Here is a 72,089-nt window from a genome sequence, read left to right on the forward strand (position 1 = left end):
AATGGCTTTGGTGCATTTTAATATGAACAATATAGAGGCTGCACCGAAGTATTCGCAAACTGTTTTAGCTGTCAAAATAGTATATCTATATGTGTACGACATGGATTTTGAAATGCATATATATTATTGAGTGCTAAGCCAAGATACCATGTGGATCACTTCACATTGTTAATGGTAAAATTACTTAAAATGCCTCAACAATTTTCAAGTATATAATAGTACCATTAAAGTCAGTGTGATATAAAGTGAATTTACTGGATGTATTCCTTATGTAGAGTTGAATTTTTACATCATCTGAGCAATTACTTCCCAATCTCCCTTTTGTTCTCTGCGTCCATTATTCTCACTCTTGAGGTCCAAGTAGTATTTAAATAAACAAAGTATTGGATGATTCTGTTTGTACCCTACATAAATTGGAAACCAAATATATGCATACAATTTAATCTAGATTCCTGAAGCTTCATTTTGTAACCTTTGCCCTTCTAGGCTGTGCTCTTGGCATAGACAAGCAATGTTCTTCCCTTAGTGCAATGGTTCTCAACCTGAGAGTCATGATCCTGCTGGAGGGTCACATATCAGATATTTATATTAGGATTCATAAAAATAACAAAATTACAATTATGAAGCAGCAATGAAAATCATTTTGTGTTTGGGGGGTCACCACAACATGAGGAACTGCATTACAGGGTCACAGAATTAGGAAGGATGAGAACTGCTGCCATAGAGTGTTGGACTTTGTCCTTCCAGCCACCATTTCTAAGTTTGTTTTCTTTGCTTGGCACACTCTAACCTTTTTCTTGAACACCACTCCTCTCTCCCCATTTCTTTCCTGGGCCGGCACCTACTCGTATGAATAGCGCCTCCTCCAGGAAGCCCGTACAGGGTCAGCCGCCTCTGAATGTGTCTGTTGCTCCCACACTTGCTCTTCTCAGAGCAGTTGTCAGCTGCACTATGACTGTGTGTTTACTTGCCTGCAACCGCCGTTCGGTGGGAAGCGTGCTCATCCTTCTATTCTTTGTTGAACAAGTGACCTGTTTAACCTGAAGATCAAGGATCTCACACATTGCACCAAGAACCAGGTGTAGAATGATATATTACCATGACATCAGCAATACATAAGTAATAAGTAATTGCATGCATTGTTTAGATTAAAACCAGTCACCTCACCATGCTCCTTGATGACAGCTTTTGTGTTATATACAGTTTAATGCAACATGTTATTATGTAGTAAGATAAGAGATGAGGGATTAAGACATGTGCATGGTGAGATTGCTCTAATCAGGTACCTTTGTATATAGTTCACTTGATCTAATCTCTGCTGTTAGAAAGCTATTGTCCCAGGACCTTTTATTACCATACTTACTTAACAAGTTCAGGGCAGGCTGTCCACGTACCTGACCAATCTGTATCATTATGAGCAAGCCAACAACATGGATCAAAAAATAGTAGCTTTTTTTCTTCAAAAAATTTTTTTAAACCTCAGTTACTTATATGTTAAATTCTTTGCCCAACAGTATCTGTGTTGATTTATAAATTTCAAAAAAATTATCATGTAGTTAGAGGCTAAATATTTGTGTTTCCTTCCAAAATGTATATATTTGAGCCTTACCACCACTGTGATGGTGTGTGGAGATGGAACCTTTGGGAGTTGCTCAGGCTTAGGTTAGGCCATAGGATGTTGCCTTCGTGGTTGGACGTGGTTAGTGTAAAGAGAAAGAGGGATTTTCTATCTCCACATGGCCGTCAAAGAAAGACTATTTGTGCATACAGTGTGAAGACAGTTGTTTAGAAGCCAGAAATAAATCAGTCATCAAAACCTGGCCCCTGCCAGCACCCTGGTCTTGGAGTTCCAGCCACAGAACTTTGAGAAGTGGGTATCCTCTGCTTAAGTATCTTTATTTTGTTATAATAGTGTTTGCTAGTTTTCATCAGCTAGAGTCACCTGGGAAGATGGAACCTCAGTTGAAAAGCTGTCACTATCCAGCTGTGATAGAGGGGGGAGGACCTTGGACTTTCCACAGGGCAGGGAACCTATCCAGGCCTGTGAGCACATCTGTAGAGCACTTTTTTGATTAGTGATGGAAGTGCCCAGTCCACTGTGGGTTCTGGAACCTAGAACCATTGGGTCAGTTGTTCATATCAAAAAAAAAGTCACAGAGACCAAGCCAGTCAGCAGCCTCCCTCTTTGCTTTCTTCTTCAAGCTCCTGCCTTGAGGTTCTGCCATGACTTCTCTCCCTGATGGACTGTGATATGCAAGTGTAAGCCAAGTAAACTTTTCCTTCCTCAAGTTGCTTTGGTCTCCAAATATTACCATAGCAACAGAAAAGCCAACTATAGCAAGCAGCCTGAACCAGCAAGGCCTAGCTCATCTGCTCTTCAGAGTGCCAAACATTTCCAAGGGGTCTTTCAGTTTTTCCAGAAAAAATGCAGCTAATGAGAATGATACAGACCCAGAAGACACCCACAGCACTTTGGAAAGATTTCATTCCCTTGACTCTTTTATCATTTACCACGTTTGTCCTCAGGTGTAATTCCCTTGTGTAGCAACAAGTCAGTAGGTCCAATGTTGAAATGCTTGAGACATTTGCACAAGGCCTTCATCTAAGAGTACCGGGTAGGCCTGGTGACTCAAGGTTGGAATCCTCTCACTCAGCAGTAGATGCAGGCCCATGAGTTGAGGGTGGCCTGGATTATATAGTGAGACCCTGTCTAACCTCTCTTTCTTTCCCTCTTTGTGCGCGCACACACACACACACACACAGACATGCACATAGACATGCACACAGACACACACACAGACAACGCACACAGAAATACACACAGACGCACACAGACATGCACACAGAGAAAACGCACACAGATATATACACAGACACACACAGGCACACTGACACACAGATACACATGCACACAAGAATATAAACTTATGTAGTATATGCATAACTCTTAGAAAACCCATTTTACCATGAATTAATGGGATTTTGACACTTTTTTATGCCAATACTATAAAAGTGAACTAGATTAATAAGAAATGATAAAAGAGATATAATAAAGTTCATTGTCTTTACACTTTTTATACTTTGATTCTACCTCCACCAAGAAAGCATATGCTTTTACTAATCTTTTCAAGCAATCTTGAACTTAGATCATTTTCTGGACATTTTATAGACACCAGTAGCCCAAAGGATGCTTGGAAGACATTTAAAGTATACTCTAAATTTAGTTCAAGTTTTAAAACTGAAAATGAAAATATAGTTCTAGGCCAACTATTGATCTCCATTTTTAAAAATGAAAACCGGAGGCAGACACCTTTAGTTACTTTCCTCAAATTGTAATTTATAACCCAGGAAGGCAGGGGTGCTTGTTTAGGTCAGTATATAAAATCATTCGCGCTCAGATATTACTTACCTGATACCAGGGGCCTAAAAACTCAAGGGGATGTACTCTTAATTAGCTGGAATACTATTGTAGCTGTATCCAGCAGGAGAAGCTGGGTGAAGGTATTGCTTTTTCTAAGTTCTTTGACCTTATACAGCGAGCATTCATTCTTATCCCGTGTTTGTACTTCATATATTGGCAGCAAGCTCTGCAGTCTATCAGGACCCCAGAATCAAAAGGAAGGAAAAGAAAACTTGGTAAAGGACATCCTAGCTTTTATGACTGCCAGGCATAAGTTGCACATGTTCTTACTCTCCAGGGGAACACTAAGAATATTTATTCGCAGACAGTTCTGATGACTAAATCACGATATGGCTTCCATGTGCTCTTGAGAACCCTATACCCCACAGTTATCCATGTGTCTGATATGTATGCATGTGTGTACCTATGCGTCTCTGTTTATATGCAAACATATGGCATTGCAACAATCACAGAAAATAATTAATTAGAACATGGTTATCTCAACTAGAAGTTTGAATACATAGCTATAAAAGATATTATGACCATTATCAAACTTTCATAATAAAACCTCATTCTATCAACTATTAGGAGATGAATCTTAGACTCTGGAGCCTTGCTGCAGAGCATTGGGAGCACAGCGGGTAGAGGTTGAAGTGGAGCCTTGGCACTGGCTGGGCAAAGACTGCAATAATGAGGAGAAAATGTGAGATCTCCAGGACAACCCAAAAATCTTGATCCAAGGAAGCAAAAATTCTGCAGATGTAAGATGCAGTTAGTTGACAGAATAGACCAGGGAACTGTGTGGTAAGAGGTCTTTAAAGTGGGCACTGGGTCCTAGGGGTGACAGCGATGGTCTCTTGCAGTACGTCCACTAGAAACCTCAGTGTGCCTCAAGTTCAAAGTCATAATTCTTCACATCAGCCTCTTCCAAGGGAATCATCCCCCTGCTTTTTCTATTTTAATTTTTGGCATCTGGCCAGCAAAGCTAGAAAGTTGAGAATAATTGCATGCGCCTAGAACACCCACATCCTCTCAGCTTCATGCAGATTTCTGTTCCTAAATATGTCTAGGAGCCTTCTTTGCCACCCGTCTGTATCTCACAGCTATTAAGGCCCTTGTCAGCACTTGCCTGGCTATCTGTGACCTCCCAACTGGTTGCCTGGCATCTGGTCTGTTTCTATCAAATCCATTATATGTCAAATATTTATGACCGCACAATAAGTGGTATTGATGCAAATTAAAGCACCAATAAGTACTTACAATGGATTCCTTTTCCTTTGGGCCAGGAATGCAAGGAACACTTAGTTATGTTTATATCATAGAGTCTTATAACACTGCTTACGTCAAAGGGATCTGCTTGGGTTCCACTTTCAAGGTGAATCTGTCACTTGGCTTGTATACTGATGTGTACTGATGCACAGAGTTCTCCCTTCTTCTGCGATGGTCTCTTCCACAGAGTCAATGACTTGAAACCAGTCATGGTGGCGCACACCTTTAATCTCAGTAGGTAGGAGTCAGTCAGGCGAATCTCTGTGAGTTTGAAATCTGTCTGGTCTACATAATGAGTTCCAGGCCAGCCAAAGCTATACAGTGAGACTCTGTCTCCCAACTTCCCCCACCCCAAAACAAGACTAAAAACAAACAAACAAAAAGTTTTCAATTCAGAATGACTTATATGATCTCATGACCCCGTAGCTTACGTCCTATAGGACAGTAGTCTTAAATTGCCCAGGCAGAGGTTGCAGTTTCTCTACATCCTAATTTGAGAGTCGCCTGTTAGCACCTAGAGAGTACTGTGTTGATTTAGTAGTCTATTGAAGAGAGGACACTACATAGGTATGAATGGTGCAAGAGCAACACCGTCGTTGCTTGCCTCAGCTTGATCCTTATAAACTAACCTGACTATTTAAAGGAATACAGTGACTGTATAGTTTGGATAGAGAGATCGAGAATGTGAAGGTGTGGCACTGTTACAGAGAATGATGGGAAAGAGGCAGCAGAGTGCCCCATGAACAGAAAGACCAGGGGTCAGCTAACGATCTTCAGGCATTGCAGATGTAGAATCAAAGTGCGGAGTTCAGGTGTAATGCCATGCTGAAATTTTATTTATATTTTTCAGACTAGGTGTCACTGTGTAGCCCAGTCTAGCATGCTCCCATCTTAGTTGAGTGCTGGGATGACAGGCATGCACCATCATGTTTGGCTCAGTGTTACGACTTTAACAGTAACACACCGTGTAAGAGTGTGAGAGCCTGGCTGAGAGCTGGCCTGCTGGGCACGAGTTCAAATCACTAACAATTCATGAGCAGTCTGGGTAGAAATTAAGCGATGTGTAGGAAGAAAAGGATTATCAGAAGAACATAGAGTAATGGGGGAATGCACCATTAACATAAAATTTTCTGCTCAAGAACTTTGGGGGGGATACATTCAAGCCATAGCTAGATCCTGGACTTCAAATCTTAAGAGACAGAAACTGTTTCTGACTTCAGAAAGCACTGAAAGGTTAGGGACTGAAGAGAGTTTCAGTTCATGGTTAGGGATTGTGCCTTCAAATCCGAATATGGCCTATCTTCCAGGTAATGATAGTGTACTTATATTTGTTTCTTAGTCTTGATAAATGAGAATTGTATAAAATTTTATAGTTAAAGGCAACTGGCTGAAGGGAGCACTGTCTCCCTTCAGCCATCTGTCTCTTCTCTGAAAATTTCTGAGCTATCATTTCACAAATAGTTAGTGGCTGGAGATGTAGCTTACCTTGTATAAGCAAGGCTTTAGGTTCAACCCTCAGTACTACCAAAATCAATCAGTCAATAGCTTTTTAAAAAGAAGATATAAGATGCAGTGTCAGAGACTCTGAGTATTCGTGGTGGGGTAAGTAGGAGTGATTTTCCTAAATGACCAGCAAGCAGAGACATGGTATATTCAAATTTCTGTGGGAGGGAAGCACAGAAAGCTGACTTGGTGACCTTCACAGAATGTGGTCCCCAAGCTCTCTGAGGATGCCATCTTCCTGCCTCTGTAGGTGACTGCCGAGTCACCAGCTCCTGGGACCATCAGTACTGGGTGCAAACAGCTCCTCCATGGCCAGATGAATAGGAACTACTGGAGGAGCTGGAGTGTTGCGTCTGCTTGCTATTTATCTATCTCTTCATGTTTTTCTCTATTTTCCAGGAACTCAAGTTCATTCATCATGGCCTTTACTTACTCCAGAAAGGTAAACAAATGACTATGAAGCCATTCATCAACATTTAGAGGAAGAATGGAGAATTCATAAAGGGGATTAAATTTTGCTGAGGAAGTAAAAGATATGTCTTCATTTTTACAAGGCTCCAGTATTCTTCATAAGCTCCCTAATAAAACTCATATTTCCCATACAACCCTGTTTAGTAATCTCTTCCCCAAACAATCCCCTTACTCTTTAATGAGGAACGAAGACAGTACTAACTACCATTTATGGAGTCCTTGGCGTTATTGCAGACAGTTGCGTACATTATTTTATTCTCTTTCCCCCAGCAGCCTCGACACTTACTAGCTCTGTTTTACAAATCAAGAAAATTAAATATCTTGTGGTCCTGACCAAAATGACAAGAAGCCAAGGTTTGAATGCAATCTGATTCCCAAGCCTTCACCTTGAAAACGTTTCTATACCGAGGTGCAATGTGCATACAGTGTGATTCATGTACAGCTCTGTGAGTTTTGTATAGTGCTTAGGTATTGACCACCATAATCCAGATGTGGGGTGTTTCTGAGGCTCAAACACATTCTTTCATGGTCCTCCTTGCTCACCCCTGGCAACCACTGCTCAGCTTTCTTGACCCAAATATGACATGGGAATCGTAGAGTACATGTTTCAGTTCTGCAGCTCATTTGGGAGCTTCACCCATGGCAGAGTGTACATCAGCAACTCTTCCTTTTCTATCCTCAGCAGCAGTCCGCTACACTGTGCCTCAGAGTGCGGTGTGCTGACATTCACTAAATGAAGAATGTGTGGGTTATTTCTAGCTTTAGGCCGGGCTGCTGCTGCTGCTGCTACTACTCCCCCCCCCCCCGCACAAACATAATTTTTATTACTCCTGGGTCAGATTAGGAGTCAGTTTCTGGTTATATGGAAAGGGTACATTTGACTTTACAAGCAATCCTACTGAACTTGAGATTGCCTTAGTGGTTTGAGTCATTTTCCTGTAACTGTTCTGGAAGGGGCTAATCAGGCGAGTTAAAGGCAGAAAGATTGAAGGCTGCACTCCATATGTCTGGCTGCAAATACTATACCTTGTTAAGACTTTCAGCTAAAGTCTAATCATAGCAGAGTCAATGGGAATAGGAACGGTCATTTCAGCAGGACAGGTCCCTTTGTGGGACCCGACAAGGTATGTGTTGACAGCTGTCCTCTTTCCACCCATCTTTCCTTCCTGTCATTTCATAAGTTAGAAAAATAGCAAACTGGAGGTGATCAGTAAATAGTCCAAAGTAAACCAGAAAGAAAGCAACCATGAAGTTCTACTTACACAGTAGGGTAAAGATGTATGTGAGTTCCGATATAAGATGATTTTTTAGACCTAGGAAAATAAAATAACCAACAAGAAAGAAAATTATTTAAGAATTCAGCAAACATGCCTTGCCACTTTAAGTACAAAACCCTGTGTGCTGTTTCCAGGAACCATAGGAGGTTAAGGAGAAATACTAGATTGCTTTTACTGCATTAGAGCCGTGGACGAGGCTGAGTGCCTACTGTCCCTCCATTACTTTGATGTCTTGCTGGGTGTACCTTTTCCAGGACTTTACCCTGCAGGCACTCCTTAATCAGACCCCACTGAGCTAGAACAAATGAGATCCTCTTGTCCTCCAGTAGACTCTTCACTCAGAGGCTTTCAGGAGATAACATGAGGTCTTCACCTAGCCTTTGTCAAGCTGGGCTGAGCACCCGCCCCACGAGGATCCTTTGTACTTTGAAGTGCACCTGGGAATGTAGAGCCACAATACCAGCCAGGACAGCTTGCTCTTCATATTTCTCAGTTGTGGACTGGAACCCCCGTAGACTTCGGATTCATATAAGTGGAACCATCTTGTTTTTGGTGATAAGACGCAGAGTTGGCTCAAATCAAGACAGCTAACACTGGAGAGTCGTGTGGTGTTGAATCTTGAGGTAAACAAGGAGTAGGGATCACAGTGGTACTGAGCACAGTGGAGGCTAGAACCGGCGCTCTGTTGGGTTAGGGCCAACTCTACACACCCATTGAATTTGTGGTTCTAGAGACTTATTCATTTCTCATGCCTATTCTGAGGACCTCTCTGGTTGATTACTTTCTCATTGATTAACATCTTCCTCTGGTCATTTTATTCAATGGTACCACTCCACAAGTTAGAAGTTGCCAGCCAACTAGCTTAGGGTTTCTATTACTATGATGAAACACCATGACCGAAAAAGAAAAAAAAGCAAGTTGGGGAGGGTTTATTTGGCTCAAAGTTCCATATTCTCATCCATCATTGAAAAGAGTCAGGATAGGAACTCAAACAGGGCTAGAACCTGGAGGTAGGAGTTGATGCAGAGACCATGGAGGGGTGCTACTTCCTGGCTTTTACAACAAGACTTGCTCAGCCTGCTTTCTCATAAAAGTCAGGACCACAAGCCCAGGGATAGCACTACCCACAATGGCCCTGGCCCTCTCACATCAATAACTAATTAAGAAAATGCCCAACAGCTGGACACTGGAGGCATTTTCTTTTCTTTTCTTTTTTTTTTTTTTTAATTTTCGAGACAGGGTTTCTTCATAGCTTTTGGTTCCTGTCCTGGAACTAGCTCTTCTAGACCAGGCTGGCCTTGAACTCACAGAGATCTGCCTGCCTCTGTCTCCGAGTGCTGGGATTAAAGGCGTGTGCCACCACTGCCCAGCCTGGAGGCATTTTCTTAATTGAAGTTTCCTCCTCTAAGATGACTTTAGCCTGTGACAAGTTGATATAAAATTGTCCAGCAAACAAACCTATAAGTGATTTCCATTTTATCCCTTCTCAGGCTAATCCCTCATGACTAAAGTAAGGTGGCAAGGGAGGAACGAAAGGCTGTGTGACATGAACTGTAGGTTCCCACAAACCACACAGACTGAGAGTATGAGATATGGAGCCTCTGGCCACAGGGCTGGGGAGATGATTCAGTCAATAAAGTGTTTGTCATGCAGTCGTGAAGGCCTGAGCATGGATCAACTGGACAATGGGGTACAGGTCTACAACCTCGGTGCTAGGGAGGCAGAGACAGACTCATTCTAGAAACTTGCTGGCCAGACAGTCTAGTTGAGTAAGTATGTTCTGAGTTTGGTTGTGGAGAGAAAGATGTCTTAGGACTGGAGAGTACGGGGCCTTACTCAGGCTCCTGTCACCCACTGAACCATTTCTTTCCTTATGGTACTTTCTTTGCATATGCCGGTTAGAGCTCTGTCACTCTTTAAACAAATGAAAAAATAAAGCGGGGAGCAGCAGAGGAAGAGGAAGGCACCTCTCTTGCCTCCACAGGTAAGCACGCATGTGAGAACATGCACACATGTCATACACAGATAGCAACGACAGAGCCAGTTAACACAAGCATATCTAGTTCACTGTGCCTCAGTTTTTTTTTTTTTTATTGAAAATGAATACACTGCCCCAAGATTGAAAAGAGCCCATGAGCTTCTTCGTGGTGAACAACAAAGACTCACTGGATTGCCCAGACTACGCTATTCAATGGCTGAGAAGTTTTGGCTTTTTCACGTATGAAATAATGTACTAAAAATATTACTGGCGCTTACTACCCACTGATTATCTGTGAATTGCTTAGAATAGCTCCGTTTAAACTTCCCCTCTTGTTAGCCTTTCAGCGTTGCTCTGAAAAGTAAATGAGATGGGATTAGTAACAAGCCCTCTCTGTTGCTGAGAAGCCAAGTAGAGGCCCATGGGCTGCACCTGCCATCTACTAGCCAACTGGCAGCCTCTGCTTTCAAAGGAGTCCAGATTGAAGACCTACTGTGTGCTACCATCTACTAGCCAACTGGCAGCCTCCGTCTGCTTTCAAAGGAGTCAGATTAAAGACCTACTGTGTGTTGTCCCTGTGCCCGCCTGGAACCAAAGTGAAAGAAATGAGTGCCCACTTGAAACATGGAGTGTTCTTCCCTAGACCAGGGAAGTCGATGTTCCTGAGATGAAGTGATGTGACACCTTTGTTTTCATTCAAGACTGCTCCATCTTTAAGATCTGGGTTTCAGATTAAAAGATTATGACTCTGTGTTCATCAACTTAATCTGCCTTCCACCAGTAATAGTGTGTGCCCACTTTGGTGTGGTAATTTGAGTTCCAAACTTAGCATTGCCCAGTTGGAGCACACAGCATCTGCACACAGATAGCATGAAAATCAAGATGACACTGGGGTGGGGCGGCGGTTCCTATCTAATCTGTTAAATGTCAAACAGAATTTCTCCAGCCTCAATGCAGTGGCGCCTACTCAGTAACGGTGTCGTTTCCATTTCTGTGTTCTGTGTTTTCTCCCTGACTCGTTGAGTTGCCAGTGGTTAATCCACTGTCAATCTCGACATCTCACAGATGCGTCTGTCAAGGGCTCCTGCTAAGCAACTCAGAAGCGCCAAGGTCTGAGAACAGATGACGATGGGAGGCCTGTGGCGGAGCAGCTGCTGGGTAGCTGGGGATCCGTGTATCCTGGAGTTGCTTCTCCCTCAGCATTGAGTCTCAGCTCACAGAAAGCTTCACGGTAGTGCTGCAAGATGAATTACAAGCAGAAGTCATTGGACTTCCCAAAGAAATTGATCCACATATAAAGCTAATGACATGGGCGAGAAACTGAGTAGGACATAGAAATGGCCCCTTTCATGAGATGAACTCGGTAACTACCTTTGTAGTTGAGCAGCCGTACTGCCCTACTGCCGTTCCGCTTCATGTCCTCTGGGTGAGCTCCTCCCCAGGGGAATCAGAGCTCCCTGTTCAGAGAGGTGACAGGTGCTGATGCAAAGTCGCTGAGCCCTTCAGGAGAAACGGGAGACCTCACGTAGTTACAGCACACACCGGGGTCTCCCTTTAATGGCTCACACGAGCTGAGGGCTCTGCACCCTGGAAGAATGAACTGGGAGTCTTGTGAACTTGGTTTCCAGCTTCTGAACAGAGGACCACTGTGTATTTTGGAGTGCTGGTCTGGCGGGCCTTGGGACTAGCTCCTTGGAAGACCCTCTTGGGATGGTCATGCATCATGTGACACCCCAAGCAACTTAGTGAACTGCAGGGTTCCCAGCATAAAAATCTCGAAAAGTCTGCTCTTCCTGTTCCTTTGTCCACGGAGGTCCATTCCTTCACTGCCTGAAACCCACCTTCTTCTAGTGCCGCTACCAGTCAGTTGCGTGTGTAACTGTGCCCTTGCTCTCTGTGTGAAAGGACCTTCAGAAGAAACTGGTTGGCATGAACTGCTGCCCAGGCCTCCCAGTCAAGGTGTATTTCCTGGGGCAAGGTTGCTCCCGTCTAGCAATGTCACACCACCTTTCAAAAGCTGTTGTCTTCAGACTCGTGTGGCTTTGTGCCAGAAGGTTCTTCACCTAGTCACACAAGTTTTCCCCTTGACTTGTCTGACCTCCTGAGCCTTTCCCTCTTTACCAATCTCCTGCCCTCAACCCATGCAGCCAGAAATGGGGGTCAGAGTTGAGACTGGAGGAGGAGAACTAGGTTCCCCTGTACCACAGCCAGCTCCTGCCCAGCACAGCAGAAAGGGCAGTGTGAAGATTCACTTTTGAGAATCTTATGCTAGGTTTGTATTTTAACCAATATTTGTATTTCTCTAATCTATGTTTGGACCCCAACGCTGTCTCTTCTACCCACAGCTAATAATAAGCCACTTTTAGGGTCACTCTCTTAGTCAGGATTTGTAGGGAAGGTTGGTAAGGTAGACTAGTGTCTTGGAAACTACCAGATTGGTTTTTGTTTCCTAAAAAGTTAAATAGAAAGGAAAGGACTCTTTTCCTCCCATTGGCAATTTTGATTTATAGCTTGACTTATTAGATTATCCCAGAGTTTGAAGTGGACTATAAACCACGTAGGTTACTCAGTGCTCAGATTGATTTCCTATGAAGAAAGAGAAAATTTGATATTGCAAGGCCAACTAAGCTGCACCAAATAAATTACAAGTTGTCTGATTTTGATTTATTTAAAGATAGAAAAATGCTGCGTGCATTTTTTAAAAAAGTAACCTCCAAACAGAAAAATATGACAGGAGCAAAAATATTTAGAAGAAAAGGGTAGAGTCTATTGACATGAAGGAGCCCTACTGAAAGTAAACTAGGCTAATTTAAAAGCAGAACAATGTCCTGTCTAGCTATAAAAAGCCCTACTACGCAATAGGTCCCTAATACTGTTTAGATATATTTTAGTGTGTCCCCATTGTCCCCTTGTAATAGTTTGTTCCTGTTTTAACAGTTTGTCCCCATTATAACAGTTTGTCCCCATTGTAATGGTTTGTCCCTGTTGTAATAGTCTGTCTCTTTAAGAGGTGGGGCTTAGTGGGAGGTGACTAGGTCATAGGAGTAGCACCTCTGAAAGGGATTAAGGTAGATCTCTTAAGAATGTGTTACTGATGAGGCCACCCCATGTTCTTGAACTCTTATGCCTACAAACACAAATGGGAACCAGAGTCGAGCCTGTTCTTTTTTCACTTCTCTGTTGCGACACAGTTGGGGGATGGGAACCCTCCCTAGCAAAGTTACTGTTCTATGTGGACAATGTGGTCCCGGAACTGAATTCACACCTCTTTTCTTTATACAACACTTCTCATAAGGGATTCTGTTGTAGCAACACAAAATGGACTGAGAGAGCCCCTTGCCTGAAATATTTCACATGGTGAATAAGCCTGACCGACCCAAGGCAGCAAAATCAGTAGTAGATGACTTCTACATCAGTTTGTCCCTGTGAGCATCTTGGCTCATAGTCACCAACACGGATCAGAGGAAACCCAAGTGGCGCTGTCAATGTATTTCATCTTCTGGATCCCTCCGTTCCTTGTGTGGGTGGGCCATGGGCTCTCTGTTGACTCTGTCCCGAAAGAAAGCAACTGCCTGTGTTGCTGAGCTGGAACTGACCTCACAGCTGTTGACGCTCCAGGCAGGCTCGGCAAGGCTCCAGCCTCCTATTGCTTGTTTGCATGGGCTGGGCCAGAACGTCCTTTCTGGCAAGAACATTACTCAATGCTTTTCATCCCCAGACATAAACTCTGCCAGTGTAGTGACCGCTTTTATGAGTTGGTCCCGAACACGCCTTCACATTTTAGTCCAAGTCCTCTAGTTTCCTGTACCTTTTCATTACAGAACCCTTATGTTTTACTTAGATTTTTCAGTTGTAAATTTACGTTCTTTCCTGTCTCTCACTTGAGCCGACACCAGAATTGAAAGCTAGGCTTCTGCAGTGAAGTTAAGAAGAAGAAAAAAATGTCATTTTAATAATTCACAACTTGCAGGAGAGGAAGGGAGAAGCCAAAAAAACGGAGGAGAGAGAGACTAGGTGCATCTAGCATTTTTCTCCTTAGAAGAGTTGACAGGCATCAGAGGTGATCTCAGAGCAAGGACATCTAACAAACACATTCCCCCCATCTTCCAAGACAGTATAGTTAGGTCTATATGGTCTAGCATCACCTTCTTATTTATGAGTAAATGAACGGCATTTTGAATGCCCAAAGGCAGATGTGTTTGATCTCAGAGTGAGGCCTCTTGAGAAGCAGAGTGGGAAAGAAGTCTGGTTAAGGCAGAGCTGAGGAGCTTCTGCTTTGCAGTTCCCAAAACTGCTGAGCACGGACTCTGTGTATCCCCTCCCTGATCCCCGGCAGAAGACTCGGGTCAGCAGTTCAGACGCTGAATGTTTTCCCAAGTAATAAATATACTTGAGTCACAATGCAAACATTCAGCTGGGCACCACAGGAAGAGCGAGAGGGCACTGGCTCCTCTGTGGGAGAAATGGTTACAGTGAAGTGTCAGCTTAGAGGATTCAAATTATAGCCTGTCAACTCATTGAGTGGTTACCCAAGCTCTTAATATGAAAAGCTAGTGATAGGAAGTGACCTGGGAATTTTTGTGATAAAATGTTAATATAGAAATCAGAATGGTTAATTCCTGCAACACCATAACTGTAGCCAGTGAGAAGGAACATGGAAAAAGGAAAGAAATGAGAGAGAGAAGATGGGCGTAAGTTCCCCTGTCTCGTTGCTTTATGCTACTTGTCATAATACACACACATTATTTTTTTAAGCAGACTCTGATCTACATGGTTTTTGCCACCAATTGTTTCATTTGTTATAATTTGATTTAGAGATTTGCATCGGTATGGATCTTGGTTTATTGATACAAATTTATGGTCAATTTTGTCATACTGTATATATATATATATATATATATATATATATATATTTCTGCTCTTGGTTAAGGTATTGTGTATGTGCAGCTAATTTAAAAATGTAATGTATAATTAAGAAACAAAGGTAAATAGAGAGTCATCTTTAATAATCAAGCTTGTAGCCATGTTAATTAGATTTTCTAGATGTACAGAGATGTATTTCAGATGGTAGGCATTCTTTTGTGTGTGTGTGTTTTGTTTTATTTATTTATTTTTTTATTGAAAGAAAAAAAACATTTCCGCCTCCTCCCAGCCTCCCATTTCTCTCCCCCTCCTCCCACTCCTCTCCTCTCCCCCCACCCCTCTTCCCCTCCCTTTCCAGTCTGAGAAGAGCAGTCAGGGTTCCCTGCCCTGTGGAAAGTCCAAAGTCCTCCATCCTGGTCTAGAAAGGTGAACATCCAAACTCGCTAGGTTCCCACAAAGCCAGAACATGAAGTAGGATCAAAACCCAGTGCCATTGTCATTGGCTTCTCGGCAGCCCTCATTGTCCGCCATATTCAGAGAGTCCGGTTTTATCCCATGCTTTTTCAGTCACAGTCAAGCTGGCCTTGGTGAGCTCCCAATAGATCAGCCCCACTGTCTCCGTGGGTGGGTGAACCCCTTGTGGTCCTGACTTCTTTGCTCATATTCTCCCTCCTTCTGCTCCTCATTGGGACATTGGGAGCTCAGACCAGTGCTCCAGTGTGGGTCTCTGTCTCTATCTCCATCCATCACCAGATGAAGGTTCTATGGTGATATGCAAGATATTCATCAGTATGGCTATAGGATAGGGTCATTTCAGGTTCCCTGTCCTCAACTGCCCCAGGCACTAACTGGGGACATCTTAGGCATTCTTCAAACTTTTCAAAGACTACAGAATATGGCATTTAAAATGCTTAAGAACTTAGGACATTTTATGACAGTGAGACACATCTGCTCCTGGCAGTACCAACCAAATACTTCAAGAGTAAGATGGGCATCAAAGAGGCTCCTTATGGAGTTGGTTAACCATTTGGGCAAAAAACTGTTCTTGCCTCGACTGCTTGATGAACTGAACATGCAGGACCCTTAGAGAAATGACTGATGAACTAGCCTAAAGATAATACTATCCTTTGGGGTTCCTGATTCATGGAAGAGTTTGCTAGACATTTCTGCAGGACACAGAAAAAAGTGACTGACAAACTGCCAATATAGGTGGACTGTCTTTGAAATTTCCTGCTTCATGGAAAAGTTTACTGGATACTATGGGCCTGTAAACTGAATATGGATGTCCCAGTGATACAGAAGAACTTTGGGTGATTGTCCAGCATTGAGATATCTCTGCCAATTCTAGAGTTTTGGAAGTTGCTTGCAATGTACTTCCTATTTATTTAAGTAATATTATATCCTTCTGGAGTCTTTGAATGCATTGGGGAAACCAACCACTTTCTGCTTCAGTTTTAAAGGCCCACCCCAGAGGACAGAACTCAAGCCTGGCACTGTCAACCTCTGACTGCGGAGGTCATATGGCAGAAACCACTCCTTTTATGCTAGTAAGCAGACACTGTAGCAAGCTGCCTTCTAAATACTTGTCTGTGTATCAACCGGTTAGTGTAGTTCTCAACCCTTATCAGAAAAGCTTCTTTTGGTGCAGTGGATGGCAGTTATTAAGAAGTTAGTAATTAATTAAAACTTAATTAATTAAAGATTAATGTAGCTGGTCAGAGTGCAGAGAGTGAATGAGTGTGGAGAACTCAATCCTAAATAGGATGTGTAGGATATGTATTACACACACACACACACACACACACACACACACACGGCTCAGGGAACATTGTGGAAGAGGGAACAGAGAGATGGTTAGAGTCAGAAGTTAGGAGGGACCACTTGAAACTTGAAAGGGTGTCCTCTAGTCATGAGAGAGCAATTGACCTCCTGCAGGCAGCTGTGGTTGACTGCATAAGTTCAGGCTTGAATTCCAACACAGATGTGTGAGCAGCTCAAGGAAGCCCACTCCTAGTTGAGGAGTAACAGCTGCAGGTGTTAGAATAGGGAGAGTCCGTTCTCTTCGTTGATGCGACCTCTGGGAGTTTGCCCATGCTCCAGGGAGTGGCCCTATATCCATGTGCAGGTAGGAAGCACTGGTTGGACTCTCTGGAATATAAAAAGAAGACAGAAAGTCGATAGAAGGACAAGGCAGGGAGGGGGGATCTAAGAGCTGGAAAGGGAAGGGGTGGTAGAAAAAAAATGCCAGAGGTAGAATGTTATACATAGCAACCGAGTAATAAAACATTAATTAAAAGTTGTTAGCTATTCAGGCCAACAACCAAAAACATAAATATTTCAGTAATTATGCTTCCCTTGAATGCAGATTTTGTTTCTCTCGCATAGTAATCTGTCCCTTTTCAAGTACATTTATTCAAACTTTCTTGAATGTAGCTTCCTATTTTGAGAAATGTTATTTTAAACTTTCTTTTTAATCTACTTTTTGTGTCTTTCATATCATGAGTCGCCACCCCATTCAGTTCCCATCCCTTCATGAACCAGAGAAGTGTTTTTTAAATAAACTTATTTTTTTAAAAAAGCATTAATTATAGAGTCTTCAGTGAAGTCTCTGAATAACCATTCTTTTGTTTTGCAGCATCTTTTCATTTTATGATCAGAAATAATATAGTTCTACAGAGAAAATTGCCAATAAGTAATCATTACAATGTAAAAATCTCAACTTGTTGGCGACTATGCAGATTATTTTTGGTCAAAATTATGGCTACAGATATAGTTACTTGGTCTCAGTGACAATTACCAATATAATATGCTATAAAGGAACAATTTATCTTAAAATTGACAATGGCTGAAAATTTCCAGTGTATAAAAACATCTGCTCCAGTCAGAGAAGACACAGCTCAACCTCCCCAGGGCACTTTCTCAGAGATGCCACATGGTTTGTCTTGGTGACAGTATAACAAACCTTGATTAAGTTCCTGCTTTTTCTGATGTTTATTCTGCTATAAATAAAGTTTGCAGTTCATTCTGGGTAAAGGAAAACCTCAATTGTACCAGGAATGATCTGATCCTGAATTAAAAGGTATTCTGATATTATAAACAAAATTATTAAACCATAAGAAACTTAAGAGTCCTCAACGGAACACAAAACATTTTAAAAAGACTTCAATTTTTTGTTTATTTCTTTGAGGTGGTTTTTTGATGCAGGATTCTTCTCTGTATGCTGTGAATATGTTTTATTACCATTAGTTAATAAAGAAGCCTAAAGCAGGGCAGAATATAACCAGGCTGGAAGAGATATATAGAGAGAGTAGGCAAAGTCAGAGAGATGCCATGTAGCTGCTGAAGGAGACAGATGCCGGAACTTTACTCTGTAAGCCCCAGCCTCATGACAACACAGAGATGAATAGATATGGATTAATTTAAGATGTAAGAGTTAGTTAATAAGAAGCCTGAGCTAATAGGCCAAAGAGTGTTGTAATTAATACAGTTTTTGTGTGATTATTCAGGTCTAAATGGCTGAGAAACAAATGAGCAGTCTCCTCTTACAGTTTGTCTGTTTGATAATTTTAAAATCATTTATATTTTTGCTATTTTTATGTGGGGGCATACATATCATGGCACAGACATGGAGGTGAGGCCTTTAGGGCTGGTTCTCTCCTTCTAGTGTGGATTCGGGGTTTCATCAAACTTCCATGGCCAGCTGTTTGACCTGCTGAGCCATTTCCTCTGCCACGATGGTTTGTTTTGTATTTTTAAAAGACAGGCTACCCATATGGCTCAGGATGGCTTTGTGATCCTCCCTTCCTAATCTTTCAAATGTTAGAATAGGCATGCATTATCACACCCAGGAAAGTGTGTGTGTGTGTGTGTGTGTGTGTGTGTGTGTGTGTGTGTGTATCCATAATTGAAAATGTTTATCATTGCTAGTGCTAGTTTCACTGATTTGTCTGACTTTAAGAAGATTTTATTTTAGGCTATATTTTGCCTAAAAAGGATAATAGTGAACTGGAATTTAATTTATATAATAAAATTGATGATTTGGTCAACCTGAATCAGAATTGTTCTTAAGATCAATACCAACAAATACTGGCTAAATTTAATTGCCACTGACATTTAGGTTTGACTTAGTGAGGCATGCCTATAGTCCTAGAATTTGAAAGGACATTTGAAGCCATTCTGGACCTCATAATGATACTTTGTTTCATAAACACACTCACACACACACACACATCCTCTACATATTCAGATAGAGAAAAAGTCATGTGAATTTATGTTTGGATAAAATCTGATCAAAGACAAAACTAAGATATGAAAAGATGAAATGAGAAAGCGACAATGATTAATTATAACACTGAATTTGTGACATTTCACTAACATCTGAAACCAATTCAGCATTTGAAGTATAGAAATCTCAGCATACTGGTCTACTTAAAACCGTAGAATATTTGCATTTTCACCAGGGCGACCTGGGTGGCTCGCAGTGCTGAGTGGAGCTTTCCCTGGATGCTGAACACAAGAGCCCAGCACCAGCCAAGGGAGAAGGTACTGGGTAGGTGCATTCATCCAGCATCAGAGCCTACAGCCATGGTGTATTCAATGCTTTCCCTGTGTACTGAATGGTTCCTGACTGAGTGGCTGAAAACAGCTTGAATTCTATTTCTGTGCTATGGTAACAGGACCACTAATAGCTTAACCACTTTAATCCAGAGAATGCCTCTGTCTGTTCTTGCATTGAAACATGAAATTGGTGGCTACTGTATTCACAAGGTGAACTAAGAACTGATTAGGGCTACACTGGTTATTGGGCATTGCTATACTAAATGAATAGGCTCAAGCCCTGGAGTTCCTTTCTTACAATACGTAATCACATTACGGAATTAGAACTGCTCTCCGCTGTTATACACACTTCACCTGTGTGTATTTCTAGACATTATCATTTATGTTCATCTCATCTGCACTATTTCCGTGGAAGCTGCTGGTGGGTTGGGAGCAAGTGTTCTCATTTTCTTGGAAGCTGCTCACAGTGCGCTGTGAGACGTTAGTCCACAGAGATGGTTCGACGAACGCTGGCCGCTGAGAAACCGTCAAGGGAATCTGAGAATAAATAATTTCCTCTCTCCTTCCTTTCTCCTTCCATCCCTCCCTTCCTCTCTGCTTCCTCCTCCTACTTTCCTTCTTTCTCAACTCAAGGCTATTTTTTTCTCTTTTTGCTTTTTGTAAAATGCATTGTTGATGGGTTCTTCAATTAAGAATGACTTTTATTTTCACTACTTAATTCTTCTAGCCTTGCTTCCAATTAGACCAAAGCTTAGGGAACTTTATTTTGCACACAGAAATTCCAGTTTTTTTTTTCTGCCAGTTACTTCTTGGACTCTCCTATCAGAGTGTATCCAAGCAACAGAAGGAGGCCATGAACACAAACCCAGAACCCCCAGACTCAGCCCAAGGCATAAGGAAACCTACTTGTCAGTGACTTACTTTTTGGCTATCTCCTGTTTCAGCTTTATGATTTTTCTTTCTGTGTAATAGATTCTCACAACTGCATCAACGTCCTCCAGAGCTCTGTATCAGAACAAATGCTCCCCAGAGACACGCTTTCTACCTCCAGGAAGCTACAGGCTCCCCTTCAGGCACGCACTTTGATTTGAGAAGTGGGAGCTAAAAATATCCAAAGACAAACTGTTCTTGATATTTTAGAGAATAAGCTACTTCATTATGACCGAAAGCATTAAGTGTATATGATTTAATTATAAAAACAGAATTACCAAATTTATGACATCCCATGACGAAAGTCTATGGTTGAGATAAGTGTAGTTTATTTTTCTAAGTTTCACTGAAAAGTTTTTTTAAAAAAGTAATATTAAGTTTAGAATGTCATTAAAAAGACCGCATGACCAAGGGTAACCTCTGAGGCGATGCTTACCACTTACCAGCCATGCGGCCTGCACATATCACCAGCATGTTGTATTTCAGCTGTAAAGTGGAATAATATTATATATTTCATAAGGATATACAATGGTTAACTAGTAAACATAGTACTTAGTATGGACTATAAACTCAGTGGCCTTAAAAGTTACATATGTAAATGAAGTTGAGATTGTCTCATTAAAGAATACCATCCAAGCAGGGCTTCTAAAGGTGGGGTTCAGGTCCCGCAGGCACAAGTGAGAACCACTGAACTGGCCAGTTATCTTCTCTCCCTCGTCAAACTGTGACAACAGTTCACAGCCTGTTATCTCTCCTTACTCTCTGTCCCCACAGATAAGCCCTGCAGCCCCTGGAAAGAGGCCATCCATCATGACATCACTTGGTATAATTATTCTTTAGAAACTCAGTGTGAGGTGGAAGCGTGCAGGACCAGGACTGTCAGGAAAGGGCTGACTGGGCTGTGTCTTTCTGGCGCTGTCCTGGCTCTGCATGTTGTTGTTACAAGGTGTGGATTTCGATTGCTGTCTGTCCCTGCCTATGAACTGGGAAACTAGCCTCTCCCAATGGTGATGCTGACGATGCTTGTTGATGATGGCCATCTCTCAGCGGAACCACTAACGGTCCTCCATTACCTTGGCCTTTTATTACTTTTTAGAAATAAACTCTGTAGATATTTTTCATCATGTGTGTAACCTCGTAACCGAGCATTAAGAGTTTATGTTTATTCTGCTTACAAGAAGTCTCCTTTTCAGCTGGACTGGTTCCCACTGCAGCCTGTGATACTGATTCAGTATGTAAAGGACCTCTTTACTTGCAGCAGCGTGTAACAGAAGTAGGTTTCATAAACAAAAGCAACTGTAGTTATTTTACGTAGGCAAGAACAAGAGAACAAAGCTCCCTGGGACATTTATGCATTTAATGCATAAACAGTGGCTGGATGGACCACTCAGTTGAAAAGAGAAGCCTGCAGTCTGTCTACAAAGTACATACACTTACTGGCACTATCAAACTTATAAATTCATTCAGAACTTCAGCTGTTAGGCTTCTATTGTCCAAAGTTAAGTTATGCTGGGAACAGTGAGAGGGAAGGAACTGTTGAAATCAGAGCTTCTCCTATTAGGACTTAACAGAATGAAGCGGAGGGGGGCTATTTCAAGAGGATTGGGGAGCCGATAGGTAGCACTGAGTGGAATGTGGCCTGCATTCCCAGGCAGGCCTCCTTTCAAATCCTTGCCCCCCTTATTTAGTGTGTAAAGCTTTTCTAGTGTCTTCCATTCTTAGGCTTATCCTGGTAAAATGAGGACTTTCCTACGGCAGTTGGAGTGGTTTTGTTCTGGTGTTTAATGTGTGGCAGGTTTCTGCATGACGGATTTGAACAAACTGTATTTATGAATCAGGTGACAGGCTAAGAGGGTGTAGAGCCGATGCCCTTTGTAGTGGTTGTACCGTGTACATGGTCAGCCTGCAAGGTACGTCCACTCTCTCCCTGCACTTGGTGTAACTCTTTAAAAATTAGCTAAAAACGCCTTTCTGAAGCCCTTCTGTATGCCATGTCCTCTGCTAGGCATTGGTGCAGGGGAGGGAGCAGACAGGCCAGCCTCACAGACCAGGTTAAATAATTCAATGATTGTTCTTTGGGGATCATTTTTCATGTCTTGTCATAGTCATTTCCTAATAGGTGGATGACAATTAATGAAGATTTGTTGAATAACTAATGAGCCAATGAAGAGTAAATTCATAATTAAGGCAGTTTCTATTGAGAAAGAAACACAGGTCAGAGGAATCAGACTTGAGGATACAAATAACACCAGGAGGAAACAGGCAAGGAAGACCTCAATTCCCATCTCTAATCCAAATGCTTTAGGAGCCTAACCCAGCGTCTGAGGACTCTCAGCATCCTTCACACATCTGTGTCCGGAGAAGGTCTAAATGCGATTTGCTGAAGCATCAGTTCAGGAAATCCTTAAAGACTGTTTCTATTTTAAACAATTATTGCTGCAGTTTAAATGTGTGGATGTTTTGCCTGCATATATATCTTTGAATCATATGCCTGCCTGGTGTTCACAGAGGTCAGATGAGGGCATCAGATCCCCTAAAACTGAAGTTAACGGGCAGTTGTGAACCATGTAGGTGCTGCGAATTAAACCTGGGTCCTCTGGAAAAGCAGCCAGTGCTCTTAATTGATGCCATCTCTTCAGGTCCTGTTTCTTACTATTAATCCCAGGGCTAGGCAAACAAAACACAACCATTAATGATGCTCAATGGGTGCTTGTGAAGAACTCACCAGTTACTATAGCGGACAAGGCTAGCCTTTAAATCACTACATTAAATTAGAGCCGGGCAGTGGTGGCACACACCTTTAATCCCAGCACTTGGGAGGCAGAGGCAGGTGGATCTCTGTGAGTTCGATACCAGCCTGGTCTACAAGAGCTAGTTCCAGGACAGGCTCCAAAACCACAGAGAAACCCTGTCTCGAAAAAACTAAAAAGAAAAAAAAAGCCATCTAATAAAAAGGAATTAAAAAAAAATTAGACCAGAAGTTCTCTTAGAGTAAGGCTTTTCCCTATATTTCAACCAGTGAGAACAAAATCACCTCACACATCGAAATATACTTAGTATAACCAATAAAAACTAATTTTAATGATATATAATTATATAGAGTGTGGTATAAGTCTATATAGTGTTGTGATTAATAACATGGAAGTTATATATTTCTACATGTCAAAGCATTGCAAACTATATTCAAGGTTAGTCAAAACCAGAAATATTTTGATTTATTTTCCCCTAGGAATTTTTTATTTTTCGAATTTTTAATATTTATATTCTTTGAAACTTTCATATGACATGCTTTAGTCTTATTGACACACAGCCCAGCTGTTCCCAGATCCACTCCTTGGGTATCTGTCCAAATTTGTTTCCTTTTTATCTTTAACTCATCCAGACCAATTTGTGCTGTCCAGATATTCTTGCGTGTGTGGTCTGCCGATGGACTGTGGCCAGCTTACTAGGGGCTGCATTCAAGAAGACTGATTCTCCCTCTCCCATAGCTAATAGTTGCCCATAGCTCCACAGCTACTGGTGGGATTTCATGACAGTATCCCCCCACCTCCATGGTGGGATTTGGTCTTGTTTGGATTGACACAGGTCTTGTGTGTACTGTCACAACCACTCTGAGTTTGTTTGTGCCACTGTCCTGCTGTCTCCGGAAGACACTGTCCTTAGAGTCATCCACTGCCTCTGGCTTATACTCTTTCCAAGCATGTTGGGATCCCACTTTGGGACGACATCATCTATTGAGGTCCAACCTTAATGGGGTTCACATGTTCCAGGTTACGAAACGTGTGGATTAAAAATGCCAGGCAGAAAAAAAATAAAACAGAGATACAAAAGAAATGGACAGAGAAATAGAATAGAACCAGGAGGGCAATCCAGTGAGTACTGAATTTGCCTGTGTTTATTTTCCATATGCTTATATACCTCAACCCAAAAAGGGGGTGGGGGAAAAAGCAAAAGACTGCTTTAACATGAGACAAAGAATAAACAGAGCAATTACCTCTTCAATACCTGAAGTCTCAAGCAACTATACCCTGAGTTAAGTCTTCTGTTGTTTAAGCAGGACATACAGTGACCACACCTTAGGCCAAGCATCCACTCCCTGGGTCAAACCTCCTGTCCTGTCACATCCTTGAAGGAGCAGAAATAGGCCTGAACTTTCTGAACTTTGGCCAAAGTGGGACAGATCCACTTGTGTGGGCTTCCACATGCACATTCTGCCAAAATGACTCCTGAGCCCTGAGAGGAGGGGGATGCAGAATTATATTGCTTTTAGGGCTGAGCATCCTGCAGACTCTCACTCTGCACCTTGGCAAGTTGTGTGGGTCTTTGTGTCAATCATCTTATCATCTATTGCAAACAGAAGCCTCTCAGGTGAGGGTTGAGAGGTGTGTTGATCTGAAAAGGGGGGTACTGTGTAGGTAGGGTACATGAACCATGCTTTCTTCAGGCAGGTAGTGGAGACAAGAATTGTTTTTTTTTTTAAAAAAAAAAAAAAAAAAAAACTAGCCTAGTAATCAAGCCATTTTTTCATGAATTGGAACTCATCTATCTAGCTTCTTCCTTTCAGTTGTTTTATTGGGCTCCAGTCCCTTTAGCAAAGGACAGCTAAAGTAAAACTCGGAGCAGCAGTTCGTCATCTTAGTTGATGGCCTCAAAGAGCCTATTATCAGCAGAAGAGAGACTTGCTGACCTATTTGACTGTAATTTGAATTATCTGAATTAGATCCTCAGTGGTCATTTGAAGACCTCTGGATTCCCCTTGTTAACTAATTCCAAAAAGTTTCAGGCTCTGCTTAAACTCAACCAAACAAACAAAAAGTTTTCTCTCCTTGGTAAATCCAGCTAATCCCCCTGCCTCTAACACCATCAGAATGCACATAACCCCAACTTCTCTGTCCTTTCCACCTTCCTCTGAGTCTCTTGTGTCTTGGCAGTTCCTTAGGACTGTTTCAGCTTGACCAGAATCAGCACACCTTTTCTGCCCCTCTCCCAGTCCCGCCCCACTCAGTGTTCTCATCTCAGGAAGCACCCAACTGACATATGTATCTTTATCTTCCACAAGCCCCAGATCAAATTGCCTAATTATTGCAGGTTACTCGTGGAGAGAAGGATATTGAAGTTTCTAACTACAACTCTGTATTTCTCTAGTTTTCTTTTTAGCTGTACAATTCTTTGCTTTATATATTTACAGCCTCATTACTAAATGCACACACATTAAACATTAATTTGTCTTCATGTTGGTTAACTTTCTCATTGAGTATTATTCCAGTCAACATTGGTTTGCTCTGACTTTTACTTTGTGTGATGTTAACATAGCATTCGATTTTTTTTCACTAATTTTTTCAAGGCTTATCTTTTTACTTTTAACCTTCATATATTGTTATGTTGACATGAATGTCTTACAAGCATCGTATAACTGACTTTTTTTTTAAGATTCACTCTTCTAATCTCTGTTTTTTCCTTAGGATTTCAGACTATTTACAACTGATCTGAGTGTTAGCATCTGAGGGCATCTGCCTATCATTTTTGTTGCTTTTCTGTGTCCTCTGTCCTTTGTATCTGTTTCTTTTATTCCCCCTTTTTTGTGGGCTACTTGAATTTGGAATTTCATTCTGCTTTCTCTAAAGTGGTTTTGAGTCTCCTTTCATCAATCTTTGGGTGGTCAAGATTCTGTGAGTTTAATTTTATGTAACACACCACAGCCACTGCTGTTAATGCTGCGCTGTTTGGGTGGGATACAGAGATCGCATCTCCCTGGAAGCCCCCTCACATTCCCATGATGATACTATCAATCAGTCTGAGTCATCAACATCCAGAGATAGCATCCCACAATGCCAATGCGAGACATAGTCTATGAGCAAATGGCTGTGCCTCTCACCTCTTCGTGCTCTGTGGGCAGATAGTGTTTTCAGTGTCAGTAGTTGGCCAGGGGAACCTGACGTCACAGCATTTATGTTCTCGGGAAAGGTGATTCTAGTCTGCCCAAAGGAGACACTATCCTTCGGCCATATCCACTCCATCATTTGCTTTTCCATACTGAAAACAGGAATCGCTAATACCTGTGAGTAACGAGAGAGTGAGCTAACACAATTTTGTGGGCCCGATAGATTTCTTTTCTGAAGGACTTCAAGAATCCTGACATATTTCTGAAGTTCTGGACTGGAGGGGTCAGATGGGAAAGAGTTTGCAGCTTGAGCATAAGGTCTTGAGCGTCCACATAAAAGCTAGGCAAGGTAGCACGGCCTGTAATCCCAACTCTGGGGAGGTGGAGACAGGAGGATCCCTGGAACTTATTGGCCAACTACTTTTGCAGAATTGGTGAGCTCCGGGGTCAGCAAAAGTCTCTGCCTCAAAAACTAAGCTGGACAGAGAAGAAGGAAGACATCAGCAATGGCCTCAGAGCTTGGGGACACATGTTCAGGCACACACAGGTGCACATGCACACACGCACACACACACGCACACTTATAAAACTGATCCAATTTAAAGGTCTCTCCTTCCTCTGCTGTGTCTCACTAGCTAGTGGGCCTGCCGAGGGTCACATTTTACAAAGCTCCTGACAAGGAAACCGCTATGGAATGTGTACATCAAGCCCCTGCAACAATCCAGAGCTGCTTCGGTTTCTCTCATGAATGCTATCTCCACAGGTCAATGCAGAAACCGCAGTATTTGAATGGGATTGAAAATGGCTTCAATCCTTTAATCTGTTCCTAGTGGATCACTGTCATTATGTGCAGTCACTTCTGTGTATAATTAGAGGGTTTGTGTTTTGCATTACAAAAGCTATCCCTAATTACGAGCTATTTGCAAAGTGCTGAGGATTCTCAGTCATCCTTATGACGAAATGAGGACCACGCTTCTTACTGTATTTCTATTATCCTTACACTCTCTCCCCTTCTCCAAGTATCCTAATTTAGCTACGGATCAAGTTCTAGCACTTTTTAGAAGCATTTACCTGTGTTTTCAGCCCCCACTCAGCTTTTTCTGTGTCAAGCCACCTGCACATTACTCTCTTGTCCTCTTGCAAAAAAAAAAAAAAAAAAAAGGATAAATCACGATGAGGAGATAACGACATTAAGTACTTCTTTGTTATTTTGTTTAAAAATGTTCAGCAATGTTCAGATAAAGGCTATCTTTTCAGGTGGATACCCTTCCAGGCAACCATACTCTTTTACAGGAAGCAAAATTGCCAGGCTATCCTGTGACTGATTTAGAGCAATATCATGAAAAAGAGATTGCAGCAACAAACCTTTGGCACATTCATTTTCACAAGTGAAAGAAAAGTTCTGTAAGTTTACACACCTTTAGTTGAGAGGCAGAGGCAGGCGGATCTCTGAGTTCGAGCCTAGCCTGGTCTACAGAGTGAGTTTCAGGGCAGCCAGGACTACACAGAGAAAGTCTGTCTCATGAAATAAACAAGGGGAATAAAAGGTATAATCATAATAGAAACCCAAGGAATGTGCAATTAGAGCAAATTATTTCATCATCCTCAAAATTTCTTTAGCAATTCATCACATGATTACCAAAAATTGATCTGTTAGTGCAGGTGCCGAGTTGTACATTTCTTAGGGTTTTAACAGCATCCTGGATGGAGCAGCCGACTGCATCCTCTGGCAAATGCAGAGAAATCCAAAGGGTTAAAATCCAGAGGGTGAAAAGGAGCACCTATAACTCAGCTCAGATTGTAGTAACCAAGAATTTACAAATAGGAAGAAAACCAACTGTGTTTTCACATTTGAAGTCAAGCTGACATTGGCTTTTGCAAAAGCAAATGGAAAAAACAAAACAAAACAAAAACCATAAGCAGATTAGAATTTAAATCTTCACTTATTTTTACTTTCCTCACAATTCACTGACTCCACAGAAATAAGAGTATTTTTCGTCATATTGGAAGCTATCATTTAACAGTCACATGTAAAATAAAAATATTTATGTATCTTTTGTCACCTGCAGGATTTTCTTCCATTTTTAGCATTTTTTAAAAATACCAGTATATTTGAAAATATTAGGGAAACATATTTATATGTTATTAAGTTATAACTTTGGAAAAGTATTGCAAAATGTAGCACAAAAAGAGTTATATTTTCATTAACAAGCGCCATTTTTGCAATATAAAGACTAAACCAGCCCAATGATTAAGAACACAGGGTCTGGTCACGAAAGTGCAGTCCTAAAGTTCAAGTCCTCTATCTGTCACTCATGAATGCTATATGATTCCATTTTCTAATCGATAAAACACAAGAATACCGATGCAGCAGAAGTGTGAGGTCCGAATGGGTTAGTACAATACACTGGATGTTAATATGACACATTCAGTACGCCCACCAAGGTGTTCAGGGCGGTGCGCCATACTACAGATGCGTGGTGCTTCATTATGCTCATCACAAAATCCATTCCCAATGCTACATCTCTATTATTAACAAAAACTCTAGATCTGAACGAACCCCTCAGTATAGAATGTCCTCGGCCTTCACTAGACTCTGGCCTGGGATGCATATTTAAAGTACACATCAATGCCAGGCGGTGGTGGCACACACATTTAATCCCAGCACTTGGGAGGCAGGGGCAGGCGAGTTTGAGGCTAGCCTGGTCTACAGAGCAAGTTCCAGGACAGGTTACATAGCTGCTGAGAAACCCTGTCTCAAAACAGCCAAAAAGTACATGTCAATTCAGAATACCTGAGGCTGAGACTCAAGAACTGCATTCCTGCATTCCAGCAAAGGTCACACGTGCTCTGATAGAATCTTAAAGCTGCACTCGCTTTTCTAGACTTGAATCTATTGTGTATGTCCTCTATGCTAGACTGACCTTCAGGCACCTAAAGATGACAATGCTCCGGATTTGTCTCAACATGTCCCCTCACAAAACCTTCCTTCTCAGTCATTACCATCATCATCACCATCATCAGCATCATCATCACCATTAGCATCATCATCATCATTATCATCAGCATCATCTGTCCATTGGCTCCTGAGGACATCCTGGAGTTTTCCTGGCTTCTGACATAGTCAATCTCATGTTTTGTGTCATGATTTCCATAGTTCCTAAATACACTTCTTCCTTCTACTCATGTTGCCATACATTTTATCCCTTGTACAATGATTATTTATTAAGCCTATAGACAGACAGACAGACATCAAGATAGCAATCTAAATAACTCAGGCTCTTATACCCATTCCGTTTATAATAACTGCCCACTGATTGGTTCTCTTTACCTCTACTCTTAAGACCCTTTTAAATCACCCTTCCCACTGCTAACCAAAAGCAGGTCTAATCATGCCAATCTTGTGCTTAAAATCTTGTCTCTTCTCAAATAAAGTTAATATTATGTATTAGTCTGTGGTCTGTGGGTATGGAAAAATATCTGAAGCTGTTATTTTGGAAGAGGAAAGTTATTTATTTAGCTCATAGTTTTAGATAATAAAAGTTCTAGGCCAAGGTTCCCCATCAGTTTGTCTTCTGGGTTGGCTCATCACAATCATATCACAACAGAAGATGTTCTGGGGAGAGCATTGTGAAAGGAGCCATCATGGCATGAGACAATAAGGATTACTTTTTTGTAACTGTCTGCTGCCAAGAGAATTTACTGGGATCCTATGATAGCTACCTTAATGTTTTCTGTGGATAGAACCCCCAATGACCTACTCACCTCCCACTAGGCCCCACTTCTTAAAGGGTTCACCATCTTCCACTATTGCCATACCAAGGACTAAGTGTCCAACACGGGGAACACTAAGGGACAAACCACAACCGATCCCCATAGCACCCATCTAATGTCAAATAGAACCTCTGCCAAGATGTTACACCACATCTACCTCACTCAAAGTTGATCTCTCTACCCAAGAATTTGTTTCAAGAACATTGTGACATTTATAGGTTCCTTTAACACACCTTGACTGTGTCAGTTTAACCTATGTGCGTTTAGTTTCCACTTGTTCCACATGTGTGTGCAGGATCTTCTGTAGGACAGACAAGTCCAGATGGAGGGCCTTGAACCTACCCATGCAGGGCAAGAGAGCTTCCTTCTTCCTGCATTTAGTTATTTAGCCTTGTGGGCAAAAGTGAGGCCTTACTTTGGTCTCCATGAGTCCTGGAGCAGCCTGAAGCAGAGGCAGATATACCACCAGTGCGGGGGCAGGACTATAATATTTAAAAACTCTAAAAATCTCTGTATTTGGCTTTGTTTCATTTGAGCTCCACTAGCTATCAAAATACATCTCAGTGATAGTTGAATATTACTTCCTTGTCCCCTATTTATAAATATTTACAGTTTTACTCCCAATTTTATGCCCCACCTTTCTCTTTCCTTTTTTACTTTTTATTATTTATTTTTGAGTGCTCATTACTTACCTCTGCACCTGTGGGACAATTTTCTTATGGGATCCCTTATGTACTCCCTTGTATACCTGACCACACTTCAGTGTGTTTTGGGGTTCACTGGTCAGCCCCACATTGGGTGCCATTTGTTGGGAATTAGCCTCGACAAAAATACCTCTTGCCAGGGTAGTGGCATGGAGATTTAGAAAATATTAGTAAATAATATGAAGATGCAAAAAAAACCTAATAAAATGGAGAAACATATAGGATAGTATCAGGAGGGAATTCCAGTGAATAGTGAAATTGCCCGTGTTTAATTTCCAATTGTTTAAGATACCTCTGACCCCAAAGGTAAAAAGAAATGGCATTAACAGGATAAAAGGAAATGAACACACCAATTGAAGTTTGTGGGCTCCATCCACAGTTAAACATTCTGTTGCTAGAGCAAAACAAGTCACTCTCACACCCTAGACTAAAACATTCTGTAGGACAATCACTCCCTGGGTGGAATCCAAAGTTATCTCCTTAAGGGAACTAGAACTTAGTTAGAGCCTTAGAATGTTTGTTTGAGGTAGGAATATATCTACTTCTCTATTCCTGGAGTACAAGGTCTGGATATTAGCCACACCTGTTGACAATAACCTTGAGAGAGTAGAACTCTCTGACCTACTTCTAGGTGGGACCTTTGTTTGAGGTAGCAGCACAATAACCTTGAAGGAACTAAAGGTAAGTTCCAACTCTCTGACCTTTGGTCAACTTGGAAATATTTTCGGGCCTCCACAAATCAGTCTTTAAGACTCATCGTTCTCGTTCAATCCCTGTGGCCAGAAATGGACAGCTTCCATTCACTGATAACCTGTAATATGGCTGGGTTTGCAGACACTGTTTCGGCCATTCTTAAAATAATATAGACAGATAGATGACAGACAGACAGACAGATAGATAGATGATATATACATGTATGTGTGTATCTATGTGTACACATGTGTGAGGAGGGGGAATGGTGAGCACACGCCCATAAGGTAGCATAGGGAAGCTAGAGGAAGATGCCACCCCATCTGCTATATGACTCTGCCTTACTCCCCTGATACGGTTTGCTCACTGATGCTGGAGCCAGGCTGGTATACAGCAAGTCACCCCTGGTTTTGCACACATTGACACTAGGGCTAGCAAAGGGCCATCTTTGTTCCCAACTGGGTGCTTGGAATTTGAATGCAGCTCCTCAGGCTTGCACAGCAAGTGCTCTGTTCTACCGAGTAATGCCTTCATACCCTGGACCATTCTTGATAGACCACTAAACAAGACACAGTCCTGTCACCAATGACAAGTCACTTCTACCTGCCTTTTACAGAATTCTTTACTTGAGGGCAGCAGCAGGGTGCTAACTGTCAAGCAGAAGAGCTTCATTAATGAGAGCAGTAATTAAGTTAGATGAAAACAGCCCTAATATGACTTTAAACTGTAATAAAAATACTCTTCTAGATTTGTATAGCAAAGCCTGGATTTGGTCTTTCAGACAAAAGATTGGTGTTCCAGTGCACCTTGTGTGGTAGGGAGTATCCTAAAACCAGGATACGTTGACAGAATAGAAACTTAAAATATAAAGTCAAAGTATCCAATTTGAAAGAATGGCTCATGGGAGAGATGGCAGGCCTCCCTAGGGCATGGAAAGCTTCAAATTTAAGAAACTCCAGCAACAAAATAGACTGCTACCGAGGAATCCAGACCCTAATGGGAGGGGTAGCTGAGGCTGAGGAATGGGTAGGGGGACTTGGATATTTTATTTCTGCTGCTTTGAGATTTCTGTGACTTGAGGCTCACTTGAAAAATCATAGACTGGAACCAACCGCATCACTGCAGTGTTCTCTCCTTGAAGGGAAGTATAAATGCCCGTGTTGACAGCCTGAGCAGGGAGGGAAAGTGCATGCAATTCAGTAATTATTTTGTGAATCTTTTGGGTTTTGCCCAAGTGAATAGAGCACTAGATTTCAGTAGTGTAGGAAATGAAGTTCTTCTCGTGAATTCTAGTCAGAAGTGACGGAAGCCACCATTACCTCTGCAGTCTCCCTAGTTCCCAGGAGGGAGGCAGGAGGCAGACACACATGGTCTGTGCATTTTGCTCATGAATCCTTCTGTGGCTAAGCTTCCCTGTGTCAAGAATGCAGACAGCCAGCCCAGTTGCCTCTGAAATACAGCTACATGTATCACAGTTTAGGAAGCTATGCTAAACGCTTGACACATTATAAAGATTAGACCAATCATTTCTGCTTTTTAGTTTTTCATAATTCCTTAACATCTTCTGTCTTTGTTAGTAGCCTTTCTTTTGGTGTGTGTGTATGTGTGTGTGTGTGTGTGTGTGTGTGTGTGTGTGTGTATGTGGTTTTATTTACACTTTGACAATGACATATATAGCTACAAGCAGCCTTGATAGAATAAATCAATACGACAACGTTTTTGGAACGGGCTGCAGAGACAAGAGGGCTTACAGAGCTGGTGTGCTCGTCTCTGAATACAATGACATGATTCATTCCCACACCCAGATGTGGCTCCAGTGTATTCTGTGATAGCTTGGGGAGGGGGCAAGAAAGCCCTTCCCTTTGCCTTCAATGGCTCCTTTGCAACTGTTCACTTTGGCTGTTGGTGTCTCCCCAGCTGGGACTGGACATCCATGTTAGCACAGAACTGAATGTCTCAGCCCCCGTGTGAGCCCCATTGTGTGATGTGAGCGGCTGTGTAGGGTGCTGTACCATTGGTGTTTATTGCTGTTTGGGTAACAGGAAGAAATCTGGTACTTTTGTTCTGTTCAAACACTCATCCTATTCATGGGCACTGTTTATATCAGAGGAAAATGTTCTTACAGAGAGACCAATAATTTAGAAAATATTTGAACGGAGTTTGAATGGTTTCTGTTGGTATCTTTATTTGTACTCTCCACCGCCGAATACAATGCAAGTCTGTCTCAAAGTGTTCTCTTTTGCGGGTTTGGTTTATTGCAAGCCAAATCTTGTTCGCTGTGTACAGAATAAAACCACTGTCACAAGACAAAAAGGCTGCAACCTATAATTCTCATCCTCGGCTTCTCAGATAATAAGATGAACTGTAATAACAAAAAAGCTCATGGGTGCACATTCGCAGCTTTCATTTTCGAAGATGAGAGAAGTAAAATCACATAAACCACGTGATGTCATTACAGCTGTAAGAGAAAACACTGAGATGTATTAGAAAGCACTAAGGCTCCGTATTCCCAAACACGTGAAAGTTTTCCAAGTGCCAGTACTGAGTTGAGACTTGGTCTCAGAGAAATCCTGCATGGCTGAAGGTCTGTGGGCTTCCCAGGTGCGTTCTCCTCCCCCCCCCCCATCATGATTAAACCACTACTACTAAAGAGGAGGCAAATTTTTTGAAATGTTGCCTTTGGCAGACAGGGGTTAAATGCCCTCTGCATCATTTGTGCAGAGGCAACAGCTTGACTTAACTAGCCATTGATTTTGTATATGTTTCCAGCCTCATTGTCCTGAGTTGCATGTGGCATTCCCCCAGCCAGGACTTGGAGTGCCATTTCGGTTCTTAAGCCATCTTCAGACAGTTGCACCCCTTGAATTCTTCTGGCTTTTCAGCATCAGCACCAAGGAGAAATCTTGGCTGGATTTTCATCATTGTCCTGAGCACTGAAGCTTATCTCTGTCCACAGTCTCAACACAGTGTTGCTCAGCTCTCTCCGATATAGCCAAGGCCCTCTAGAGGGCACAGGGGTCATACAATTGCTTATGGTTCCTTCGGAGCCCATTCTAGGTCAGTGCCCCTTAAGATCACTCTCATAAGCAAGGGAGACTGAGTCAGCTATGCATTACTTTTGGGTCAGGGTGTGTGTGTGTGGGGGGGGGCGGAGCAATGGATGTTACAGATCTCTAGGCCAGCAACATGTTGTGTTCTTCCTAGACTTGGTTGCTTTATTTAAACTAGAGCCCAGAAGTGTAGGGCTTCCCGTCCTTCCTACACAGGTGTCTGTTCATTGTGCTTACATGTTTTCTTCCCTGGGTAGAAACAAAAGAAGACCAGGACCCACCATTCTCAGGTACCCAGACCTAAAGCATTCTTGCTATCAGCCTTCGTGGGGTTTTGCTTTTATGGAGAGACGGGACACAGGATCCATAATTTGCCAAGGTACATATCTTGAGTTCATTGTTTTCTCCTCTTTCCCTTGGTCAAAAGCCTTCAGTGGAATTCCAAGGACCACAGCAGGTTTGCTCTTCTATGTTAAATACCCTCCTAGATACACCGTCTGATGTTTGAAATCCCAAAGCCAAGGGAGTGTCTTGACCGATACCTCATTCTTTGACATCGAATCCTGGAGGAATCAAAGAAAAACAATGGAATTCATGAGTATATCATGATGCAAATTTTCCTTCAATGCTCACCCCTTTATATATTTTGAGTTGTAGTAAACAGAGATTTATCTCCCAAAGATACAAGTATATCTTTCTTAAGATTATTAAAAAAAAAAGAAAAGAAAATCCCAGACAATTTCAGAGGCAGATGAACCACAAAGGCAGCTAGTGACTCACCACTTGTGACAGTTCCAGTGGGGTGACTTGGTTTTATTCCCTGGCACGGGCACAGGTTTAGTTGGCTCTCAGTCTCTCTCCAGTGATTTCCCCACTGTCTTTAGTTACATCGTGATGGTACTCCCACTCCTGTGCCCCACATCCCCGATCCTCTGCCAAGCTTCTATTAAAGAACACAGACTGAAAGCAAACAGGTTTGATACCCCCAAACAGCATGTGCATATATTTTTTCACTAGTTGTCTTTGTTTCCTTTCTTGACATTTTCTGTTGCGTGTGTTCTTTTGCTCATCTAGGTCTAAACCTGAACAAAAGCACACCTCTTTGCTGCCAGGTCTTTGTAGCGAAGGCTTCTATAAAGAAAAAGCATCCTCCCTTTGCCACCCATCTGATTAACACCAGATCCAAAGAGCTGCAGATGCCAAGTCAACCCTCTCAAGTGTGATTTTGTATGAAGCACAGCTAGGCTCTGTCCTTTAGAATGCAATCCTTACGATTTGTGGTCCGAAACCTGTTTCTCCATTTACGTAGTACATAAGAACGAGAGTTGCTTCATCTTAGCTCTGTAACAAGGAGAACCCTAAGAGAGACATACAAGGATCCCCTGGGAAGGGGAATTAGACAAGATCTACTGAGAAAATTGGAAGAGTGGGGGGAAGGGAGGGTAGATAAGGAGTGTGAGCGGAAAGGGGGCAGGAGGAGGAGAACGGAGAACATGAAGGAACGAGGCTAGTGGGAAACCTAGCACTAGAATTCTCAGGAGTCCACACAAATGACCCCAACTAAGACCCTAAGCAACAGTGGAGAGGGTACCTGAACTGACCTTCCCCTGTAATCAGATTGAAGACCACCCTAATTTTCATCATAGAACCTTCATCCAGCAACTGATGGAAGCAGATGCAGGGATCCACAGCTAAGCACTGGACTGAGCTTCCAGAGACCAGTCCAAGAGAGGGAGGAGAGATAATATGAGCAAAGGAGTCATGACCATAATGGGATACCCACAAAAACACCTGACCTGAGCAGTGGGAGCTCACTGACTCAAGACTGATCGCAGGGGAACGGCCATAGGACCAAACTAGGCCCACTGAATGTGGGTGACAGTTGTGTGGCTGGGGTAGTCTATGGGGCCACTGCTGGTGGACAGGACAAGGATTTTTCCCTAGTGCTTGTACTGGTGTTCGGAAGCCCTTCCTGTTGGAGTGATACCTTGCTCAGCCTAGGCATAGTGGAGAAGGCCTTGGTCTTGCCTCAAAGTGATCTATCAGACTTTGTTGACTCCACTTGGGAAGCCTTACCCTCTGTGAGGAACAGATGGGGGGGGGGTGAGGAGAAGGTGGAGGAAGCAGAGGAGGGGAGGGAGTAGGAACTGGGATAAATATGTAAAATGAGAAAAGATTGTTACTAAAAAAAAACATTTTAATAAAAAAAAAGTTGCTTCATCTTGCCCTAGAGCCTGAAGGTATTCTGTGAATTAAAGACCAGCGGGCTTGGCAGGCTGTAATGTTAATAGATTTGAAGTCGTCCACTGTTCTCCCCACAAAAGGCTTGGAAGACTTCACACTGATTTATTCCCATAACCCAAAACCTCTGAACTTTTCTTTTTTGTCATGAAATATTTGTATTATTTAATTTTATAGCAATTTCATATATGGGTATGGATATACTATATTGTGATAATGCTCACCCCTTTGCCCTCTCTGATGATCTTCCTACTCCGCTGACCTACTTTTTCCCAGCTAGCCCTCATGTCTCTTTGTGTGTGCAGGCCTTAGGAAGGCATGCAGCTGCTGCGTTACAGCGACCATGTCACCCAGCGACAGTGTCTCATGGCACTCCTTCCTGTCCTTTGACTCCCACAGATTTTCTGCCGCATCCTCAGGAACGTTCCCTGGGCCTTGGCAGATGTGACACAGATAGCCCCATTTAGGGCTAAGCACCCAGCAGTCATGTCTTCTCAGCTTTGTGAGTACTTATCAAACCTCTACCTCAACTGTCACTCGCTGCAAACACACACACACACACATGCAAAATCAACAGCAACAACAACAGATAACTTCAACTGTAGCACGCATCTAAGGATATAAATAAAAGGTTTAGAAGGCAGTTTAAATGGCTACATGTCCATTTAACATAATGCCATATTTTTTTCTTGGGCCTGTGACTTCCCTAGCCAAAGGCTTTTGATCAAGTTTACCATATGAGGTGTGAATTCTTCCAGAGGAACAGGCCTCTAATCCAATCAGGAAGGTGTGGGTTACCCTCAGAACAGGCACGCCACTATTGTACCAGTGGGCATATCTTGTCTAGGAGGTCGGTATTGACACCCTGGGTTTAGTTTTTATTGTGGAAAACATAGGAAATGGAAACATAGGCTATTGTTAAACTATTACAGAAGTCTTAATTTTGTTCTTAATGTTTTAAAAGTATCTCATTTCTACTTCTGTCCCCCAGTTCTCTTTTGGACATGGACCATCCATTCACAGTAGAAGAATTAGATTCTCTCTTCCTTTACATAGCATAATGAATCCAAATGAATCATCGATTAGTTTTCTTTTTCAGGAAACACTTACTTCCTCAAAGATCCTTACAAGTGATTATTCGCAAAGTTTCTATGAATGAACTGATCTGGAGTAATGGGTGGAGATCACCAAAATCAAGGATGCTGGGAAGAAGAGGCCAACTTGGGACCAAAATCTTAGAGCACAGTGTTCTACAGGAAACTATTCACAATGAATTCTAAGAGGGCAAGAGCGAAGACCTAATTAAGATCTCCAAAAGTTCCGAGTTGTAGAAAGACACTCCATAATTTTAGCTATTGCCAACAGCTTATCACTGATTGCTACACTGAATAATGAATCTAATAAAGAAGACATGAGCCATGGGGTTCGATCAATGACAATTCTATCTACTTTCTGTGTGTGGTCTTGGAAGGCAAAGTACAAGATTTTGCCAGTAGATTGCTATTTCCTGCCCCCTTGTGTCAAAGGGCCAAGTGAGATTTGTTGTTGTTGCTGCTGCTGTGGATTAGAGAGCATGAGTTCGGTCCAACCGTGAGATCGATTGCATGATGTTCTGTTCTAAGTAACCAGAGGTCACTACACTACACAAACACAATGTGCTGTATCATGCTGTAAGATCATCAATGTCTACAAAGGCTGCACAGGCGACCCTTTCTATCTGGCTGCAAACGACCCACAACTGCTTGGTTTCAGTCTATCCTTCGTCTGATTTGCATTGACAGTCCTACAAATGCTGCTGATAATAAGCTAGTTTTCTCTATGTACACTGAGAAGGTACACCATCAATGATGGGTGTAAGGACACAGAGAAGGGAATCCTCCCCCAATAAAGTCAGTTACACATATGGGAAGCTATTTCAGAAATGTTCTGATCTTTGTTTGAAGCAGTCTTTGACTTCAGAGTTTCTGCCTTCCAGAAAATGTATTTTCTATGGACTGCCTACCTGGTGGTCACAGTGACAAGCCCTATCAGTTGTGGGGTTGAATGAAGTCCTGAGTAAATGTGTGTTGTTGGTACAAGCACAGTCATGGCAAAGACCCCTCATCAAAATATGGTTGTTGATAGGATATGTAGAAAGTACTGACTGCAGCTTCCTTCTCTCAGAAGACAGACACCTAAAACTGCTCCCCTAGAAAGACTCCCCTACAGAGGTGAGCTAACCCCCTCCTCGTTCAGCTCTATATAATAAAGGTGTTGAATTTCCAGTTACTGGTGCATATCCTTCAAAGTATCCAGCAGCACACTCCATCCTAGCTGCTCTGTACGTGTGTCTGTCATTCCTGTCACCTCAACCAGGCCAGTCTCAACGCTCTGCAGGTCATGGCAACCAATTGTAGCATCTTTGTTGATGAGATTGTTAAAGGAGTGTTCAAAGGAACAATTCTGGAATAGTTTATATTTAATAAAAGAATATAGTACCAAAAAGCTGCAGTACCAATGAGTCTTCAATGCAATATTTATATTACTGCCTTTTCATAAAGAACAAAGGGGAAACGAGTGCTGTGGTTGAGTAGTTCTAAGAAGCTACACTGATTAAAACTGTCTTTGAAAATGCTGTATAGAAAATTCTACAATCTATTACACAAGTCAGCTATGAAGTGCATGTCTTAATCATGGCCTCAACCTCCATCATATGATTTACATGTGAATATGATAAAAAGACTAGGATAGTGATTTGAGAGTAATACATAAAGTACTGTAGAAAGCAGTTGACGAAAGTTGTTGATGAAAGGAAATCTACTGAGCGCTTTGACCTCATTTTCCTCGTGGCACTGAGAGCCCTGAGAATAGGGGATGCCTGTAATAATCAGTGATGGCAAGTGGGAAGGTTGGGGTACCACAGTGCATTATCCTTTCCCAGTACAAAAGAGCTAACGTGGATGGAATAATTCAAACACAGGCAGCTTTGAAATTCAATTTCCTATCCAATCCAGTGAGATTCTTCCCGTATCCTCTAGATGAAAGGTTGGAAAATGAGTTATTTCTTTGAAATGATTCAGCCACTGGACACCAAATACCTGTACACAGATATGAACTAAAATCCTGCCAGTGTACCCACAGGGAAGGTGAGTCAGAGGCCTGTCCTTATTTCTAGATGACTAAGTATAAAAGAGGATTCTACAGCTTATAGTTCCTATAGAAGAACAGAGAATTATAAACAATTTTATCTTTCGTAGGTGTTACTACTCACTCAGCCAATTAACATCAAGCCATGAGGAAACTTTTCTGCTAATATGATTTGAAATGAAAGAATACCCACACAAATGCCAGAACACAGCTGGGCAATGGTAGCACATACCTTTAATCCCAACACTTAGGAGGCAGAGGCAATCGAATCTCTGCATTCAAGGCCAGCCTGGTATATGGAGTGAGTTACAGAACAGTCAGGACTACATACAAAAACCTTGTCTTGAGAAACAACACACAGACACACAGACGCACGTGTGAGCGCACACACACACAATGGCAGAACATTGAACCAGGTGAACGAGATATTTGTCAAAAAAACTTTCTAGTAAAATCAAGAGCACAACCAGTCAGTCTGGAAACATAGAGAGTAGTTAATAGACTTAGATGACTATTCTGTTTGCCTGTCTTTTGTTGAAACCATGCCTCATTGTTCTAGAAGCTTACATTTAGCGTGGTCCAGGATATGCCTGGAAATGACTTCTCATACCATGTAGTACCCTACTGTTGCTGACCTTCATGGTCTTCATGCTGAGAGCAACACAGGATTATGGTATCCATGGTCCTACTTTTCACTTTAGAATCATAAGAAAAAATACCTGGGTCCCCTTGCCTGCAACTAGGAGAGAAAATACTCTTTGAGTTTCCTAGATACAAAGTCCCACCCACAGCAAACAGTGGAACAGAATAAAAATATGAACTCTCCTGGGGAATTCAGTGCTCCATCTGGGGACAGGAGATCAGGAAGTTAAGAACCAGATAGTTTTTGTTTTTTCAGGGAAATGGAGGTTGACACAAACCAGAGCCGATGACAGACTATTGGCTATGCCACAGGGTCCCACAAAAGTGAACTGGGAACAGACTTTGGCTCTGTCTTTGCTCTGAGCAATAGAGTGACCGCAGGCCATCTATGACTGTGTTGTGGTGGTAGGAATGAGAATGCCCCTTCCCACTGCACTGGCTCTGGCATTTTAATGACAGTTAGTAGCTCTGTCTGGGGAGGCTGAGGAGGCATAGCTTTGCTGGAGGAAATGTGTCACAGGGGCGGGCTTTAAGAGCTTCAACACTTGTATCACTTGCAGTGTTCTGCTTCCCTGTTTGGGGCTGGAGAAGTAAGCACTCAGATGTTTCTGCTACCATGCACAGTGCTTCCTGCAAAGCTTTCACTTCCACACTGTATTGCTAACAGGGTCTTACACCTCTAGAACCATAAACCCAAGATAAACCCTTCCTTCTATAAGTTGCCATGGTCTTTGACTGTGCTTAGGATTGTGGTGTGTGTGTGTGTGTGTGTGTGGTGTGTGTGTGTGTGTGAACATTGGAAGGTTGGGGAAAGTAAGTGTGCAGAAGACAGAATTAAAAATTGGTTTTCTTCTTTAATTGTTCCTTGCTAATTTTGGGGACAGGATCTCTCACTGAGCCTGGAGCTGATGGATTTGGCTAACCTGGCTGGCTAGATGTCTTGTCACAACAATAGAAAAGTAACGAAGACCTATATACATTTAAATAAGTTAAAATTTCTAATATTCTAAAATACAGTTCCCTAGTTGTACCAGCCAGATTCAAATGCTCAGTAGCTCCATGAATTGGTGGCTGCCATATTGAGTAGATAAAGTTCTGAATATGCCTGTTACTGAAGGAGCCTCCTCTGGATGGTGCAGTTCTGTAATGTATATTATTATTATTATTATTTACAGTATCTACCTGACATAAAGTGTTCGTGAGCTTATGGGTATTACTCCTGTTCTTTACATGCAAGACATTTGTTAATTAAATATGTTCAATGAGTTTGAAGACAGCACAGCAAGCAGGTTCATGGACCACCTGAGGTTCTTATGAAGCTTTTGTGATCATCTGATCATCTGGCTTCTTCAACTGGACCCTTACCAAAACTTCACAAGGATAAATGCTTAAGACAGATTGTCAGTTAAGTTTATTTCTTGATTAGTCCCCCAATAATCCAGATTCCCCACTTAGGATTGTGGTGTGTGTGTGTGTGTGTGTGTGTGTGTGAGGAGTAAGTGTGCAGAGGACATAATTAAAAATTGGTTTTCTTCTATAATTGTTCCTTGCTAATTTTGGGGACAGGATCTCTCACTGAATCTGGAGCTGACGGATTTGGCTTACCTGGCTGGCTAGATGTCTCTGGGATCCTTTGGCCTCTGCTTCTCCTGTGTTGGGATTATAGGCCTGTACTGCTGTGTTGGGTGTAAGTACTGTCAATCAAACTCAAGTCCTCATGCTTGTGTGGCAAATACCTTACTGACTGGGGGTATCTCAGCCAATCACTTAGGATTTCTTAAGTGGGACTGTAGATGAAAAACAAGACTATGATGAGCTGTTAGGAACTAAACAAAATTCCATTTTGCTTCTAAATTATGAAAAGATTTTGGTTTTAGCTTTGTATTTTATTTTTGTCCTAAAGATCCTTTGGGTTTGTCACTCTTAACATCATTTTTTTTCTTTGAGTTTTTGTTAATTAACGTATCATTTCAGAGTTCTAGACTTTTTTCTAGGTGTGACTCAGACTGTTTGGTCTATAGAGCCTGAAGTTTGCTCAGCCTTGGATCCCAGGGGAGTAGATAATCATAGCTGGAAAAAGTAGACATTGGCAATCAACATCACTTACTTGTAGCCTGAGAGACCAACTCTCAAGGCTACCTCCAGGGTTCAAAGAAAAACCCCACAAAGTTCAGCACAGCAAAATTGAACTTAAGAGTTTTCTGTCTGAGGGGTAAAGGCTCACATACTCGATTTAAGGGTCGTGCTCTTTTATTATTCTACAGCTCTGATTTCCTTACTCTAAATTCTCTAATTTTCTTGAGTTCAAATTCTGTTTCAATTCTCCTTTGCTTCTTTGTTCACCTAACTTACATACGTTTTGTTGATGTTGTTTTGTTTTTTTCCCAGGAGGCTTAAGGCAATAAGAAAAAAAGTTACAAGAATTACATCTTATTGATCATAGCACATTCACTGGGTAAATAATAAGGATAGAAACCTTGGCAACACAAGGTTTCAAGGTTTCTGGTATAAGACTGTGACCAGAGGCCAGGGGGTACAGTGCCCAGCGAGACAAGCTCTGAGACACAGGACTTGACAAGTAAGAATTGGCATGATTTTTCACATTTCTTTGTGTTAATAACTTTGGTTAGACAACTGCAACTCTGACCTTATGCATATCTGTAAGTTTTTAACTTAAGATCCATTCACAGAAGCATTCAGTCTAGTTTGAACTTGCTCTGAGATAAAAATGAGCTAATGGTTTGTAGCTTATCTTAGACTTGGGAGAAATTGTTGCTTTCTATGTTAGCTTGAGTTAAAGGAACAAAGGAGGTTTTTAAGTATCTTACAGTCCTCATGGGACAATAGATCTAATTATGAAGCATATCCTAGTATATTTTTTATATATCAAAATTATACAGATTAATGAGAAGTCATCTTCCTGACCATCCACAGATATATGTGCCTATAAGATTGAGATACAATCCTGAGATTACATATACACATCACACGAGATGATGCACTACAGTACAGGTACTGAGGAGACACCATAGCTGCTTTTGCATGTGTGAAATTACAGACAATAGTGATAGTTTTCAGAGTCAGTGATTCTGTTAGCCTTGCCTGAACAGGATTCTCCATCATCAGAGAATCATTCCTACAGTAGAATAACCTCTGAATACTAGTTACCACCTACTGCATACTGTCAAGGCATCTGACAATCATTTGACTCAATTTTAATCTTGTACACACTGAAGCCAAGACAACCATGAATTTATAAATACTGGCCATTTTGCTGCCCACTGAAGCTTAAAACCAGTTTGGGATTTTGATAATCAATATTGTCACAAAAATCTTTACTGAAAAAAATAGTTGCGCAGTCACTTTTTAATGGCTTCATATTACTCTGTTGTAGAGATGGGCCAATATACACAATATATCAAATTTTAGAATGCTGGATTTTTTTCTTATATTTTGTCATCATAAAAAGAGCTGAAATAAACCTTTTACCAAAAATGTTGTGCAAAACAAACAGGAAAAATGATTTGAACACACTAGCTCTATTTTTCTAACTTCATGGAACAGTCAGAATGTACATGTCTCCAAAGGATATTGCTCTCAAAATGATCCATCTGAGGCAATTTTCTATGACCTAAATTGTGTTCTTTTTTGATTCCTGGCCCCTTATCTATAGTTGTTGAAGTTGGTATTTATATCTTTCTTCTTCTTCTTCTTCTTCTTCTTCTTCTTCTTCTTCTTCTTCTTCTTCTTCTTCTTCTTCTTCTCTTGTCAGTTTTGTTCTGTGTGCTTATAGGTTTTGTTATTGAATGCATAAATATTTATAATCCTCATGTCCCCTTGATTAACAGCTGCTTTTATCACAATCACATGGCTTTCAGTATGGTTGACAATGTGATTTACATTTGAATCTACTTTTCTGGTATTACTATATTGTCTTAGTTAGGGTTTATATTGCTCTGAAGAGACACTGTGACCATGGCAACTCTTAAAAAGGAAAGTATTTGATTGTGGTGGCTCACTTAGTTTTAGAGGTTCAGTACATTATCACCATGGTGGGGAGTATGGTGGAGTACAGACAGATGTGGTGCTGGAGTAGCTGAGAGTCCTTCATCTTGCAGCAATAGGAAGTCAACTGAGACACTGGTCACTATCCTAAAAATAGAAAACCTCAAAGCCCACCCTGCAGTGATACACTTCCTCCAACAAGGCCATACCCACTCCAACAAAGCCACACCTCCTAAGGGTGCCACTCCCTATGAGATTATAGGGGTCAATTACATTCAAACTACCACATTCCATTCCCTGGCCCCCATAAGCTTATAACAATATCACAATGCAAAAATACATTTAATCCAACTTCAAAAGACCCCATAGTCTATCACAGTCTCAACAATGTTTTAAAGTCCAAAGTTCAAAGTCTCCTCTGAGATTCACAAAATCTCTTAGCTATAATCCCCTATAAATCAAAATCAAAAAGCAGATTACATATTTCCAACATAGAATGACAGAGAATATTCATTACCATTCTAAAACATAAGGAAGGTAGCATAGTGTAGAAATACCAAAGTAAGACCAAAAACCGGCTGGGCAAGCTCCAAACTCTGCATCTCCTTGTCTGATGTCAAAACACTTCTTAGATTTCCAACTCCATCCAACTTTGTTGACTGCAACAAACTTTCTCTTGGGCTGGTTCTACTCCCCATAAGCAGCTCTCCTGTACAGGTATCCCACAGGTCTGGCATTTCCATCTTGAGTTCTCTAAGGCAATCCAGGTTTCAACTTCACAGCTTCATGCAATGGCCTCTCTAGACCTCTATTCAGGGACACCCCTGTTACATGCCTGGCCTCAGCAGCTTTATTCCATAACACCTTTCTTCTATCCTTGACTCAAAAGTCAGAACCATATGGTCAAAGCTGTCAAGTTCTGCTGATTTCTGGGACTGGAGCCACCTTCATTCAGTGATATCTTCACCAGCCCTCTGTCTCTCACTGCCAGAGTCTAGCTGTCCTGAAATTTGCACTGTAGACTAGGATGGTCTCAAACTCAGAGATCTGCCAGTCTCTGCTTCCCAAATACTGGGATTAAAGGTGTGTACCACCACATCCTGTTCTAAGCATTTCTTTATTTCCTTTTCATAAATTGGAAGCTTAGCAGGTAGGATCTTTCCCTGAGGTCACCACTCCCTTTATTCCATTTTGAACTCTGTTTATCTCCTTGAACATAAGATTTTACTCCATTCCACTTCTTGGTATTCATTTTCTCCTCAAAATTTACATTTTGTAATTTACCCTGTTCAGCTTTATTCTTTTTATTATAAATATTAGTTGTCACTAATAACACACAACAGAGTCTATACTAGGCTGTTTTGAGTTTTCTTCTACCAGTGGAATTAATCCAAAACTCTTCATTTTAGCCTCAGAAAAACTCTTCAGACAAGGGCAAGAAGCAGCCACTTTCTTCAACAAAATATCACAAGAATGATCACTAGGCAATATGCTAAAATTCCTCTCCTCTAAAGTCTCTTGTTCTCCACAATTCATTAAATCACATTCAATACTACTGCCTTCCATGCTCCTACTAGTATGACCCATTAAACAGCACTAAAAACATTCTACTGCTTTCTTAACTCAAAGTGCCAAAGTCCAAATTCATCTCCAAACAAAAACATGGTCAGGCTTATTAAAGCAATACCCCACGCCTGGTACCAAATTCTGTTTTAGTTAGGGGTTCTATTCCTATGAAGAGACACCATGACCACAGCAACTCTTTTTTCTTTTTCTTGTTTTTTTAGAGACAGTGTTTTCCTGTTTAGTACTGGCTGTCCTGGAACTCACTTTGTAGACCAGACTGGCCTCAAACTCACAGAGATCCACCTGCCTGAGTGTTAGGATTAAAAAGGTGGGCCACCATAGCCAGGCCATGGAAATTCTTTTTTTTTTTAAACAGTAACTTTTATAGAGAAAAACGTCTAATTGAGGTTGCTCACTTACAGTTTTAGAGGTTCAGTTAATTATCATCATGGTAGAGAATACAGCAATATACAAGAAGATGTGATCTTGAAAGAGTAGCTGAGAGTCCTATATCTTGCAAGCAACAGGAAGTTAATTGAGACACTTGGCAGTATACTGAGCATGGGAAACCTCAAAGCCTGCTGCTACAGTGACACACTTCCTCCAATACGACCATACCCACTTCAACAAAGCCACATATTATTTATGCATATATTTCCCATATACTTTATACCTCCTAATAGTGCCACTCCCTATGAGATTATGGGAGTCAATTATATTCAAACTACCACGTACACTAACCTAAGCCTTGCTCTTGGATTAGTTTTAGCACAATAGTACCTTTTTCTATGTTCTTATATTCAGCATCTCTGTTTCTTTGTGTTTGAATTTTATTTTTGTATGACGGCAGCACATAAATGGACCTTACTATTTATTCATTCTGTGCCTTTTAATAGATACAGACTATATTTAAAGTTACTGATATGGCTGAATTTAAACATGCCATTTTGTGGCTTGTTTTATATGGACATACCATATAAGCATTATCATTTATGCATATATTTCACATATACTTTATACCCAAAGTAACCACTCTGAAGATTGACCCTAGGGCACTGGTTCTCTACCTTCCTAATGCTTCAACCCTCTAACAAAATTCCTCATGTTGTGGTGAACCCAACCATAAAATCATTTTGTTGCGACTTCATAACTGTAATTTTGCTACTGTTATGAATGTAATGTAAATATCCTATATGCAGGCTAAGGTCATTTGACTCCCCACAGGGGTCAGGACCCAGAGGATGAGAATCACTTCCTAATGCTTCATGCACACTAGGCAAGAGCTCTACACCGAGCTATATCCCCAGCCATTCAAGGTAACTAGGGTAACAAATCCTTCGGAAATTTCTCTATTTGTAAATAGGCCAGTGAAGCCGGGCGATGGTGGCGCACGCCTTTAATCCCAGCACTCGGGAGGCAGAGGCAGGCGGATCTCTGTGAGTTCGAGACCAGCCTGGTCTACAAAGGGAGTTCCAGGACAAGCTCCAAAGCCACAGAGAAACTCTGTCTCCAAAATAAATAAATAAATAAATAAATAAATAAATAAATAAATAAATAAATAGGCCAGTGAACCGAGGGGAGAACAGTTCTCAGAAGAAGAGATGCATGTCTAATAAATATTTCTGAAGGTATCCAGCATCTTTTGCCTCCAGGGAAATGCAAATTAAAACTACTTTTAAATTCCATCTCATCCTAGTCAGAGTGACAATCAAGAAAGCACATGACAGTGAATGCCGGTGAGGAGGCGAGGACTTATTACTGTTTCTTTACTGTTGGTGTTAGTATAGAGCAATGAGGCCACTCAAAATGTTTCTATACAACCAAACACAGATGGACCATGCTATCCAGCTATACCACTGCTGGGTATGTAGCCAACGAACTCAATGACCTGCTCCAGAGATACTTGAACATTCATATCTATTGCTGCTGCTTTCACAGTAGCAAGGGGATGGAGCTGGGCTAGATGCCCATCAGCAGATGCGTGGCTAATGAAAACATACATATGCAACATTTCCCTCTGTTGTGCTGCAAACCTCCTTGTCAGTATCGCTTTGGGGCGTTGTTTAAAAGACTTGATGGCTGACCAGAAGTAATGACTATATGGTGTTGTACCAAATTGCTGCAAAAATAAATGTAGAGAGAGGAAAGCAGATTGGCTTTAGTGGAGTTTGATTTTATTTTACCTTTCAACACGCCACAGTATCTGAGAATCGAAAGAAAGAGAGAGAGGATTAAGCTATAAAAATATATAAATCCTGGACTAACTGAGCAAAGAAAACTTAGACAATTACTGCTTAGGGACCTTAATTCTGCTTGGAAACCCTAACATATACTTACTCTTCTGATCCTTGCTGCTACTCTTCATAGGAAGATAGACACACTACTCTTGTTGCCTGGTTGTTCTGCATATCATTACTTTTGACCCTTTGAGCCCTTGCTGCATGCAGTTTACTCTGGTGACTCCTTCCCAGCTCTTGTATACCACTCTCTTTTCTGACCTATAAGTCCCATGTTAATAAATGGTTCTTTGATGTGTGCCAGTGTGTGCATGCATACACACACACGCACACATACACACATACATTGGAACTCAATTCAGCTATAAATAAAATGTAATTACAAAAGCTGCAGGAAAGTGGAAGTGGAATTTATTATATTAAGTGAGCTAACTATACTGGAAAGCTTTATGTCAACTCTAGAGTCATCTGAGAGGAGGGAGTCTTAATTAAGAAAATGCCTTCATACAATCTAGCTGTAGGCAAACCTACAGGGCATTTTCTTAATTAGTGATTGATGGGGAAAGTCCAGCCTATTGTGGGTGGGGATATTCCTGGACTGGTGATCCTGGGTCCTTGAAGAAAGGTGAGCAAGCCATGAGGAGCAAACTAGTAAGCAGTTCCCCTCCATGGCCTCTGCATCAGCTCTTGCCTCCAGCTTTTAGTCTTGCTTGATTTCCTGTCCTGGCTTTTTCTAGTGATGAACTAGATGTGGAAGTATAAGCTAAATAAATGTTTTCCTCCCCAACTTGCTTTTGGTTATGGTGTTTTATAGCATCAGTAGAAACCCTAACTAAGACCTTAACCCAGACTCAGAAAGATAAGTACTGCATGTCCTTGCTTATATGTGGATCGTAGCTTCTAACTGTTGAATATGTGTATTGAAGTGGGAGAAAATGTGAATGGAGACCAGAATACCAGAAAGGGGCTCTAAAGATGATATTAAAAGAGGCTTTGAGAAAAGGGATGCAGGCTAAGCATGGTGGAGTACACCTTTAATCTCAGCACTCCAGAGGCAGAAGTAGGTGGATGTCTGTGAGTCTGAGGCCATCCTGGTCTACATAGAGAGGCGCCATAGGTACACAAGAGAGAGAAAGACCCTGGCTCAAGAGAGAGAAAGAGGGGATGGAGAGTACAATTGAACATCTGTCATCTGAAAGTGGAAGGAACAAACAAAAAGAAAAAGAAGTTTGTTTATTCTTCTGAACATTCTAGAACACAAATGTATTTGTTTCAGAATTTTCTTCAGATGGACTTTCTGTTACACTTGGTAATCCCAACATGACACTTCTTTCTATTCTCTGTGGAAATGCTTCAAATATGGCAAAAGAGAGGGATTGAAAGCACACCCTCTCTGTGTGTGTCTGTCTGTAATGTATTGTGTATTGAATTCACAGCCTCCTACACACCAGGCAAGTTTTAAATCAACCCCTAAAAACATTTTATAATTTTAAATACTTAAATAATACTTAATATTTTTTAATTGTTAATACCTATGTGTTCATTCACTCTCTTTGCAAGGTACAATACAGGAAGATCCTTTATATCTTAAAAATTCACTTATTATTTTGTTTTATCCTTATGAGTGTTTGCCTATATGTATGTATGTGCATTATGTTCATGCCCTGAGCCCTCAGTGGCCAGAAGAGGGCATCAGATCCCCTCGAACTGGCATTCCAGAGTCCTGTGAGCTGCCATGGTGAGCGGAACTGAGCTTGGATCACCCGGAAGAGCATCAAATGTCCTTACTCCTGAGCCACCCCCACATTCTTTCTTCACATCTGTAACCCGGCTTTCTTTATTAAAAATATTTTACATGACGAGAATTGACATTGCTACAGTTCATGAAACGTTTTCAGGTTCATCAAATTTGTTACGTTTTACTTCTTGTGTGTATATGTGTATCCACTTTGTTGTATATTTTGTTTTGCGATGGCATCTCATCTAGCCTGTGCTGACCTCAAACCGGTTTGGGGGAGAGACTAACCTTGAACTTCTGATCCTCCTCTTCCATCTTCCCAGTGTTGAGATTGTAAACATGTCTGACTTATTTATACACCTGATTAATTTTATTTTCATCCAGTTGTCTGTTTTTGTTTCCCATAGAACTTCTTAGTTTGAACTAGGAAAGGAACACAGGGATGAAGGACCCATACTCTGATCTGTGAAAACATCATTCCTGGTTAGTTTAAGGAGGAGAGGATAATGAGCAAGCAAACAAACAACCTGATTTTGCCAAGAAAACTATGGGTTGTCATGTATCTGAACTCACACATGAGAACTTGTTGACTTATCTCTATTTTAGGAGTCACAAATGAAATGGCCGGCTCTAGGGAGCTGCTGCCTGTTGCTGTATGCATGAAGCTGACACCTGCATAAAAAGAATAATACATGGTCCAGACCTTGCCTCCTTCTCTTTTCTGAAGCAGAAATGCTCTCCCATAGAATTTCTCTTCATTTCCTCCTCTATAGACAGGGGAGGAGCAATCATTTCATCCCATCTTGCTCTTCTGTGCAGAGGGTAAGGAGAGGTGAGCGTATTTCCCTTTTCCATGAGCTTGTTCGCTTTCCAAAATGACTTTTTCAGTAAGTGGAAAACAACACTTCAAAATCCTGGAAATTACCTTATTTAAAAAGGAAAAGTCAGCACACGGCAAAATCCTAGCAATCTATGGCCTTTCTCCCTGCCCCCCCCTCCACCCCCAGGCCTTCAACCTTTGTTTCTACCTCGTTGGATATTTTATCCTGGTGATCTTTTGTCTGAGATAAAAATGGATGAAAAAGAAAAGCCTGGTAAATACTTTAGATTCAAAATGAGAAATTAAACAAGAAAAAAGAGTCAGAACGTGGAATAATCAAGCCCTTTAGCTCAAGTTTAACTCAGGGGCGGTTGAGAGATGGGTGTTGGGGTGTCTGCTGAGAAGTGGAGTGCCCTTTGTTTTATTCCCTTATCGTGATCCGAAGGGATTGTCTGCTGACGGTAAATGAATTCTATACTCTAAAGGACGTCAAAGTGCTCTCCAGCCCTGAGAACAATAAACCATTGACGGGAAATGAAATATGAAGCAAAGCCAAAACTCTTGCTACAGCTTTGTTTTATTAAGGTCTGTGCTCCTAAGATATTGTCAGTGACGATGAAATGCGGCTCTACTAAACGTTATCATTTAATGACACAGAGGAGGCGAAAATAAAACAAGTCACCCCCAGATGCTGATGGTGGAACAAAGGCAAGAGGATATTATAGCCACATTTGCATGATACTATTGCTACAAGCAGTCCTGAAAACTGCCCAGCTCTCGGGGCTCCTTTTAAAGATTGTTCAAGTCCAGCTCCTTTGACCACAGAAGCACATCCTATATCCTGTTTGTAGCTGGGACTATCATCCAGAACGAATTCAAACTTCCATCTGAATACACAGACTAATTCCCATTATCTTTAACTACAATAGCAGTATCAGGACCTTAAATATTGAGGTGTACAGAATTAGGAGTTCCAGAAGAGCCCAGGCAGTCAACAGAAGTCAGTGCTCTCTCTGAACATAAGGCCTTTCCCTTCCAGATCACACCGCTTCTGTTGAAGCCAGGTGGGAAAATGTACTGGAATCGCCCACTTGCTAGCCCACTCTCCAAACCTGCCTTCTAGGACCTGATGGAGTCTATTCCTATGCAGAAGGCCACAGTCCTGATCCACTTTTGCAGTCCGTCCTAAGGAGTTCTCTTTTTCTTTTCTCCCATCCAAACAGCAACAACAATAAGACAAAAGCAAGTCTCACAAAATGTTGGCATGTTGCTAAATCTTTTGCTTCAAGATGTAGACATCACATCAAAACCCATGAGAAGTAAATTATGTGTTGTCCCTTCCTTTTCCCTTGGTTTGAGTTGAAAATATCACCTAAAACAAAATTGTGACTTCAAAATGTTCTGATATGAAGAGTCCCAGAACTAACAGTATTATTCAGGTTATAGTTCAACCAAATGAGTGCGGTGATACATCCGTTTCCTTATAATCTGGGACAATGATTAGTCTCTGACTTTATAAAATTGAGAATGACTATTTTCAATAGTCAGACTATCAAAACTTCAGTCATGGGCTGGGTTAGAGATTTGCTTATTCCTTTATTATCATGCAGATTAGTAACAAGAGTAGAGAATGAGATGAGAGGAAAGAGAATAGAACATAACGTTGTCTTTTTACCATCAGAAGGATCCACTCTTAACTAGAACAGTGAGTAAGTAATTATGGTAGATTATTCTTCCGTGTATAACACATGCACTACCTGGGAAAGAGCAGACTCTCAACACATCTGAAAGAATAAATGTACCATCAATGAAAAGAAATGGATGTCATGCTCACCTTGGTCCTTCCAATGATCCCTTGAAGGGTGTGAAGGATTTGGAGATCACCAGCTGGTCCGCATCATAGGACCGTGTGCTCGGTGGACAGCTTTCTCAGTTTAAGCCACAACTTAAAGGTTTCCGAATAGCTGCCACTCTCCTTCTGAAAAGTGGCAGAACATAAATATATTAGGCCCATGGCACCGGAGAAACTTGTCATTCTTGACATTAGCTATAAATTAATGAAGTCGAACGCGGAAGTGGGGCTGCATTCCAAAAAGAATTCTGGTCCTAAAGCTTTCGTCAAATTAAGTTTCCAAGACAAAGGATATATTTTGCAAAGCTTGCTCTTTACAGATCTTTCAAAAACTTTCCTTCTAAAAGTACTGACAGTTGGCCACTTGGCTGCATAGCAGGACTTAGAAACGCTAAACCATAGCTATTTATTGTTTTAGACAATTAGGTTTTTTTTTTTTTTTTTTTTGCTAATTTGGAGTAAAACTGCATATTCCCAATGTGACTTGGGATTTAAAATGTCTGTGAAGTAACATAAGTATTCATCAAATCCTTAGGCTTCTGTGCACAGGGTTGTGGTCTGTGTTGAAGTTGTGTGGTGTGGTCACGTAGGGTGGAAGTCACGCTTCTGTGGGCCTTTATTCTTTTGTTCTCCCTTGTTTGTTTATGGCCACCCAACAATCCCCTGACCTAGCCTTTGACCTTTGACCCTAAGAGTCAACAGATGACATGAAAAGATACTAAACACAGGGCTGTAAATTAAATGTTGTTCATAAATCTTGTTGAAATTTTGATGGAACCGTGGCCAGTAAAAGACAACTATTTAAAATTTGTGAATGCTGCATGGTTTTTTAGAGTTAATTCTTTCCTTTTTCCCTCTTTCTCATTGATTATCAAGATTTGGCTAAAAATAACTCTGCAGATGCAGGATCTAAAACTGCCAATCGGCCACAGCAGTGTCTTTTATGAATTTCTGGATGAGTGCCCCCCACCTCCAATTTTGTAAAGAAAATGTGTCCAGCATGCCTTCTGCTGGGTATTTCAATATTAACTCCTTTTCACTCGAACATTCTACGTGAGCAAAGCTGCAGATGCGGGCTGGCCGGTGCAAGGAAGTTGTTAAAAGACTGATATTGTCTCTAAGAAATGTCACGAACGTGCAGCACATCACAAGACATTGTCGCCCCAGATGGTGATACCACCCTGCAAAGAAAGACAAAAGAAGCAATCCCCCATATTTCTAGGCTCTCTTAGAAAAATGCCTGCTATTCCCCAGTATGGTTTATCCTATTTGGGATCTAGCTGTGTGTAGAATATTGAGAATATTACTGCTATGTTCATAGTAGTAATCAGTTGCTTCTTTACTTTGGGGCTAAGATCAAGTGTAATAGTGATCAATATACCGGCTACAGTCCTTGTCTTTAATAAAACTTTGGCTCAGACTTCTGAAGCATTTCTTTGGTTATACTTCCCTATAACTGGTTCATCTGCCTACCTAATCTGTACGAGGCTGATTTATAAATTGTGCTGGTGGAGACTTTACTGATCTCAAAAGATTTCCTTTCTTTATTCCTTCCTTCATTCCTTCGTTCCTTCTTTCCTCTTCCTTCTTCTTTCTTCTTCTATTATTATTGTTGTTTTGTAGTGGGGTACACATGCCATGGTGTGTGTGTGTGAAGGAGAGAAAGGTCAACTTTGGGGGGCTGGTCATCCCCTTTTATCTTTGCATGAGTTTCAGGGATTGAACTGCTGGTCTCATGGATTTGTGAATCCTATGCCCATCCTCTACCATCTGTACATCCTTAATGACTTTGCCTTTGAGCTACCATTTTGTGAGCTGAATAGAAGGTGGGAGCCTTTAAGATAGACACTGAATAAGGTAGAGAAGAGTGTTGAAATTCAAAGTTTTTTTTTTAATTTTAAAAACATTATAACTACAAATAAAGACTTTGACAAGCCAAGAGAATGACACAGAAAGAGAAGATACTTCACGTTTCAGTACCCGCAGTAGTACTTTCCTTTCTTCTGTTTGCATAATGGACTCTGCTTGTTCATGTTGTTCTGGGTTTCTGAAAATCAGATACTGGCCCTGGCTGCTCATTAGCTGACTTTGCTAAGCCTGTAGTGAGTGTAGTTCAGGAAGAACGGAAGGGAGGGGAGACACTGAGGGGGCATTTCAAGCCCTTTCTCTCTGAGGTCCTGCCAGAGTTCCTCTTTATTATTTAATTAATAATGATTAATCATTTCTGCTCATTTTTTAAAAATTGTAATAATAAAGTTCATTTTCTGTTGGATTTTCCACCAAATTCCTGACATTCTTCCTTGTTTCTGGGTTCTCTCTAAGAACCCTGCTCTCTGTTAAGCCGATGCTCTCTTATTATTACTTCCTACAAAGCAAGTTCAGGGGATGGTGTTAATCTATGTCCCTTCAAGGTTATGTCCTTTTCCAGCTTCCCATTTTTGAATGCTTAACTTGAGATCACTAAAAATATTTTTGAAGCATGATTAATAAAAACTCAGAGACAGAAATTGGGGTTTAACCTGAAGAACAGAAGAACAAAGAAGCCAGTCGGTGATTCTTACCGCAACCTCAGTTTGAAATGGCGATCCTGCCTCCAGGAACCTCAGAATGAGACTGAAACTGAGAGCTGTCTCCTTCCCCTTTATCATCCTCTCTAGGGCTAGGATTAAAGGTGTTCACCACTGGGATTAAAGGCGTGCACTGCCCAGTTTCTATGGCAACTAGTGTGGCTACTGGGATTAAAGATGTGTGCTATCACTGCCTGGTCTGTAAGGCTGACCAATGGGGCTGTTTTACTCTCTGATCTTCAGGCAAGCTTTCCTTATTAAAATACAAGTGAAATATCACTATACATTTTATGCATATCCTGAGGAATTTGATTCACATCATCTCTCTTTGTTCTCATGTTCTGATTTGTGTCTCATCTATTCTAGGGGCATAGAACAGAGTCAGAACCAAGCAGGGACTTTGCAGATGGCCTGTTGTCCCTGTGTTCCGAAACAGAGAATTGAATCTTATTACAAGGACTCTTTAGACTCTCCTAAGTGGCCGCACACAACTGCCCAGAGCTCAGTAGAACTCTTTCTCTGTGTTGAACTCCCATGTGTCATCTGGAGTCTTTTGATCAGAGTTGCGGATACACCTTTGCTTTTCAGTTTTTTTTTTTTTTGATCCCTCGCCTTACACTGACAAATTCCTGGAGTCTCCGTATCAGAAAGTGATGAAAACTAATCCGGTCTCTTTTATCTGTGTCCTACAGGACCCTGCATATTTCACAGAACTGTCTTCACATCTGGGCACTATGCCTACGCCCTGCTCCACTTGTCTTCTTCCTTATTAACTTCATGACCAGAAGCCGCCAGGAGCTCTTCAACGATGTGTTTGTGTTTTAGGCACATTTATCTTTTCTCACATTGATTCTTCTGTGCAGAATCATCTTCTGGAGACTGTTCCTCTTCCTCCCATAAGTAAATCAGGGTCCATATCGTCAGGGCCCATAATGGGGGCATAGACATCTTGATGAAGTCCCAAGATTGTCTTCAGGCTACATTTCTGTGCTGTCCCTGAAGAAAAGGATAGGACTATTTGCTGCAAGTAATATCACAGTAAACACTCAGAATGTAGTTTTTGTCTGAATTAAATGAATCGAATTGCACTCCCTAAGTGTATAAACAATCTGCCTTCCAGATACTATTAGGTTGTCCTGGTTCACAAGATGAAGAAACACAGAGTTTTTGATTGGGAGTGAGAAATTTTAAGTCAAGGGCAGGTGACCAGTCACCTGGCTGCCGTACCTAGGTTTGGGTAATCCTTTCCCAGGGAACCGTCTAGGGAAGTTCAACAAAATTCCCAGGAATTAAAGAGTTCTGTTAGTAGCTCAGATCAAAATTAGCCATTTCAATAGAAACTTGGGTTCTTTTCATAAATTTTAGCTAGAACTTTGATTTCTTAGTACTTCTTCACTTCCTTCTTGGAAAGTTAACCACCTGGGTTGTGGTTTCTGTTAGTGCCCTACGTCAGTCATAAGGTTGACGTTTGTTCTTTTAAATAAGAACAAGTACACTGGATTCTAAGAAATGTCTTCCAGGCTTTTCTAGTGTCCCTATCTCCTTCTGAATCAGTCCTGTACCGTTTGCTGTAAGCATGAAGACACACAGAGGGCTTTAGTCCTCTGATGGGGATGAAGGCTAGGCCCTATGGGCAGAGCAGGAGTTGGTCCACATGGTTGTTGTTGTTGTTGCCTTTGTTTCTGTTTTTTTGAAACAGGATCTCATTATTAATTCTGGCTCAGTCATGGAGCTCACTCTGTAGACCAGGCTGGCTTTGAACTCATAGAGATCCACTTGCCTCTGCCTTCTGAGTGCTAGGATCAAAGGTGTGTGCCACCATTGCCTGGCTCCAACTTGCTTTTCTAACTTTTAGCTGTTCTAGGATATTTGAACCATTTCTGCTTTCACAACCCAAGTGCAGGAATTAGCAGTATGCACAACCATGTCTAGCCTGTCAACATGTTCAATATGTTTTAGGTACTCGACTGCTTTTTTTTTTAACTTAATATAAGCTCAGACCATCAAGGATGAGTGAGGAGGGAGGGGACCTCAACTGAGAAAATGCTTCTATCACGTTGTCTGTAGGGTGGGTTTTTTTTTTTAATAAATGATTGATATGTGTGGGTTCATCCCACTGTGAGCAGAATCATCCCTGAGCAAGTAGTCCTGGAGTGTCCAAGAAAACAAACAAACCCAGCGAGCTGTGGGGAACAAGCCAGTAAGCAGCTCCCCTCTGTGGCCGCTGCTTCAGTTCCTGCCTCCTGTTTCCCACCTTGAGTCCCTGCCCTGGCTTCCCTTCAGGATGAACTGTAAGCTATGAGATGAAGCAAACCCTTTCTCTCCCAGTTTGCTTTTAGTAAAAATAGAAATCAGATTAGACCAGGCATCCAACCTGAAAACACAGCCAGGGGTAGGAGCCTGATACCTGAGTTCTCTTCCATGTTTGCCAATAGCCCTATTTGGGGCTCAAGACCTTGCTCTCTCTGCCAACCCTTTCTCCTGCTGAAACAGACAATGCGTACCTCACGTTCAGACTTTGAGATCTGAAGAAGAAAAATTGGGGGTTGAGTGGGGAAAGAGATGGCTCAGAGGTTAGAAACATTAGTCTATCCTTCCAGGGAGCCAAGTTTTGATGTGTAGCACCCGGAGGGCAACTCACTGAAGCATTTATCCAATTATTCTTTATCGATAAAAGCTCAGGAATCAGATATCATGGTAAGAACCTGAGTGATCAGGGAAGCAGAGGAGAAGCTACCAGTGACTTCCTCTTTCTCTTCTTCCTTGATCCAAAAGGACGGATAATCTTTCTAAGCCCACCCCACTACTTCTTTATATGTGTCTCTTTATATGCCCATGGCCCTCCAAAACCTAATTTTTGGTCAGCTAGTAGCTAGCTCTGCCCTCTGATTCAAAGTAAACCTTATTGCCAGTCTCAGGAGCATCAGAGTGTGATAAAAATATCCCACAACAGCTCCCAATCATGTGGAAGCCCAGTTCCAGGGGATCCCTCTTCTGGTCTCTGCAACCCTTTCCCTCACGTGGTGCACAGACACAAATTCAGGCAAAAAAAAAAAAAAACTCATACAGGTACAATACAAATAGTTAAACTGGGCTGTGGTGGCGCACACCTTTAATCCCAGCACTCAGGAGGCAGAGGCAGGAGGATCGTTGTGAGTTAGAGACCAACCTGGAGTACAAAGCGAGTTCCAGGACAGCCAGAGAGAAACACTGTCTCGAAAACCAAACAAGCAAAACTCTAAGGTTTATATATGCAGAGTTTAAAGTGTCGTAGATATAAAAAGGCAGCGTTCATCTGTCCTCGGGGAGCATGCACGAATTGTGGCTTTGTTACAAGGTATTGCATTATCAGGTGAAGTTGTCTCTGGCGAAGCGACAGGAAGGAGGGGGAACAGCAGATGAAAGAGGACTTAGCAAAAAGGACAGAAGAACTAACCAGTGTTGCTCATTTTCCTGTGTGCTCCTTTAACCAGTTCTAATTTAAAAAAAAAAAAAAAAAGTCACTTTTGTATCCAGAATGCTTTTCCTCTACAAATAAGACGGGTTGCTGAAGTATGGAGCCAGGACAAGAGGATGGAGAGGCTTCTCAATTTATGCTTGACACTGTCGGGGTTCCCTCTTCCAGCTGTGACCCCTCGGTGGCTCATGGAGCCCAGCCTGCTTCCGGGAAGGCACTATAAAGCTAATCCTAAGGGTAGCGTTCAGTTTCACCACTGTGGCCAGTGGCATTGTGCCCAAGGTTGCAACTTGAGCAATGAATGATTTCCTGCTCCTAAGGTCACTAGCAAGCTGGGCTCCCCAGGAGTCACCGGAGAGGCTTTCTGTTCCCCTGCTCCATCCCTGAGCCAGCAAGTTGAAGGACTCAATTGTTTTTTTTTTTTTTTAATTTTATTTTGATTGCACCTTCTAGGCTCCAGACTCACTGGAGACATCCTGACACATAATGCCTTGTCCGGCACAATGAGATGCCCTTTACCTAGTCTCCTGAAGGTGCTGCCTTCCCTCCAGAACAAACAACGGAACTGCATCAAGAGGGCTCAGCTGCGGGCAGAATGCACCTCCAAGCAGGAGCCGCTTGGGGATTCCTCAGATGAAAGCCGATTTCAATGAACATTGTGTTTCGAAGCCTGCTTCCTCTCAGCCTGCAAGGACCATAGAAGGAACATCCCACTTGCGTCCGCTGACACAAAGGAATGCTGGGGCTGGGAGATCTTATCGGGCCTTCCTGTGCCACAGCCACAGAGCTCTGGTTGTGTCCTGGAAGAATCGCTCATTGTTTCTTGGGTACTACTGGCTCCTTGGGGTGGGACCTGATGGCATCTCTGGAGTTGGAGGTGGTAGGTGGTGCTGGGACATCAGCCAGCTGCAGGCCCCGACTTGCTGGCTTCACGGAAGTCGGGAAGAGGAGACACTTTGCCGGCTTTCTGGGAGGTGAACAGCTCATCTTTGAACGTTTAAACCCGACCTGTTTGCTTCCTAGCGTCTTCAATTACACAGGCTGAGAAGACAGAACCAGGAGTGATAGTCGCGGGAACTACGTTGGCAGAAAGTGTTTCTGGTTGGGTTTTTTTTTTTTTTAATTCATGTGTTTTATTCTTTCTTTTTAAACCCACAGCTGTTTGATTTGCTGTTAATTATTGACAAAACTCGAGAAGAATCCAAAAGAGTTTTGAAACCAGAAATGGAATGATTAAAAAATGTATCTGGAGGATTCAGGTGCCTATTTGTCAGTATTTTTAGTTTACATGACATAAACCTCAGAAATGCTTATTTGTCCAATGAGGATGAACTTCCAGTTTTAAATCACTGCCATTATAATGGGGAATATGAGTTAATAGCATTAAATAAAGTGGGCCAGTCTTACATAATGGCTCCTTTACTTGGGAAGTTTATGGGTTTTTGGTTTTTTGAAGGTTTTTTGTTTGTTTTTGTTTTTGTTGTTGTTGTTGTTTTTTTTGTTTTTTTTTTTTTTTTCAGTAAGGTGACCATGATGGTTCCCTGTTCGGCTATGTGGAGAGCAGGATTTTATTTTCTTCTTATTTCTTTTCCTATTTCTATTCTTCAAGGCCCACTGGGGCGTTTATGACATACAAGAATCAGAGAACCCACAGCAACACCACATGGCCATGAGTGAAGGCAATCATAACTTCTCTGGAGAAGCAAGCATCACTTGTCTGCCTGTAACTTTGTTCAGGGTTCAAAGGATCACACTGTCACCGAACACCTTTTGTTCTGAACAGACTGAAATGTTCACATATGGTCCTTAGTTGAGAAGAAATTTATCTTCCCTTAGTAAGCTGTGGACTATTCAAGGGGCGTGGGGTCACATTCATCTTCCTAATTCCAGTGTCTAGAACAGAATCTTGTCATGTATCTAGCGATTGAATAGATGCTGTGTTGTAGTGTCTAACATAGTAACCAATGGAGACTCAACATATCTAGTGATTAGATGGCTGGATGCCCATGTTCTAGTGTCTAACATAGTAACCAGTGGAGACTCATACATCTAGTGATTGGATGGCTGGGTGGATGCTGTTATACTGTCCGACATAACCAGTAAGGATTCAACTTGGGCTGTCTACACAGGTCTCGGCATGACTGCCCTTGTTGATTATCTGTGCTTTTATTGGTCTACTCGTAGATGCCCAGAATGCAGAGGTTTTCAAGATCACAGTTTCTCTCCTTTAGTTACAGCTGAGATGAGATTCAGAGAAAATCAGATTCATCCGTAGTCACATATCTAAGAATTATGCCATAGCCCTTTGTTAAGAAAAAAAAATCTAGATCTTTCGATTGGCAGTCAAATGCCCACTGCATTATGCTGAGTTCTGTGACTCACTGTTGGAGACCCAGAGGCACCCTGGGGAGCAATCTGTCACTCCTGGCTGGTCTGGGCAAAATGAGATGAATCTGGGCCAGAAAGAAATGAGTGAAAGGAACGGCCTGGGGTTTCAGCATTCACATGATCGTGCTGCTAAGAAAGCTAACAAGGATGCCTTATCTGTATTCAGACTGATGCCCTTCTATGTATCTCTCAGATGTCCTATTCAGAATTCACTGGCTGTGTCTCATCCCTGGGTTACCTAGGTAACCTCTGGAGGTAGTGCTACCAAACCCTATTTCACTGGAGAGGGTTTCTGTTTGATGTGGAGGAATTCAGGCTTTAGAAATGCTATCCAGAGACACAGATTCCTCTCTGCTTACTGGTGAGACTGATCTAATGATTATAGCTCTGGATCTTCCTGCTACAAGGAAATGTTCCAAACATATTACTCCTGATAACCTCCTGGCTGCTTCTTAGAAATCTGTTTACATCAAAAATTGAATTATACAGCCTAAACAAATACTTAGAAGGCATACAAAAGTAATAGTTCAAGCATCTATATTTGCCTATATATATATAATTAACAAAATGAAAAAGAAATACCAATTATTATATTACTTATGACTGTTGCTGATCATGTGGCCACAAATGAAATTTGATAATCACTTTTTTCTATGTCCTTTTCAGTGAACAGCTGAGTTGCTTGTGGATCCTTGTGTGATAGTGTGAATCAAATCTTTCTTCTCAAAGGGTCTGTGTCATTAGCAGTTCTGCTAATTGAGTAATTGTGTTATGCCCAAATCTGTGAGTCCCTGCAAAAGCCAACAAGGAGACCATTTCCCGTATGTTAAAGCAAAGATCCTTTATTTTATGCACGTTTGCAAACTCAGTCTCTCTGCGTGTCCAACATATTGGAATAAACGGAGAGCCCCAAGCTCAGTTAGAGTTGGGTTTTTATAGTAGTAAAGGTGGGGGTGAGGGGTTTCTGAGGTTCAAGACCCCTGATTGGCTGACATTTGTTTAAGGGTGTCCTGGTGAGCAGGTGGTCCTATCTATAAAATGTTAGGCATTTCCTTTGGATGGTCTGTTCTTCGGTGGTGCTCAGGTAATCTCAGCTTGTGGTTCTTTCTGTAACTAGGTATTGCTTCAGGGTAAACTACTGAGACTCGGACCTCTTATTAAATTTATCCATGGCTGAGTCCTACTCTGACAGGTGATAATGGTTGGAAGTAAAGAACTTCCTTTGCGTGATCTGTTCATATTTAGCTTATTATGACTGGCTCCTACAATTGGTTTTCTATTGCTTTTAATTACAGAATGTGAGAGGACTTGGAGGCAACCAGTAAGGTCTTTAGCTTTTTAACACATGCTTCCATTTACTCTCTTATGTAGAAATGGTTTCCTAAAAATCACTTTTGTCTGGAGATCCAACATCATGAGTCAGAGAAGGCTGGTGGCATTCTAGTTCAATCAACTCATAACATGTCCTGGAGTGAAGCCTTCCTCATTCTGGAGCTAAGATCCTGTGGTCATTTGCACCCCCATAGACTCACGCATTTGAATGCTACAGTCATAGGGAGTGGCCTTGTTGGAGGAAGTGTGTCACAGGTGGCTTTGAGGTCTCATATGCTCAAGCTACACCCAGTGTGGCTCAAAGTCTCTTTCTGCTGCCTGCAGATCAAGATGTAGAACTCTCAACTCCTTTTCCAGCACCATGTCTGCTGCATGCTGCCTTGTCTCTTGCCATGAGGATAATGGACTAAACCTCTGAAACAGTAAACCATCCCCAGTTAAATGTTTTCCTTTATAGGAATTGCTGTGGTCACGGTGTCTCTTCACAGCAATAGAAACCCAAACTAAGACAAACCCCTTGCCCATGAGATCCTGATGTCTCAGGGATGTGAAGCAGATGTGTTTAGTAGATCACAGTAGTAATAGTGAGACACTCTTTCCATCACTTGACTTCCTGACTTTTAACTCTTACTATCGGAGAAACATAAATACAAGTTGATCCAGGTCAAGCTTTGCATTGTGAAGAACAGTTAGTGAGCCTTTAAAAGAATGCTCTGTCAGTTCATCAAACTAATGAAGAGCACAGTAAGATCAATAGATGGTGCAGACCTATTTCTGTGGGCCCAGTCAGAAGTGACAGTGTGTGAAATTCATTATGTACCTGGTGCAAGGGGTGAGGGAGTCAGCAGAAACACCATGAGTGTGGGAATCCAGTGTGAATTCACAGTCTCTATTCTAGCAAGAGAAAACACTGCCCCTTCCATGTGGAACATGACCTGATATAAATTGATCTGCTAACAGATCCTAGCTAAGAGCTGGGAATGGTAGCACATTGGCTGAAGGCCTGTGCTGTTTGAAGACTGGGTCCTCTGGAAGAACTATGGCTAAACAAATTTTGGTCTCACTAGGAAAACTGCTGATTGTAGAAGGAGCAGCGGGCTGCATTCCTACCACCCAGCTCCTGGCTGCCTGGCTAGCTTATGCCCCGAAATAACAACACACAAACTGTATTCATTTAAACACTGCCTGGCCCATTATATCTAGCCTCTTCTTAGCTAGCTCTCATATCTTGCTTAACCCATATTTAGTAATCTGTGTAGCACCATGGGGTGGTGTCTTACCAGGAAAGATTCAACATGTCTGATCTGGCAGCTTGCTCCATTGCATCTGCCCTGGAGAGGAGTGGCATGGCATCTGTCTGAGGTGTTTTACCTCATTGCCTTCTTCCTCCCAGCATTCTGTTCTGTCTTCCCTGCCTACCTATGTTCTGACCTATCAGACCAAGCAGTTTTCTTTATTAATCAACCAATGAAACAACAGATAGATAAAGACCCTTCTACATCAGCTGATAAACAATACACTCATACCGTGAGTATATTTTCATACTATTAAATATTTATTTATTGGGGAAAGTGTAGGTCAATCTCGCCACACTACCATAAGTACTACACACACAGCTTCGGGTAGATTCTTTGAGGATGGGATGGAGACCTCTGTTGAAGGAAAGGGAAAGTGGCTGCTGTGTCTGAGCAGCATCAACCTTTCTCGGGACCCCATCTAAGAAGTTCTTCTCTTGTGTCTACAAAGCATTGATTTTATAGTATGTGTATATGTGTGTGTGCGCTTGTGTGTGTGTGGTGTGTGTGTGCACGCGCGAAGGCATGTGTATATATTTCTCACCCTGGAGAGATTATCGAAACAGATGTTTTCAGAAACATATGACTTTCCAATAAATAAATATTTAATAGCATGAAAATATACTCACGGTATGGGTGTATTGTTTATCAACGGTTTTCCTAGTGAGACCAAAATTTGTTTAGCTTTAAGATTTTTATTTCTTTCTCTTGTTTTTATGTTCAAAGAATTTGAATTTGCTTTCAAGTTTAAAAATATGCTGCAGGCAGAAGGCAGTGTGAAATACTCTTGCATTATAATGAAGAGAGAGCCTCAAAATTTTCTCTCCAGCCTGCCTGAGATGCTACTCGAAGCAAAGGATTGCGGTGATTTCAAAATCCACTGTCCTGGGACTGTCCACTAGCCATTTCCTATGCAAAGCAGCCCCCTTCCCCTTGCAGCCAGCAGCAGTTTCCTTTGTTTCTGGTTTCCAGAGAAGACTGATAACCAGTGATAACCTCTTTATTCACAAATTTCCTTAGAAAATGGTAAGACCATGGTTCTGTGTAAGGAGGAGCATGGGCGGGTACTGTGCTCAGCTCTGCCAGGATTGGAAAGGGAGAACAGCTCCAGGGAAATGCACAAGATGGAAGAGTGGTCCTCAGGTCAGTCCTTCTGATGTCAGACTGATGTCTGATTTCCTGATGAAGAGAATGGTCACCCAACAGTGCTGGGGTTTCTAAAAATTCCCACCACAGAATAGCAGCTGTCAACACCTGTCCCAGATACAGAAGCTGGAAAAGACTGCAAGCAGAAAAGAGACTTCAATACAGAAACAGTCTTGTCATTTTAGTGACAAAATTATTCCTATCTGCTGGTTTGCTAGAGATATGTGTCGTCTTTGACACAGGATCAACTAAGTAACTTTTAACGAATATAATTGGTTAATTAAGGAAGGAGTCATTTGGGTTTTCAGACAGCAACTAATTCTATGACAAACGGGCTTTTTTTCGTTGTTGGGATCTTTGAAATTCAAAATTTCAAATAAGGTTGGTCCTTAGAATCAGTGCACGTTAGGCTCACAATAGACAAAGTCCCTGAATGACTGGACAAAGGAGGGAGGGGCAAAGGAGCATGGAAAATGTTAGGAAACTTTTCCACCATGGACAGCACACACCCCTGTGCAAACAAAGCTTTTGGGCTAAGACTACATTTTATATTTTTAAAAAAAAAGTGATGAAATGCTTGCTAAGGCCTGGGAGAGAACAAACAATGGTTCTTTTTTATAATCCTCCAAAATTCAGTACCACGTGCTGACAGTTGGAGGGGAAGCCTTTTGTTCTAGCTCTTTCCAAATGTCAGTTTCCTTCCTGGAGCCGCAGAAGTTTGAACTGTTGTCAGAAGCAAGAGATCGTCTGTCATCCTCTCTGCCCTGGCATCCGCCCTTGTCCTGACCCAGTCCCTTTCACTGTTAATCAGCCGGCTCTGTCCGCTTGGCTTGTCAGTGAGAAGCCACTAGGCAGATTCTCTTGCTGTGTCTCCATCTCCAGAGCTTTCTCGGTGTCACTCAGGAGTTCTCTCTAGAGAGCGGTTCCCTGGTCGCTGTGATCTATACTGGAGCGATGGTGACAAGGGCTCCTGAAAACATATCTTTGTCCCAAGTGTCTCCCTTCCTTCTTCCTCCATTGCGTCTTAGAACCACGGGGCAGGGGTGGGGTAGGGGGTACATGACACAGGACTGGTACCTTTAGATGTTCAGCTCACCATACTCAAGTGCAGCTGCTGGGCTCTGTTGTATGGGATTTAGTACAGGTTTAGAAAAGATCAGAAATAGTTGTTATTGTTACTGTTTTGCTTATAAATTAGGTCTCTGGGTAATAGGATTTTTGAGACAGAGTATCTCTATGTAACAGCTCTAGGGTAGGTTGTATCTATCTATCTATCTATCTATCTATCTATCTATCTATCTATCTATCTATCTATCTATCATCTTTCTTTCTTTCTTTCTATCTTTCTATCTCTCTCTTTCTCTCTCTCTATATATATGTATATACATACCTACCTACCTACCTACCTACATATCTATCTACCTACCTACCTATTTTGGCTGTTCAGGATGGGGTTTCTCTAAGTAACAGTCCTGGCTCTCCTGCAACTTGTTTTGTAGACCAGGCTGACCTCCAACTCACATACATTTGCCTGCTCCCACTAGCAGAGTACTGGGATTAAAGGCCTGTGCCACGGCACCCCACTCAGCTATGCTGCACCCCACCTCCTCCTTTCTCTATCTGACTTTCCAACCGCCAGGCCTGGGAGCACCCCCAGCTCAGTGCGCTCATATGCTACACTAGACTTTGGTGCTTGACAGCATTCGTTCAAAGAGCTGTCTCAAAATGACGCCCTCCTCAGGTCCTCCGGTAACCCCGTGGAGAGTGTTGCTGGGTTCTCTGTCACCAGTTCCCACATGGGACAAAGAGAGTAAATAAATTAGACGGCATAGCCAAGGTCAGCGGGGCGGGTGATACAGCTGGACTTCAGCTGAAGCATTCAACTTCCGGACTAGCCCCTTGCTTTATTTACTTTTTTTTTTTTTAAACCTTGTCGGTGGTGCCAACCCTCCTCTGTTCAGGAAGCCTACAGGCCTCTTTTTAATTCACCGTTTCTCCTGGTAAATGCTGGCAAAGTTGTAGCCACAATTTGCTGGTCTCAGGACCTACACATTTGTCATGGGACCAACTTTTCTGTTTTTGTATTTCGTTTTCAGCTGTTTTTTTCCTAGCCTCGTGCTGATTTCCTATTTAAAAATCATGATGGAAGCACTTTCTCTCTTCACTTCTGTGTTCCTCCTTTGTCTTTCTTCACCCACCTCCTCCACTCTCCTCTTTCTTTCCTTTTTTTTTAATTCTGACTTTTTTTTGAGATTGTATACTATAATTTGTGGCTAAGATATAAGGGAACAAGACTTGATGCTGTGTGGTTTCTCTGTTCTTTTGTCTGTGAAAAAAATGTTAATGATAATTCTCTATACAAGTGAAGAGTAGAGAATATTTACATATGGTTAAAAGAAATGAAACCGACTTAATTGGAAGACCTGTTATATGGGCAGTGGCACTTATTTCTTGTCTTCTCAAATGAAAAGCTTCCGCTGAGAGACACAGACAGTTTAAACACAAGCTGATTTACCAAAGCAAAAAAGGGATTGGAGCCAGGTGCTCCTGAGGGAGCTGGAAGCCCAGTAAATTCTGTATGGTGGATTTGACAAATGTTTTATGAATATTTATGAGGCGGATGGCATAGTCCTGCAGTAAGGGGACCCTTTTCCCTCCCAAATCGTAGTGGACTGGATTTCTCTCTAAGGGTATTTCTTTTCATATTCCTCTGTCAAAGCCTAGGGGAGGTGGTGGGTGGGCCGCTGTCTCAAAGCCACAGGGCAACTCATTTTATTCTAAAGTCAGTTCAGATGTCTCAAAGTGATGGTGTTTGCCGATAAGTCATATATAATATGATAGGTTTTTCCCCCTAAAACAACAATAATGAGGGGAAGAAGAGATAATATGAACATTCCAGGGCTCCGATTCTCATATGATGCTCACCAAGCTGAGAGCCTGAGGTGAAGGGCGTGGCTGGGTGCCAGCTGCGTGCCCCAGCATCCTCCTGTACCCCCAAAGCCATGGTTCATGGGATCTGAACGCAGCTGCATAATCCAATCATTTCTACTTCTGTACTTCTGTCATCAACAAAATTATAGCAACCTATATTTTCAATAAACTCTAACTGCAGGTTTAATTGCATTTTTTTTTTAATCACAGCATCAGTCTGCTGAAAATGATTACATAAGCCTGCCATGGTGCCCCTGGAAAGAGAAGCAAAACTTCTCTGCAGGAGTGGACAGGTTTTCCAAAGGGTATCTCTGCCTTTTAGTTGCTCGGGGAGTTGCGGGGAGGTGGGTGGAAGTGGGGGACTTCTGGGTTTCTCCCACTTTAATGAGAAAGTGAGTATGCATAGGATTGCTGTTGACTACCTACTGGAAAATGCATGGCAGTATGTATAATTTATGGAACTGATTGCTTAAAGAGATGCTTCTAAAAGTGAGGGTTTTTTTGCAACTCGGGTTGTTCTCAAGGGGAGGCAAGCGATGGTTATTATTCAGAATGGAATCCTGCCTGCAAAGGACACAACCAGAGGAGAGGAGCTCAGGGAAGTGCCAGGGAAGCAAACTGCTCCTCCACCCTCAGAGTTTCTTTCCCTTTTTGGCAGTCACGGGTGGAGGGATTGTCAACACTCCCGAAATTATGTTTGATGAAAGAAATCTTAAGCAGTTACGTCTCTCCCTCGAGACTGGGTACCTAGGCCCACGCGTTATGGCAGAGTCTTCAAGCATTCCTGGGTGGGTGAGGGAACAGATCTGTCGATGGGAACAGAGACATGCCCTCTAGATTCATCTTGATTAGGATTTTATTTATGAAGCTGGTCATTTAATACACCCAAGTGCCAAAGTAAGGGTGATGAATTGCAGAATGATCGCCAGCAGAGTCACATTATGTCCAGCAGGACCGGGTTGTGATAGTCAAGGTCTGTGCTGTCGGGACTTTGAGTTGTACACAGCTCTGCGACGTTTCTTGCTCAACTGTCCTGAAGTGGAACCTGGGGCCATTAGAAGTACACTGAGTGAGTTTAGCTAGTGAACTCGGTCTGAGAGACAGAGTGTTTAGAAACTGGAACTGTTTGGTCACAAGCCGGAACTGCTGGTTTGTAAAAACAAATTGCTGAAAAGAGTGCCGATGAATGTCGCAGCAAATCAAAGTGAACTTGGTGTGATAAGCTGACCTTATGCTCCCATAAGGACACGGAGCTCCCAGACAAGATATGCTAGGCTTTGAGCAGCCTACAGACAGAACAGAACGTTTGTAAGCAGTATCTCATTTCCTGAATTGCTTGTTTGTTTCAATATAAATTTAAAATTTGAAATAGAGAAATTGTCTGCAATATAGAAGAAAAGAAGACTTGTTCTTTTTTTAAAAAAAAAACATTTATTTATTATGTATAGAATATGCTGTGTATATGCCTACAGGCCAGAAGAGGGCACCAGACCTCATTACAGATGGTTGTAAGCCACCATGTGGTTGCTGGGAATTGAACTCAGGACCTCTGGCATAGCAGGCCATGCTCTTAACCACTGAGCCATCTCTCCAGCCCAAGAAGACTTGTTCTTAAGACTACACTGCATCGTATGTAGTAGGCTTCTGCAAACCAACTCTTGGGTGCATCTCAGAAACAGCCCAGAGCACAGACTTAAGTCACAGGCACATAATATAGGTATGTGATTTCACCTGTATGATAAAAGCAGAAAATGACCTGTTTTCAGGAACCTATAAATAGGTGATAGACCTATGAGGCAAACAAGAAAACATGAAGATATAAAACAGGCTTGTAATTTTCCAGCCAGCTGGACTAGAAGATGGGACATGTGGGGCACGAGGACGTCATAAACCCCGGCAGCCCTTGTTACGCTGGTAACACGTGTCTGAGCGTGCAGCCTTACGCAACTCTTTAACTTGACTCTTAACGTCACCACATACTCCTTTAAATGTTTGTAATTTTGATTGCTTTCAAAGAAATGAATCGATTTCTCTGATTTTGTGGTTTCTTGACATTTGAACACACCTTTGTGGGGGTGGGGTGGGGTGGGGGAATAGGCCTAACCAGAGGTGCCGATGAAGACACTAGAGAGGCAGGTGTACACGCCAGACCACCATGTCACGACAATTACATAAGGAAGAGTAAAAATCAGGAAAAAAAAAATCCTCAGTAAAAGGATTTATTTAGAAGTTGGCATCTGTGCATGGACCCTGACAGTCAAGACTTTTTGCCATCAAACCTAATCTTTCCCGCTAAGCTTATCTGTCATAGCTTCCCTGTGAGGCCTTTTTCTTATGAAATACGACTCCCCGGTGGCCTTGTATTTCCTACCTTTGTGCTGTGGTTATCTACTTCCTGTAACCTCCAGCCTCTCTCTGATCAGCCACCAAGGTCCGACCTCTTCTGAGAAGCCACCGTGGTAACCCCAGTCTGAGGTGCCCTGGCCCTTTCCTGAACTTGGCACCAGCTCGATTCTGGAAGCAGCCAACCTAAGCCCCTTGTGACACCCACGTCTTTGCCACCCAGATCCCTTTCCTCCTAAGCTCAGAGCGCAACTGTATTTCTTGTTTTCCCTGGTGGTAAGTGATTGAGTTATTCCCACTGGTGGCGTGTGTTTCCTCTCAAAGGCTGTATCTTATACCCCTCACATGCTCTCTCTTCTCTCCTCCACAGCTGCTTGCCAGGGACCTCCTTTCAAAGCCGTTGGGGACTGCAATGATATCAAGGGGCAGCAGACTTTCCTGTGAAAGACTAGATAGAAAAATATTTTAGGATTTATCAACTAAATATAGAAATCTCTCTCTTCCTCTTTTTTCCTATCAAATTTTTTTTTAAAAAATATATATAATATATGTATTTTAAGAAGTTGTAAAGTCTTAGCTCCCAGAATCAGACTGTGTCTGGCCTGTGGTCTATATGGATTTGCTGACCCCTACCCAGAAAAAAATACCTTGACTCTCAAAATAGTATATGGAACAGGGTCCCCACCCCCACATTCCTATTCCCTGCACTCTCAACTGGATCATGATGAAAACTGGACATCCCCCTGCGTGTTTTCTCTGTGTGAGATTGTCTATGTTCGAAAGCAATAAGGCTATAAATAAATATAGCGATGTAAAGAACTGGAGACTCGTCTACCCTCTTTGGTCACTGTCAGTACAAGCTTGCTTATACTGTACGATTATCTTTTGCTACTCTTACTTTGCCTGGTCACACAGTTTGAGAACATCATATTCTGGCCAGCCGTCCCAGCCGGAGCCGTCTGTTTTAGGATCAGAGCTTGAGAAACCAGCAAGAGACAGTTTCAAGTGGGAGGGAGAATCAAGAGACGACCTAGGAGGAGTGAAAAAGATGTGTGTACTTCATCACGGATGTTGAATCTGCAAAACTGCCAGCAACTTCAGGAGAGTCTGGCTTGTGAATTAAACGATGTTTGACTTAGAATCCTCAGCCTCCCATTTTACCCTCTGAAGTTTTTAAGTGGAAAGTAAAATCAAAACCAACCCAAACCAGAAAACAAAACAACAATAACAACAACAAAACCCCACAACTGTGAAGTTTCTTCCCTTGTTTTTATCCCCATGTGAGGCTACATGTCTTTGGTAGCCAGGCAGTGGGAAGAGAAAAGGGATCTGGAGAAAGCCATGTCACCATGCTGTGGTTGTCTCGTATGAAGCGAGCTCAGCCTCACCTGCACGGACAGAGCCTTTCCCTTTAGAAGAGCAGACTGTATTTGTCTGGACAAGTTTCTCTCCCTAAGGTGATGTTTGCTTTGTTCCATGAAACTGCAGACTTCCCAAGGTCAAGACATTTTCTTTCTGAAACACACTCTGTCCTCAGTTCCTTAGGTACGAAGCTGGAGAAACACAAACTGAACATCAGCACCAAGAGAACACCAGCCTTCTTCACTAACCTGGTGTCAAAGCGCACTTCCAGAATCAGAGCAAGGTCTGTGAATATGTGATATGTATGTGTGTTGGCATGTGGGTGAGTGGGTACCCGTATGTCTGTGCAGATTCCTGCACAGGTATGCACAAGTATGTGGAAGCCCAAATTTATCATCAGGAATCTTTCTCCCAGTTTTTCTACCTTACTCTTGGAGGCAGGTCTCTCAGTGAAAGCCAGAGCTAAGCTATTGGACTAATCTCAGCGGCCAGCTTGCTCTGAGGATTCTGTCTCCACATTATCTGACTGGACTATGACTTGCCATACCAATCTAACATTACATGGATTCTGGAGATCCATCACGCTGGGGATCTAAATCCAGGTCCTATTGGTTGTGTGACAAGCACTTTGTTTCTTCTCTATGTGCAGTTTGTATGGAGATCAATAAGAAAAGAGACAGTATTTCCGCAGCTG

The sequence above is a fragment of the Alexandromys fortis genome, unplaced genomic scaffold, assembly GCF_014885135.2.
Source record: "Alexandromys fortis isolate MF-2015 unplaced genomic scaffold, M_Fortis_MF-2015_v1.1 scaffold_107, whole genome shotgun sequence".
NCBI lineage: Eukaryota > Metazoa > Chordata > Mammalia > Rodentia > Cricetidae > Alexandromys > Alexandromys fortis.